Genomic DNA, 72089 nt, shown 5'->3' with positions numbered 1-72089 from the left:
ATGTCCACCATGTCCATAAAATAGGGATTTTATAAAATTGCCGGTAAGATATCTTGATAGGGTGACATCACATGAACACAAATTTAACCTTTCACGCTCATTTTTTTGAATGCTCATATTTCACACTTAGAAATCTATTACACAATAGTATGCGGTAGCTACCTGTTAGGAATGGTTTTAAATATATATTTTTCATTCCTATGATAGGATTCCCTAGAGTCATAGGAGCAATAGACTGCACACATGTTAATAAAAGCATTGGTCATGTGGAGGAAGAAAGAGCAAGAGAAAATTACATTAAAAAACAAACAAAGTGTTCATACTAAAGGGTTACTTGGTTAAAAAAAAGTTCACATACTGGGATCAGTTTTTTCCAGCTGTTTGATCTCCAATTTAATTTGTTTATTTGAAGCCTCCTCAGCTCATAGTCCAGCTCCTACAGTGAACAGTCTAGTTCTACACTCCTTTTGTAAAGGGCCCTGACAGAGTCCGTTTCCACCCGAAACAATTCCACCACAAACAATCGTTACACGTTTTCTGGAGCTTGATCAAATCACAAAAGTGGCATGACTTTCTACAAACATAGGACTGACTGTAATTTATATCAAAGGTTTAAAGCATTACCTTGTTCACATTCCTTCTGTAAACCATTGAGGTAGAGGCTTCAGTTTCTGGGGCAGGTTGTGAAAAATCCTACAGTAAAAGAGGTGTGTAAGGGCCAGTCACTAAATTATGACATTCAAATGTGTGCCATTATAAAAACCCCAGTGCATTCACCTCAGCAACTGTCTCAGAACACACAGACAGAGTGTCTTCATCATTTGGCTCACCCAAATAAATTAAAGGCCAATGTACAGCATAACTGTTATAAAGCAGGTTATGTTCATTGTGTTCTGTCTTCTGCATACTGACCTCTGTGCAGGAGACTGTGTGCATGTGTGCTGGCTTCAACAGAGACACTGTATTTCCCTCTACTGCAGAACAGAGTCAGCCATATTTAACTCTTTTTAAAACATTAGTCATGCATTGCACACACATACCCAGTGTCACTTGCTTAGAGGAGCCAGCACCAGGGTCAGACTGTGCAGCACTTGCAATCCCATCCATAATCGGCTGCCCCTTATTGTTACTCAGCGCCAACTCCTCCGCCACAGTGTAATCTTGAGGAGGTGGCCATCCCCCAGTTTTCCTCATTTCACACTTTTTTCCTGCAAACAAGCGTTTGTGACTAAATGTTCACAAAAATAATTAAAGGTTGTGGTAAAAACTCAGCACTTTGAATTATATTCTTATACTTTGTCTTGATCTGCTGGCAGGAACGTTTGGAGTTGGGGTTGCATCTAAAAATCAACGAATATCAATCTTTCTTAGGATGTAATAGCTTAGCCTATACATTCACATTTTATATACATACGTATGTATGTATGTAGACTATGCATGTATGTATGCATGTATAGAAACGAATACACATTTTCATTTCAGCATTTACTATATTTTGTATATAGCCTAATTCATTTTACATTAATTGTTTGACTAACGCATTAACGCAATCTTCCTTCAAGATTGTTCTCTTGCTTTGGCAGCAGATACAGTGTTACTGCGTGCTTGAAACACACTTCTATATTCTTCATATTTCTGAAGAATAATCTCTTGCTCCTGCGCGGAAAAATATATCGCTCTCGCTCTATCCGTATTAAACGCAATTGGTTGTTCAGTGCCGACGTCACTCTTTTATGTGCACGCGCGCGTGGAGTAATCATAGCTTAAGGATCAAAGCTTGAGTTGAGAGAGAAAGTTCATGAGCTGCGTCATGGTACAAATAAAGCCTGATTGCATCCATTTGGTTTTGTCGACTCAAAACCAATCCTGTAACCCAGAGTTTGTTCAACTACCATCATGGTACAGGCCGTGGTGTCCGTTTCTGCCCCGCCCTCGTGTTTTGCACATAGTCTCTGCGCACCAGACGCTCCTTCTCTCTAATCACGCGCACCTGCTTTCACTTTTTCGGTTATTTCCTTCACTACTTATTCCTCACCAATTTTCCCACCAGTTGTCAGATCGTTTGCTTTATTAGCGTGTTGACTATTAGACTACAGGCTTCCCCGCCTCAGTTTAGGTTTTCTCTAGCCATGTTCTTTTTTTTCTCTAGCCATGTTCTTTTTTTTCTCTAGCCATGTTCTTTTTTTTCTCTAGCCATGTTCTTTTTTTTCTCTAGCCATGTTCTTTTTTTTCTCTAGCCATGTTCTTTTTTTTCTCTAGCCATGTTCTTTTTTTTCTCTAGCCATGTTCTTTTTTTTCTCTAGCCATGTTCTTTTTTTTCTCTAGCCATGTTCTTTTTTTTTCTCTAGCCATGTTCTTTTTTTTCTCTAGCCATGTTCTTTTTTTTCTCTAGCCATGTTCTTTTTTTTCTCTAGCCATGTTCTATTTTTTCTCTAGCCATGTTCTTTTTTTTTCTCTAGCCATGTTCTTTTTTTTCTCTAGCCATGTTCTTTTTTTTCTCTAGCCATGTTCTTTTTTTTCTCTAGCCATGTTCTTTTTTTTCTCTAGCCATGTTCTTTTTTTTCTCTAGCCATGTTCTTTTTTTTCTCTAGCCATGTTCTTTTTTTTCTCTAGCCATGTTCTTTTTTTTCTCTAGCCATGTTCTTTTTTTTCTCTAGCCATGTTCTTTTTTTTCTCTAGCCATGTTCTATTTTTTTCTCTAGCCATGTTCTTTTTTTTCTCTAGCCATGTTCTTTTTTTTCTCTAGCCATGTTCTTTTTTTTCTCTAGCCATGTTCTTTTTTTTCTCTAGCCATGTTCTTTTTTTTCTCTAGCCATGTTCTTTTTTTTCTCTAGCCATGTTCTTTTTTTTCTCTAGCCATGTTCTTTTTTTTCTCTAGCCATGTTCTTTTTTTTCTCTAGCCATGTTCTTTTTTTTCTCTAGCCATGTTCTTTTTTTTTCTCTAGCCATGTTCTTTTTTTTCTCTAGCCATGTTCTTTTTTTTCTCTAGCCATGTTCTTTTTTTTCTCTAGCCATGTTCTTTTTTTTTCTCTAGCCATGTTCTTTTTTTCTCTAGCCATGTTCTTTTTTTTCTCTAGCCATGTTCTTTTTTTTTCTCTAGCCATGTTCTTTTTTTTCTCTAGCCATGTTCTTTTTTTTCTCTAGCCATGTTCTTTTTTTTTCTCTAGCCATGTTCTTTTTTTTCTCTAGCCATGTTCTTTTTTTTCTCTAGCCATGTTCTTTTTTTTCTCTAGCCATGTTCTTTTTTTTTCTCTAGCCATGTTCTTTTTTTTCTCTAGCCATGTTCTTTTTTTTCTCTAGCCATGTTCTTTTTTTTTTCTCTAGCCATGTTATTGAACTCCAGTTTTGTTATTTTCCTCTAGTCTAGTTAATTTTCTCTAGCTTTGTTATTTCGATTTAATCTATAGATTCTCTCGTCACGGACGTAATTCTAGCTGTGGACTCTACCCTTTCAGACGTCTAGTCTCTGCGCGTGGATGACGGCGCACCTAGTGTGTGTGGTGGGACTCGGTGTACACCATTCTTCTCTCGACTCCAGGTCTGTAGACCCCCCGCACGTTGTTTCCCGCATTATTGACCATCGCTTGGAGACCTTCACCTCATCTAACGGTGATCTTCTAGAGGCGTGACTTTTGCCCCACCCCCTGGACATCAGGGACGCTCCCCTCTTTCTTCGACTCCCCACGGGTGTGACGGACGGTGGTACGACTCGAACCCTTCACTAAAGGATTTCCTCTTGTATATGGATGTAGCAAAGTTCGTTAGATGGGAAGGAAGGAGGCGGGAACCAGCGAACATTCAAATAAAACTTTAATTAAACATAAACAAACAATAAACACGGAAGTAACTGACCGACAGCCACCTCACGGTCGACTGCCGGCCATAAAACATACACAAACTAAACACAGTTTCGGGCCCGGTCCTCTCTCGTCAACAGTCCTGCCGAACATCCTTTTAAGATCCCAATCTCCTCCGTGATAAGATGCGGGACCAGTGCGCGCACAGCTTGCACTTAGCACTCACGCCACCGGCCCCGCGTCACGGCTCTCGTCCCGCCTTCCTCACCACAATGGATTATCCCTCTCACGCACATTCGAGAGGCTAGGGACCCTGCGGATCAGTGCATCACTGGACCTTGACCTCGTTTGGGTTTGTGTAATTTACCTCAGCCATTGTCTACCTTCCAAACCTCTTCAGAAGGATTTCTCTCATTTGGATTATCCCTCTCACGCACATTCGAGAGGTTATGGATACCCTGATCTGGGAACAGTTGGATCTAAGACTTTACATGAACTTGTGTCATTCTATTCAGTCATGAGTTGATTTACTCAGATAATCGCTACTCTGAGTTTTCTGTTTCAGAACAGCTGGTTTCAATGAGTTCAATTCACTCTGAGTAAGTTTACTCTAGGTTACGCGTGTTCACCGCGGCTTTAAAAAGCCATCATCAATTGAGTGAAGATAACACGATTCACCATGGCAACGCCACGTGACAAAAAGCGTTCCGTTTATTTCTCGCCAGTCGAATTGGAGGCACAATATATATGTGTGTGTATATATACATTTACATGTAAGATATACACACACATATATATGTAGTGGAATAGAAATCTCCCTATAACTCCCCCTGGTGGAGAACTGGCAGTATCTGCCCAGTAAATTTAGTGGTGTCAGGTAACCGGCTGGTGACGAATTACCATGATTGCGCTCTAAATAAAAAGGCAGTATTCAAATGGCTGGGTGTGCGTTACTCTTTGCATCCTGGTCGCCTGTTCCTAGTGGAGTCGTGTGGTTCGGGGCATTTAGTCTGGGTATTGGTCAATCAGGTATGTGAGTGAGTGATATGTGGGTTGTTGTCATATATTAGTGTATAATTTAAAGTTTGTTTCAGGCAGTCATTACACAGTGCTAGTGCAGCTAGAACCTGTACAGATGTGTTAGACTGGTTGAGAACGCAGTCAGAGGGACATGCATAACAGGCTTGCGTCCAGCTGAGCCGTGTAAGCATATCTACCCATTCATTGTTTGATCAGGTACGTGAATCAGTGTGAATGTGATCTTACGAGTGATATGTAGAATGTGATTTTATAATATTAGTGTATAATGTAAGGTTTGTGTCCTGCAGTCATTAGACCTTTCAAGTGCAGCTAGACGGATCGTGAACGCAGTCGGAGGGAGGTGTATAACAGGCTTGCATCCAGTTCTGACTGTGCAAGCGTATCTTTAATGGCAAGACGCACTGCCCCGGATTACGCTGCTGTTTTGTTTTGTTTCTATTTTGCACGTTTTGTTTCAATTTTGAATGTTTTCTTTTCATTAGTGTTTTTGTTTTGTGACAATTTCTCTCAGTGATTGTTATAATTTGGGTGTTTCGGTTTTCTTCCTTTGCTTACCCCATCTGTGTTTGTAGACGAAGTGCTTCCCATTGAGGAAGTTCACTGAAGAACCAGTAACTATTGATTTATTTATTTTTGTTTGTGGTTAACTGTACTTATTGTAAGTGCTCGGGGCTCCTGTGGCCACTCGTAGAAAGGGTATTTTACCCACCTCTTGTTGGGGTGCAGTGTTTAACACGAGTGAGTTTCTCATGCCCTGTTGTTCAGGGGGCAACACCAGTGTGTGTGGTTGGTTGTAGTGAGTGATTACTGTTTTAGGTGGGGCAATATTATTTTTCCCTGTTTGTGCCTTTTTACGATCCAAGGCTGCCCGTAGTGTTTACATTGTTTGTTCTTTTACGTACCTTTTCTTGGCCCGTGTTGGTAACTGTATTGGAAGGTACCTTTTAGTGACTGTCATAGGAATTGTATTTTAATAAAATAAACATTTGTTTTAATTGGCAGAACTGTCTCAGTCCTCTCTGGAAAGAACGAACCTGGGGTTTAGATTTCCTCTGAACACTAGTATATCCTGGGGTGAAAGTCCTTAGGTGGCGTAGTTGGCTACAGTGAGTTTATTTTAGTTATCTTGCTCTCCGCCTTACCATCCCGCCACAATCTGGCGTAGTCGGCAGGGTCCTTTCCCAGTTGAGGCTGAGACGTTCTGCCTAAGGTAATTTTTCTTTTTTTTTGGGGAGAAACAAAACAGCAGTAGGCTCCATTAGGTTAAGCAGGTGTTTGTTTGTTATACCTATATATATTTTTTTGGCCACCGTCATGGCAGAGGACTTGCAACGTTTGCAGGAGTTGGTAGCCCAGTTGGAAGTAGATAATGCACGTCTGCGTCAAGCAGTACCGGTAGGCCCTACGAGTAGTAATGCTCCGGCTCTCGGTGTTCACTCTTCTGCCTTCCCGACCACTGAGAGAGTGGTATATGTCCCTAGGGAAAGGCGTTGTTCAATGTTTAGAGGCAGGAGTGGGTTAAGCCTACCAGAGTGGGTGGAAGAAGTAGAGTCTAGTGTGCGTGCCCGTCACCTATCGTCCGTTGATCGAGCATTCTTTATGTATGATCATTTAGAGGGGGAAGCCAGGGAGGAGATTAAATATCGATCCCGGGAGGAGAGGGAGGATCCAGTAAAAATTCTGGCTATTTTACGGGAACTTTATGGGTGTTCGCAATCCTATGTAGCTCTACAAGAAGCATTCTTCTCCCGCAGACAACAGGACGGTGAGTCATTGCAGGAGTTTTCACATGCCTTATTGTGTTTAATGGAGAAGGTTAAAAAGAATGCCCCCCATGTTATGCCTAATGCAGACACTTTATTGCGTGATCAATTTGTGGAATACGTCTATGACTGTGCTCTTCGTAGGGAGTTGAAGCGCTTTGTACGTGATAAACCTGACTCTAGTTTGTTGGATGTTCGCAGGGAGGCAATTAGATGGGAACGTGAGGGCACATCGGTAGGCATTCGGGGTCGTAGCCAGTCGGTCTCCTTAGCATATGGGTTCCAGTGTGGGGTTCAGGGGAATGTACCTACCCCTGATGTTACCTCTAGTTTAGAACTCACAGAAATAAAGGAAATGTTGAAACGACAACAAAGTCAACTTGACCAGCTTACCCAAAATTTAAGGTTACTACAAAAACCCCGTAGCCAGGGCCCTTCACCGCGTGGGGTTTCGATTATTTGTAGACGATGTCAAAAATCGGGCCATTATGCCCGAGAGTGTGATGGGGAGAGGGTTTTGTCTCAGTCTTCCTTTGGTGCGCCTCCTCGTGGGGGTGCTTCTAGTAGTATGAGCCGGCCGTCGGAAAACTACTACCCACCGAGCTGTTGAGCCACTGTTCGGTGGGGGGGATGATGGGTTCGAAGGCTGCCTTAGAAGCAAAGTCTATTCCTCAATTGATGTCCTCTTGTCCTCATGTCGATGTAGTCATGGGGGGTGTTGTAGTGTCATGTTTGGTGGACACTGAGTCGATGGTGTCTACCATCACAGAGAGTTTTTTCTCGGAGCAGTTTATGGCTTTGGGGCCTGCTCGGCTTCAGTCTTGTCATTGGCTACAGCTTCAGGCTGCCAATGGTCTAGCCATACCATATGTAGGGTATATCGAGGTGGACGTGGAGCTTTGTGGGAAGGTAATGCCTAGACGTGGGGTGTTAGTAGTTAAAAACCCTCCAGGAAGTAGTTCCAGAGTTCCGGGGGTGATCGGAATGAATGTCCTTAAAGAATGTTATGCTGAGCTCTTTGGAGAGTATGGTTCTGCATTGTTGGAGGTACCTTCGGTTATACAGGCCCCAAGTTCAGTCCGCCAGGCTTTACAGCAGTGCCATCATGCTAAGGCAGAGCCCTCCCTGGACACTTTAGGTCAGGTAAGAGTGCGGGGGAGAAGGGTTTGTCGTGTCCCGGGCGGTACTATTAAACTTGTGCCTGTTACGTGTTCTGCCCAGTACGCTGGGCTTTCTGTTTTGTTTGAGCCTCCGGATACTGGACTACCAGCTGGACTGTTGGCCTCTCCATCACTGGTTGGGGTAACTGGTAGTACAGTATACATCCCAGTTGTCAATGTGGGGACTACAGACATTGTATTATATCCTCGCACTGTAATTGGTACTCTTACTATGAGCAGTGTTGTTAGTCTACCAGCTGAGGTCAAAGAGGTTCGGACTGCTACTGCCACTGCGTCTTCCATGGAAGTTTGTTCTATTCATGATAAGATAAATGCTTTAGATCTGTCTCCCCTCCCCGAACAAGATCAGTACAATGTACGGTTGCTGCTCAACAAATATAGTTCCGTTTTTTCCTCTCATGACACAGATTTAGGTTGTACCACATTAATTTCTCATGACATCCCCCTAATCGATGAGACCCCCGTTAGGCAGAGGTACCGACGCATTCCCCCCTCAGATTATGAAACTGTGAAGGCCCATATTAATCAGTTGCTAGAGGCACAAATCATCCGGGAGAGTAGTAGCCCCTATGCCTCACCCATTGTTTTAGTCAAGAAAAAGGATGGTAGCCTCAGAATGTGTGTGGATTATCGACAACTGAATGGGAAGACACGGAAGGATGCATTCCCCCTTCCAAGAATCGAAGAGTCTCTTGATGCCCTCTCTGGTGCTCAATGGTTTACAACGATGGACTTGGCAAGTGGTTATAATCAAGTTCCAGTGACTGAAGCTGATAAGCCTAAAACTGCCTTTTGTACCCCCTTTGGTCTCTTCGAGTGGAATCGGATGGCCTTCGGCCTGTGCAATGCCCCAAGTACCTTTCAGAGGCTGATGGAGAGGATGTTCGGGGCCCAGCATTGCCAGTCGTTGTTGTTGTACTTAGATGATGTCATTGTGTTCTCCCCCTCTGTTGCAGAACATCTAGTGCGGCTGGAAAGTGTGTTGGAGCGGCTAAAACAACAAGGCCTGAAAGCCAAGCTGAATAAGTGTTCATTCCTCAAACAAAAGGTGGGTTACTTGGGGCATGTAATATCTCCGGATGGAGTCTCCACAGATCCTGAGAAAATTACAGCTGTGGCTGAGTGGAGAAGACCCACACACGTCTCAGAGTTAAGGTCCTTTCTTGGATTTGCGAGCTATTATAGACGGTTTGTGGAGGGGTTTGCAGCACTGGCTGCCCCACTACATCGGTTGGTAGCTGAATTGGTGGGCTCTAAGAAGAGGAAGGGTTCTGGAAAGAGCCTCCCCACCGTATGGACTGAGGAGATTGAGAACAGCTTTGAGAGCCTTAAAAGGAAACTCATTACAGCACCAGTCTTGGCCTATGCTAATTTTTCTCTACCCTTCATTCTAGAGGTTGATGCTAGTCATCGTGGCCTGGGCGCTGTTCTTTCCCAGGAGCAGGGGGGTAAAATTAGACCCATTGCCTATGCCAGCCGAAGTTTGAGACCTGCCGAACGTAATATGACAAATTATAGCTCCATGAAGCTGGAATTTCTGGCCCTAAAATGGGCCATGACTGAAAAGTTTCGAGAATATTTATTGGGCCAGAAGTGTTCTGTCTATACTGACAATAATCCTCTAAGTCATCTTGCCACTGCTAAACTCGGTGCTACGGAGCAGCGTTGGGTAGCTCAATTAGCGGTGTTTGATTATGTCATCAAGTACAGGTCTGGCAAAGTGAATCAAAATGCAGATGCCCTCTCACGACAATATGTGGAGCCTACTGAAGGGGGAACTTTGGAGAGCTGCCCAGACCTGGGGCCTTTTCATGAAGTCTCAGTGGAGCCTGCTCCCTGGGTAGTGCAAGCAGCCATTTCCGTTTTGCCCTGTTACGCCCCTGCCAGTTTGTGTGCTTTGCAGAATGAGGACCCGGTCATCAAGGAGTTGTTATACTTTTGGTGGAGAAAACACCAGCCGACATCTGAGGAGCGGCAGAAGCTGACAAAGCCTGTGTTATCACTACTGAGACAGTGGGATCGTCTTGTTGAGCAGGAGGGAGTCCTATACCGTCGCATACTACGTCCTGATGGGGGTGAGGAAATTCTGCAGTTGGTCCTCCCTATGTCATTGAAGGCGGAAGTACTCACGCAACTTCACCAGGGGCATGGACATCAGGGGGTGCAACGGACCCTGGAGCTGGTTCGCCGGCGGTGTTACTGGCCTGGAATGTCTTTGGAGGTGAAACAATGGTGCCAGTAGTGTGACCGATGCCAGCATTCTAAGGACTCTCAGCCAGGGGTACGTACCTTTATGAACCACCTCCTTGCATCATGTCCAAATGAAACGCTCGCTATTGATTTTACCCTCCTTGAACCAGCCCAAAATGGGATGGAAAATGTACTCATCATGACGGACATCTTCTCAAAATTCACTCAAGCTGTTCCCACTCGTGACCAACGTGCTTCTACAGTGGCTCATGTTTTGGTTACGGAATGGTTCTATAAATTTGGGGTACCAAGCCGACTGCACTCCGATCAGGGACGGAGTTTTGAGAGCTCCTTGATCAAGCAATTATGTGGCCTTTATGGTGTTTCCAAGTCTCGAACTACCCCGTATCACCCTGCAGGCAATGGTCAGTGTGAACGATTTAACCGCACGCTTCATAATCTTCTACGCACCCTGCCTACAACAAGGAAAAGGGATTGGACTGCTTGTCTTCCCCAGCTTCTGTTTTGTTATAACACTACCCCCCACCAGTCCACGGGTGAGTCTCCTTATTATTTGATGTTTGGCCAAGATCCCAAGCTGCCGGTGGATTTCTTACTAGGTAGGATTGAGGACCCTGTGGCAGGCCACATACATGACTGGGTCGTGGAGCATCAAGTCCGACTTCAGATGGCATTTGAAGGAGCTAAAGACCGAACGAGAATGGCGGCTGATTATCGGAGGAGAAACCATGACTTGAAGGTTCGAGAGGTTCCCCTGAAGGAGGGCCAACTGGTATTACTGCGTGACCACTCCAGGAGAGGCCGTAATAAGATCCAAGACTGCTGGAGTACGGTACGTTACCAGGTGCTAAAAGCCCCAACTGAAAGGGGAGCAGTGTATACAATTGCACCAGCCCATGACCTGAGTAGGATAAAGCATGTACATCGCACGCTGTTGAAGCCGTATATTCCCACTCGAAGCCTAGAGAGTGGTCAGGCGGAGGCGGTGTTGCCCTTGGAGGGTGAAGAGGAAGAGTTTGAAGATGGCTGGGCCCTTGTGTCCGGGCCTTTTGTCGCTCAAGCTGGACTGGCACCTCAAGCTGGACTGGCACCTCAAGCTGGACTGGGACCTCAAGCTGGACTGGCACCTCAAGCTGGACTGGGACCTCAAACGCCGGCTCCTGTGACATGTAACATCCCGTTAATCCCACCCTCTAGCCAAATTAATGATAATGACGGCCGCACCAACAGGCTGGAGCAACCAGTGGCCTCAGTACCTCGCTCTAACTCCGAAGTAGAAGAGCATGTGAGGGATGATGGATTGAGGAGGACAACCCGTGTCACTGCTGGACGACATTCCAACCTGCACCGGTTGCCTGCGGCTGGGTGGGGTAGGGAGAGAGGGGCTATGAATTCCCAGATGATTGTGCCTAATGCCACTTTATTTAGACCCTGGAGTTAAGATTTAAGAGGGTAAGGGTTCATCGTCGGGACGACGATGCAAGTGGATGGGGTGGATTGTAGTGGAATAGAAATCTCCCTATAACTCCCCCTGGTGGAGAACTGGCAGTATCTGCCCAGTAAATTTAGTGGTGTCAGGTAACCGGCTGGTGACGAATTACCATGATTGCGCTCTAAATAAAAAGGCAGTATTCAAATGGCTGGGTGTGCGTTACTCTTTGCATCCTGGTCGCCTGTTCCTAGTGGAGTCGTGTGGTTCGGGGCATTTAGTCTGGGTATTGGTCAATCAGGTATGTGAGTGAGTGATATGTGGGTTGTTGTCATATATTAGTGTATAATTTAAAGTTTGTTTCAGGCAGTCATTACACAGTGCTAGTGCAGCTAGAACCTGTACAGATGTGTTAGACTGGTTGAGAACGCAGTCAGAGTGACATGCATAACAGGCTTGCGTCCAGCTGAGCCGTGTAAGCATATCTACCCATTCATTGTTTGATCAGGTACGTGAATCAGTGTGAATGTGATCTTACGAGTGATATGTAGAATGTGATTTTATAATATTAGTGTATAATGTAAGGTTTGTGTCCTGCAGTCATTACACCTTTCAAGTGCAGCTAGACGGATCGTGAACGCAGTCGGAGGGAGGTGTATAACAGGCTTGCATCCAGTTCTGACTGTGCAAGCGTATCTTTAATGGCAAGACGCACTGCCCCGGATTACGCTGCTGTTTTGTTTTGTTTCTATTTTGCACGTTTTGTTTCAATTTTGAATGTTTTCTTTTCATTAGTGTTTTTGTTTTGTGACAATTTCTCTCAGTGATTGTTATAATTTGGGTGTTTCGGTTTTCGTCCTTGGCTTACCCCATCTGTGTTTGTAGACGAAGTGCTTCCCATTGAGGAAGTTCACTGAAGAACCAGTAACTATTGATTTATTTATTTTTGTTTGTGGTTAACTGTACTTATTGTAAGTGCTCGGGGCTCCTGTGGCCACTCGTAGAAAGGGTATTTTACCCACCTCTTGTTGGGGTGCAGTGTTTAACACGAGTGAGTTTCTCATGCCCTGTTGTTCAGGGGGCAACACCAGTGTGTGTGGTTGGTTGTAGTGAGTGATTACTGTTTTAGGTGGGGCAATATTATTTTTCCCTGTTTGTGCCTTTTTACGATCCAAGGCTGCCCGTAGTGTTTACATTGTTTGTTCTTTTACGTACCTTTTCTTGGCCCGTGTTGGTAACTGTATTGGAAGGTACCTTTTAGTGACTGTCATAGGAATTGTATTTTAATAAAATAAACATTTGTTTTAATTGGCAGAACTGTCTCAGTCCTCTCTGGAAAGAACGAACCTGGGGTTTAGATTTCCTCTGAACACTAGTATATCCTGGGGTGAAAGTCCTTAGGTGGCGTAGTTGGCTACAGTGAGTTTATTTTAGTTATCTTGCTCTCCGCCTTACCATCCCGCCACATATATATAGACCTAAGATTTTTGTCATGTAGGTGCAATCCTTCTGCAATAAAAAGAACATGGCAGCAGCTGAAAATGAAATATAAAAACATCATTCAGTCCGGTGAGTTTAAATGCTCTTGCTAGTAGGATGCCTGACTGGGAAATGTTTGATATATTTAATAAACTGTCCTTGAAAGTTATGAGGACATGAGAACCGAGCACTGTGGCTGTAGAAGACAAAAAACTGGCCATGCTTGCACCTGCTCCAGCTATGTGTAACGGAGGCCAGCTAGTGAAGAGCTGCAGTGTGTAAGCCTCACTCCCCGACCAACAGAGATGCTCTACTGACAGACACTATAGGGACTGCGGTCTTTAGGCTCGTCGTTAGATCGCCCGTCTCCCATTCTGACCGATGTCGGTTCGAAGACCACGCAGAGCGGGGCGAGTGAGACCCGTTACATGTGCACTCAATCACATTGGAAAATCCTAAAGGGTATTTAAATTATTAGTTTACTTCCAGAGGTGGCAGCAAGACCACATTTATTTTTGATCAGCTTATTCAGAAAGACGTTCACCATTCACCTGCAGTCCTATGAAATTCCTCTTTGATGGCTCTCAAAGGTAACTTAACACAAATGTATAAAAAGTGCTTGAGAGCGATGCACACTTATCTTACTGCTCTACATACAGTTGCCTTGCTAACGTGTTCTGCATCCCCGGTGTTATAAAGAAAGCTTCCATTAGCAAAGAAACATAAAGCCATACAGAGAATCTGCTCAGTGTGTCCCCGACGAGTGAGGTTTGTGATGTAAGGATGAAGCAGATTGTGAATATATTTAATGGACTGTAAAGAAAAACGGTATCGCTCAAATAAAGAATCCTCCGGATATGATAAAACATCCAAACGGGGCTTCACTATATTCTCTCCCGACGTAAATCTAACTCTCTCCGAATGAATGCAATTTCCTCATCTACGGGTTCCTGAATAAATGGACATGCCATTTTAATGTCTGTGTCACAAACTTGTGCGCGATTAAGGAAAACGATTGAAAAAACGAACGGCGAAGGCAATTTCAACACCGCTTGCGCTTCTAACAGGGGCGGAGATTGTAACAAACCTCGGGTTAGTGAAATAAAACCTGCTCCCGACCAGGTTAGGTTCACAGAGTAGGTTACTATGGTTACTCACTCTAAGTATAAGATACCTTGATTTCTGAAACGGGCTTGACTTACCCCGCGGTCACGGGTTTGATATACCTCGCGTTCTGAAACTGAAAACCCAGAGTATCCCGTTTTCTGGGGTTAATTTACACTGGGTTTGCACTTACCCTGCTTTCTGAAACGGGTCCCTGGTCCTCAAAGTTTAGTGTCACATACAGATGACAGAGAGATGGATCAGATCACACATGTATTTATTATCTTAAATGAATCAACAGAGATTATTCCTGAAGTGTCTGGATGATAAATGTGCATTTGGGTTTATGACACACAAGACGATGAGATGAGGGACGACTGGATGAGTAAGAGAGTCTGTATCAGTTAAAGTTAACTCCAGATAAAGACTGGAGGTGAATGTGTTCTTTTGTGTTGTGAATGTGACTCTGGATGCTGATTCAGCTCATTTTCGTCTCATTGTGTCTCATGATGGAAAACAAGTGAGATGTGAAGACAAACAACATGAGAGAGAGAAGAATGAAGACAGGACACAAGAACAAGTTTGACATAAAGCTCGGTGTTGAATAAAAGTAATAACACTTCATGTTGTATGACAAAAATCCAGTTTCAGTTTGATTCATTATTTTATAGCCGTTCATCTTACTGACCACTGAAACATTGAGTATCTGTATCTGTCTGGAGATGTCAGTCATAAGCCCTGCAGTTCTCTTCAGTTTCCTGTATATTACAGACAGTAGCTTTACAGTGAGGGAGGAGCCGTGAACACTTCAGGTGAGAAGAGAAAGTGAAACAAAGTGTTCCTGTTCAATCCACAACAAACTCTCATCGACAGATTTTATTCACACACTTCAGACGATCGTAAAAACACCAAATGTTGAGCTGAAGGTAAGAAACAGATTAAATGTAATTGACATTTATAAATATAAACAACACAGATCTGTGCGGTGTGGTTATGCAGAACTGTTCCCTTCAGAATCTTTTCTATCTGGAATATGGCGTCTTTATTCTGAGCTTGTGTTTCCTCATTGACATGATGCTGTTGATCATTCTCTCCTTAAAATATTCATATAAGTGCATCTCACTATCTGTGAATAAGTTCTTAATAAATTCAATTTGTATAAATGATGTTCGATGTTTGAATGACTGCACATGTTTTTCTGATCGTATGATCAGTGTTGAGAAATACAGGATAACATTACAGAAAGAAGTCACTGCTGGTGAATGTTACACTTGATGATGTTGAGAATCCAACTGTGTGTCAATAAATTAATAAACATAAATAACTTAGTTAGTGACTAAGTGTTAACTGACATTTTCATATTAGCCTTTTTTCTAGAAGTAACTTTTATCAGTTTTATTGTATGTGAATGTTATTGTATGTATATGAATAAGGTGAACTGTTGTATTTGTATAAACAGAATGTTTTTGTATATTTTTGAGCAGCTGCGTTTCGGAGTGATGAAGTTCATTTGTGTGATTCTGCTGTTTTTTGCTGGAATAACAGATTCAAGAGCAGGTAATAATACACACATTATAAAAACTGTTTTTAAACTTCGTATAACATCTAAAACGGGTCATATGGCACATGTCATTTTCTGACAAAAGTCCGAAAACAGAATACGTCAGAAATCAAAATAAGTCAGAAAACACACAACAAATCAGTCAAACAGGAAAAGGTTGGTATTTTGTTGGAATGGGACGGCTGCTGCTGATTGGATAAAACTCCTTTCAATCAAGATATCAAGACTTATGTTCATATTTATAAGTGAAAACAAATGATGGCGTCTGTCACTCTCATCACAAGCAACAGGGACACAGATTAAAGTAGGGGAGAGTGGGGTGATTTGTGCCAGGGGGAAGTAGTTCCACCCCTTGTTTTTGGAAAACCATAGAAGAAATTGGTCATGTGACCACATAATTTTGTAAAGCCATCCATTTTACTCATCCTCCAAAGAAGAGACACACGGCATGAGAAGCACATTTTAGCTCAAAAAAAAGTTTTTTGTCTTTCAAAGTAAACTTTTTATGATCAAGGTTTCTTGATTGTAGTGTCTGAACAATTATAGACAAGTTGGAAAAACATTACACACATTTTTTAGTGCTATAGCAGGTGTGGCAGGCATTAAATGAGACAGTCACAGTACTATACAATTTTAGCCCCGGAGGGTGATTTATTGGAGAGGTTTCGTGTAGTGACGACTTCTGGAGAGAAGGCCATGGGGAAGTCGGCGCGTCCTCAATCCTGTGAAATCCTGGGGTGCTCGTGCCTTTAAAAGGGAAGTAGGTGAGAGTCCCGTGGAAGAAAACCGTGCTGCTGCAGATCGTCACTCGCTGGTGTCTGTAAGGGGAAGAAAACCAGAGGTTAGTTACCCGTGTCCCTGCTGAGAACAAGCTCACCCTTTCGTCTTCTTCCTCTGCTTATAAAGGGTGAGCTTGATGGGGATCAGGTGGTGACGATCTGCAGGTGTGGCGGCTTGATTGCGCCGTTGCCTTGGCGACGCTGATTTGCCACTGGCCCTCTCGTCACACAGGCTACACAATGTGTATATACAGTGAGCATGATGTTAGCTTTTCACTGCTGGATCATGCTAGTTTTCAAACTTGTGGGTGTGGGGTGATTTCTGCCAAGAGCCTGGGTTAAGTTGTGTCAGTGGTATAACTCACCCCCACTTATGATTATTTTCAACATATTATTAATTTGTAACTGTACATTGTACTCTTACATTTTAGCACTTCAACTATTTGACATACACACACAACAGTGAAAATAATAGGGCTGAAAAACCGAAAATGAATGAAAATTAGAAGAGAGGGGCTCTGAAAGTGTCCAAACCAACCAAACCAACCAAACCCCCCCCAAAAAAGCGACTGTCTACAGTAGAGAGTGACATCTCCAGCTTTGCAGGTAAAACCAAATCCTATAATTACGTTGGATTGGTGGAGAAGAAAAAAAAGTTTCTAAGGCAAAGTTGTCAGAAGTCTGTGGATGGAAAGCCCATCTTTACATTTAAAAAGAATTATGAACGAGTCATCCCTAGAGATGATGTGCTCAAGGAACTACCCACACCCCATTAACAGGTACAGCCAGAAGGGAGCAGAAGTTTATATTCCCCTGCAGCATTGAGAAGTGGGATGTTAAGGAATAGACAAGATAGCTAGGCCTATTGTGTATTTAATTTTTTGTGTTTTCCCAAAAACTACAAAATATGACTTAATCCAACAGTTTAATAGGGTGACAATATCTAAATAAACCTTACATGATCAATTTTGCATTTCATTTGTCTTGCTTTCATATAGCACTACAGTTCACAACATTAGAATGTTCTGTTTTACTTCAGAAATCACTGGCACAATTTACCCCAGCGTACTCTCCCCAAAGGCACAACTCACCCCGTGTCAGGGTCAAGTTGTGCCACAAGACCACTTTTTTCCCAAAAGCTATATTTCTGAAACAATTGATTTCAGATCCAAAGTTATTGTTCCCAGGGATGCACCACATCCTGAAATATATGTACATTCTCAAGTTGAAGGCATTTCATTCATGGCTTTACTTTGAAGTCACTTTGAGTAAAAACTGGCACAACTCACCCCACTTTCCCCTACATATCATGTTATTTGCTTATATAGTCAGCGTTTGACTGGAGTTCTATTGCTATCTTTGTCTGTCCTTCATCATGGTTTTCACCTGTGCCTCATTTTCCCTGTGTGTATTTAAAGCCCTAGTTTTCTTTAGTTCTTTGATCTGTGTTTGAAGATTAGTTCCCTATCTTGGATTTCTTGGGATTATTTTGTCAATGTGAATAATATTCTTTATATAAAAGTTACTCTCCGGTGTCACGCCGTCTCCATCATCTTCTGGGTTCTAAGGACCTCTTGTGGCTTATTCAGTTAAGTAACGTTTTACCACACTGGCGACCTGAGTTCATGACCGGGTCCTGATATATATTGTTTGTATCTTCTGAGGGTGAAGACGATCATGGATGGTACACAGGTCTTCTTTCAGATGCACTATGTGTGCTGCTCAGGGCTCACGCCGCGCATGCATGCAGAGTGAAACAGAGACGCATCTACTCCTAATGCAAGAAGAGCCTGTTTCAACTTTATTAACAATATTTGGCATTTAAACCTTAATCAATGAATATGCGCTGTATCACATATGCATTTCCTTTCTCGTAACATTAAGCGTCCTGGATATCTTGATTGACAGGAGTTTCGTTTAATCAGCAGTAGCTATCCCATTCCAACAAAATACATACCATTTCCGGTGTGACTGACTTGTTTTGTTTTCAGACTTGTCGATGTGGATTCTGACTTGACTTTGGGTATTTTATTTTGCATTTAGATTTGTTTTTAGTTTTCAGATTTGTTGTTTAGCACTTTCTGGCCACCGTATGAAACACCTTGTGTAACCACACCCCAGCGAATGTACGTCACTTCGTGGTATGACTTGACTAAGACCGCCCAAATGTAAACGCAAGTAAGGTGTGCATCTCATTGGGTCGCCGCAGTCATGTCGTGGAGACGCTGTGTTTCATTGCGAAAAGAAAGCCTCTTTGTTTGCCCTTCCAGAAGATGAGAAAACTAAAAACTAATGGGTACATTTTATCTACAACACTGTTTCAGAACAATCTGAATATTCAAGTGTGTGCAGCGCATTTCACAGATGATTGCTTCACAAACCTTGGAGAGATCAAGACCGGCTGTGCATGAACACTTTTGTTAAAAACCATTACAACGCAAGGACGTGGCAAGCCGAATTAGCTTAAATTGTCCCCAGCGTAACTCGTCGTAATTGCATTTTTACTATTTAAATTAGAGAGCACTATATTTCAATTCTTACTAGTAACAACAATGATTAGAGTTGTTTCCATGTCTTGTTGTTTCCATGTCTCATTGTTTCCATGTCTCGTTGTTTTCGTGTTTCCATGTCTCGTTGTTTCCATGTTTCCATGTCTCGTTGTTTCCATGTCTCGTTGTTTCCATGTTTCCATTTCTCGATGTTTCCATGTCTCGTTGTTTCCATGTCTCGATGTTTCCATGTCTCGTTGTTTCCATGTCTCGTTGTTTCCATGTCTCATTGTCTCCATGTCTAGTTGCCTCCATGTCTCGTTGTTTCCATGTTTCATTGTCTCCATGCCTCGTTGTTTCCATGTCTCGTTGTTTCCATGTCTCGTTGTCTCCATGCCTCGTTGTCTCCATGTCTCGTTGTTTCCATGTCTCTTTGCCTCCGTGTCTCGTTGTTTCTATGTCTCCGTGTCTCGTTGTTTCCATGTCTCTTTGCCTCAATGTCTTGTTGTTTCTATGTCTCCATGTCTCGTTGTCTCCATGTCTCATGATTCCATGTCTCGTTGTTTCCATGTCTAGTTGCCTCCATGTCTCGTTGTTTCCATGTCTCGTTGTTTCCATGTCTCGTTGTTTCCATGTCTCGTTGTTTCCATGTCTCCTTGTTTCCATGTCTCCTTGTTTCCATGTCTCCTTGTTTCGTTGTTTCCATGTCTCGTTGTATCCATGCCTCGTTGGAGACATGTCTCGTTGGAGACATGTCTAGTTGCCTCCATGTCTCGCTGCCTCCATGTCTCGCTGCCTCCATGTCTCGCTGGCTCCATGTCTCGCTGCCTCCATGTCAAGTTGCCTCCATGTCTCGTTGCCTCCATGTCTAGTTGGCTCCATGTCTCACTTCCTCCATGTCTCGCTGCCTCCATATCTCGTTGCCTCCATGTCCCGTTGCCAAGTCCGTCTTGATTGTGTGACGTTGTATCGTGTCTGTAGTTTATTTTTGCCCCCCTTGTGGGAAGTGTTTGTTTTCAGTTTGGGATTTTAATTTTGTTAGTGTTTTCCCCCATCGTGGGTGTTTGTTTTGTGTTCGTATATTAAAGATATGTTAACCCAGTCAGCCGGCCTGCACTTGGGTTCTTCCTCTCGTGATCACGATATTGCTATTGCGGAGCTCTCCAATTCAGTTATTGTCAGATTGCAAAGACAGAGCTCTCTAATCGTAAATATTACTAGTAACAACTGAATAAGATTTCCAATTTAGTGTTTCTTACTGGTAAAATCTGAATTCTGACTAGTTTTAAATTGAATTTGAGGGCTCTCTAATTATTATGCTTACCAGTCAAAATTGAGTATTAGAGCTCTGTAATTTAATTATTTCTAGTAAAAATGCAATTATGACGAGTAAAGCTGGGGACAATTTAAGTTAATTCAGCTTCCCATACATATCCTTAATGGGTTTTTACTAGTAAAAACTAAATTAAAGAGCTCACTAATTTAATTCTTACTAGTAACAATTCGAATAGAGCTTTATGATTGACCAATCATAGCACACCTCGCTTTTCAGTGCGGTAAGCTTTGTAAAAATACACTCTTTTGAACCTGAAATCGTGTATACACATTACATTACATCTATAACAAACAATAATTTTAGTTTTTGCTGTCTTATATGACTCCTTTAGGTCATTGCAACGTGTTAAAACTGACATTTGACATACAATGAAAACAAACTGTAATGATAATGTTTTACATGGACTGTTTCTTATCAACATGCTAAAGCTACACAAACCCAATGACATACTATAAGAGTTCAGACATGTTTTCTGTCTCTTCTATCAGATGGGTTTGATGTAGTTGGACCTTCAGCTCCTGTGATGACTGTATCTGGTGAAGATGTGATTCTGCCGTGTTCTATCAAACCCAACATCAATGCTGTGAAGATGAGAGTCCAGTGGACCAGACTTGATCTCAAAGACTCAATAGTTCATCTGTATAAAGATCATGAAGACATAAACACAGATCAGCTTCAGCCGTACAGAGGAAGAACTCAAGTGTTTAAAGAAGAACTAGAGAAAGGAAACACATCACTCAAACTCTCAAGAGTCCAAATCTCTGATGAAGGACTTTACAATTGTTTCATTCAGTCTGAATCCTGGTATGATGACGTCACTGTTGATCTGAGAGTTGAAGGTAAATAAAACCACTGAACCACTTTTTTTCTTACCTTAATGTGATGCACTGTACCTTTTACAAAAAATGTTTTTCAATCTACAGTTTTTTTAACAAAACTTCTGCAATAAATCCCTGTTACTGTACTTTCACTCTTGTGTTTTGTTTGGTTGAGATGTGTTCCAAAATCTCTTCAAAACCATAAATATTATTTCTTATAATATGTTTGATTCTGATTGGCTAAGCATGATTCTAAGCCCTTATAAAATACCCTAATTTATAACGGCTGACTGCATTACAATAGCCTAAATATTTATTTACTTTATGAAACTTTGCTACTCATATGGAATAACCGTTTTATAAAAGTAGCTTTAATAAAGGTAATGATTAAAAGCTTTTGCTGCTGAAGGAGCTCATCCAATATGGAACTGTTGGACATAATACGATGTTTGTACAAATGACCTATAGGTAAAATTCTTTGGAGGACAGTCTCTGTTTTTCTGTTGTTAGAAGAACAAAAATCAGAAACGTTTGTTTGCAGAAAATGTAATAAACAACTGTTTTTCTTCATTGTCTTGTGTAGCTGTAGGTCGTCTTCCAGTGATCACTGTAGATGGGTTTGATGCTTCTGGTGGTCTTCATCTACAGTGTGAATCTAAAGGCTGGTATCCTGAACCTGATCTTGTGTGGCTCAACAGTGAAGGAGTCACTTTAACATCTGAATCTACAGACACACACAGAGATGACACAGATGGATTCAGTGTGAAACACATGATCACTGTATATAACACTGACACTAAATATCACTGCAGAGTCAGAATGAATCATCACATGATGGAGGCTGAGATCATCACATCCAGTGAGTACAGATTTATGTTCTGTATTTCCTCTGATCTCATGATCATTTCAAGCAGTAGAAAACATGAACATATTCATAACTGAACTCAATATAAATCACTGACATCAGTTAAAGAGGTTTCAGGAGTCTCACGTGATGTTATTTTCATCATTTACTTTAACAGTTTAAAAGCAGATTATTTGATTCAGGAGACATTGTTTTGTTTTCTTCCCCACACAGAAATGAGTCCTTATATATAAACATGATCAGCTGTCTTTAGGGGTCAAATGATGATGATGATGATGATGATTCTTGACATTAAGAAAGTTTGACAGCATCAGATCTTTTGTACATGTCTGATGTTGTTTAACATAGTTCCCTTTCTGTTGGTCTCCCGATGTTGTTTCGAGCCGACAGAGGGGGTTTGACTTGAGAACCAATCGTCTTCTGACTTTAAAAAAAAAAATTGCATGCCGGACTCCGCCCCCGGATATCCGGGTATAAAACGGAGACGGCGTGCTGCATTCATTCACCTTTTGTTCGCATCTGATGACAACTATCAATTGCTGACGGCGTGGTGCAGCGGAGTGCTGGGCGTCTCAGCAGTTCCAGAGGTGTTTTTCTAAAAGAGCAAATTTCTCCGTGGGTGCATACCGTGGGCGGCCACCTGGGGAGGTCGACCAAGTCTTCAGTCCAAAGCTTGTAGGTGTTCGGCATCTCTGATGTCGAAGGCTCACAACACCGAGGGCAAAGTTGCCAGGCATGGCGTTGGAAGAATCATGCAGGACCTTGTCCCTTGAGTGACCGAGGTGACAGCGCGGACCCTGGGCCAGACGATGTCCACACTGGTGGCCCCGGAGACGCAGCAGGCATATCATAATTACGCCTCCCTGCCGTCCCAGACCTAGAGTTGGGCAGCTGTTCTACTTGCATTGAGCGGGCTACGGCCTCTCGTGCAGGGCCAGCAAGCTGGTCCGGCAGACAGTACAACTGCCGTAACGTATATCACCGTCAGGGCGGTCCTCGCTCACGGCAGTTAACGCAACTCGCCCGACTCCTCCTCCTGTAGAGTCCACAACGACAACTCCCCCCTGGGCGATTCCCCTGTCGAAGGACTGTGGAGTCAGCAGGTGACGAAGTCTCTGTTAACCCCACTCATCCCAGGCGACCTGAACCATAGAGCCGACGTGCTCTATCATCAGTCGACGCCTCGCGGAGAGTGGCGGCTCCAGCCCTGCGTAGTTCAGCTCAGTTGGCACCCTCCCTGGACGCCACCCATTGCCCGCTTTGGTACTCCCTGACCGAGGTCCCTCGGGACGGATATCTTGGCGCACAGCTGGCCGCGGGACAAGCGGAAGTACGCTTCCCCCCAGTGCCTTCTTTTGCAGGGGAAGGGAACGTTATGGAATCCGAGACTAGACCTCTTCTCGTCCTGGTGTTCTTCTCGGCGAGAAGACCCGCGGAAATGCTCGATCAGGTACGTGCTGTCCTTCCTGCATAGAGACTGGAGAGTAATCTCTCCCCATCCACGCTGAAGTGTATGTAGTCGCAATAGCTGCTTATCACAAACCAGTTGCTGGTAAGGCTCTAGGGCAGCATGATCTGGTCATTATGTTCCTGAGGGGCGTGAGACCTCCAGAGGCCCCCCCTACGAGCTCTTCCTCATCTTGTGATGAAGATGGCTCTACTACGAGCGCTCGCACCCATCAAGAGGGTAGAGGACCTGAAAGCACTTCCGTATCCGCGGATCCCCTAAAATTCGGGGCGGTGACTCTCACGTGATCCTGAGACCCCGCCCTGGCTACGTGCCCAAGGTTCCCACCACTCTCCTTCGGGACTAGGTGGTGAACTTGCAGGTGCTACCCACTGGGGAGGAAGACCCTATCCCTCCGTGTTGTGTCCGGTACGCGCGCCGCGCCTCTGCCTGGACCGCACGCAGAGCAGGAGCTCTGAACAGCTCTTTGTCGCACCAGTGAGGGCACACTCCACTCGGGGTGTGGCCTCCTTGTGGGCGCCTCTCTGGCAGACATCTGTAGAGCTGCGGGTTGGGCTACGCCCGACACCTTCGCAGGGGTTTACAACCCCCACATGGAACCGGTGTAAGCCTGAGTCTTGTAACATGTGAGACCGGCGGCCGGTAGGGCGTAAGCCTGCGAAAGCGCCTTCCCCCTCCTAGGCAGGTCAGTGCGCTATTTTGCCTCACTTCTTTCCCCTCTGAAGAATAATAGGCATTCCATTCATCACTAAGCCCGCCATGGCGGCAGGCTGGGCGGAGCAGCCCCTCAGCTGAATTGTCACGCATAGCAGCTCTAACTGGACCTAGTGCCCCACACGTAGTAATCCCCCAACAGGGCTGTTCTGTCTGATGTATCCTCATGAGATGTTTCCCCACGTGGTGACCCATGACCTTCTCCAGGTGGACATCCACCTAGCGGTACTTCAGTCCGCGCATTCCTCCCATGAGTTCTCCCCTACTGGCGAGACCATGTTGGTGTCTCCACTATTCTCCTCCCTACGGCGGGAATTGGGCTCCGTAGCACATATCCCCCCGAGGGAACAGCGCTTCCCCGGTGGCCCTACGGAGGCTTCTCGCAGTTAGAGAAACAAGGCCTCCGTCTGTGGTCGACGGCAGGGGCCTCTCATCTTTGCCAAAGCTCTAGGAACCCCTGTCCACCCACTGGATGGTTACAATTTTGCGCTAGTGCTCACGTCTGACACACCCAGGCCAGTCAGCGTCGCTGCGCTAGAGATTGTGACGCGGCACAGAGCTGTGGCGTTTTCCATAGGAACCCCATCTGTCGGCTCGACACAACGTCGAGAGACCGACAGAAAGGGAACGTCTCGATTACGTATGTAACCTCCGTTCACTGATGGAGGGAACGAGACGTTGTGTCCTTTCTTGCCGCAATACTTGCCGTCCGCTGCAGCAATCAAGAGTCAGCACAAAAGATGAATGAATGCTGCACGCCATCTCCTTTTTATACCCGGATATCCGGGGCGGAGTCCGGCATGCAAATTTCATTCGCCAATTTTCATTGGCCTTTTCAAAATAGTCAGAAGACGATTGGTTCTCAAGTCAAACCCCATCTGTCGGCTCGACACAACGTCTCGTTCCCTCCATCAGGGAACAGAGGTTACATACGTAACTCAGACGTTTGCACTGCACTTGAGTTTACATGTAAAATATTGCAGTAAAAACATTGTGTAATTGTTTATATTTAGAATGAAACTGAGTTATTTTAGACTGTAAACATTGAGTCTCAGTTTTGTTTTACAGGTAAATTGTTTCACTCTTGGAGATCTTCAGTGATTCTGATATCAGCTGCTGTTGTTCTCAGTGTGATCGGTGTGATACTGATCACTGTGTTTGTCTGTAAAAAGAGAGGTAACATTCATGTGTTTTATCATATTTAATATGTACAAATACTGTATAGTGTGTAGATAGTCAGAAACGTTGTTTATGTCGGCATTGAGCATCTCATGGAGTGTGTGTGAATGATGTTTGTCACAGTTTTAAAAGCAACTTTATATAGGTTTAGATTCATCTTATCTTCAGCTAAACACACATTTGAGATGTTTAACTTCTCAAGTTTTATGATCTGTGCTGGAAACTAAACTAAACACACAATATACAGGGTCAATACAGGAAAATATACAAACACCATCATCACATGAGAGCAAATCTTTGAATAATAATATAGTGTGTTTGTTATTCCTGTTGTGAAGTCGTAATATCATTTCAATGCTGTTTTCTCTTTAGAACTACAGAGAGAGAAACAGAGAATACTGAATGGTAATTTTATCTCTTGGCTTTTTAAGTGATTGACAATTTGTTGTTTGGTCAACTGAGTTTTTAATGATTCAAATATGAAATATGATATCTTATTTAAATGTTTATGTTTGTTCAAGTTTCTTTTGTATTTTCTGTTTTCTAGATTTTAATTCAGTTTATTCTTTACATTAAATTTTCCACAGAGCGTGAGACTTACACTCTTACACAGAGAGAGAAGAGGACTGTAGAAAGCGGTAAATTGATTTTAATGTCTTTATTAATTTAATTTATACATTATTAAACATCTTATATATCTGTGTTATCGATCATAAGTATAATTCTGTTGTGGACTCTGTATAACTCAATACTGTCTGTGTGTTTTAGTGACTTCACTGTTAAGAAAACATGCAGGTAAGTGAAAGTTTGATCACATGACTCAAGTGTTTTAGATCTACAGCTGTTACAGGTGATTGTTTGTGTCTCAATGTGAAGTGAGCTATAGGATCTTTATCAGCGTCTGAACATGTGAACATGATTTACTGATTCAGCTCCTGATAGAGACACAGAGATACTTTATTAACTGACCATCAAACCTCATAAATCTGATGTGAACTGACGTGAGATAAGAATCATAAAGCCCAGAACTCAGATTTATCCTAGAAATGTTTCACAATAATTCATTCACAAACAGTGAAATAAATGCATGTGCTCAATGCATAAATACAGATATGTGTAATGTAGTTTTATGTGTAATGTAAGAAGTTCTTTTTGAAACCATTTATTTTAAAGCTTATTTTAATGCAGTTTAAAATGCTTTGAGGTTCTGAGTTTGGAGATGAAGGTTCTTGAGAAACCAGCATGATCTCATGGGATTTATATGTATTTTATGAGGTGTTTTATTCTAATGAATTCATGGGATGTGAATTGTACAAAAGCATCAAATCATTAGATAAAAGCAAAGCTAAATTCTCACCCCTGACACCAGCGTCAATGAGCCGAAGCTTTTGTGAGATTATGAGAAGAAAAGAAAACATCAGTTAAATTCACATTTATTTCTAAAGCACTTTTTACAGTATTCCATTGATACACAACAGCTGTACAGACAATACATTTGATAAAGACATAAGAAAATAAAACTTTTGACTACGCAAAATAAAGGAAAATGATAATAAATCACATATTATTTCATAACTTCCAGAGGACATACATGAGCACTACTAACTAACTAATGTTATCTGAATATTCTATTATAAAAATGTCATACAAAACTAAATCTAAGGACTAAATGCTGACTTCTGAATGTCAAGATGACTGAATTAATGACAACTGCATCAATTTAAACCATTGAAAATAAATCAGTTATTTAAGCTCATGTTAACTTGAGTCAGTTGTTCAGAAAGGTACTTTAGATCCGTCCATTACAAACCTGATTTTTCTTTTATGTTCGTCTTTTTCACACCCAGACAAATAACTGGGGAGAGACGTAAGAGAACGCTTGTCATCATTTCATCTGAAGGATTGAACACTAACACTTTATTACTCTATGACAGAACTATTAAGACTAAGAAAGTATTTACTTGTTTCATGAGATTATTACTCATTTGGCCGCACAGATAGCAGACATGCTGTTCCAGATCACATGGAAATGAGCCAAAAAAGATTATTGAAGAATGAGACAATTATAAACTAATCCATAAACTGTCCATTATCATCATTACACTGATAAATGAAGCCTATTGGACAGTTTTATTCAAAGTGATATTAGTAAAGTTTGTGTGTGTTAATACATGTTAGCAGTCTCACAGTAAACAAACCAAAGACAACAGTGACAAGAAACCAAAAGAGACAAATCTTGTGAGTAATAGACCCCACTACAACTACAAATATTAGATTCTACAGATCCAAGATTAGAGTTCAGTTCTTTAGTGCTCGCTTTCACAGACAAGACTTAAACCGATAGAGTCTTAACTTCAAATATCTTTCAATGACGTCTTAAAATATGTCAGTGCTGTTGTTTTGTCTTAAGATGCACAGCAGTAATGTTTTTAATAAGCATTTTTATAAAAGCTCATTCTAGTTTAATGCCTAGTCCTGATTTAAGACAAACCCTGTCTGTTAAACCGGACTGAGAGGTCTCGCTAGACCGCTGGAGACCACTACAGACCCCTGCAGACCACTGCAGACCACTGCAGACAACTGCAGACCACTGCAGACAACTGCAGACCACTGTAGACCACTGCATACCACTGTAGACCACTGTAGACCACTGCAGACCACTGCAGACCACTGCAGACAACTGCAGACACTGTAGACCACTGCAGACCACTGCAGACACTGTAGACCACTGTAGACCAATGCAGACCACTGTAGACAACTGCAGACCACTGGAGACCACTGCAGACCTATATCATACTCCATTCAACATCAAAGCCCCATTATGATCTTATCCTGACACCAGACTCCTTCTGATCTACTGGAAATAAATATTTCTGAAGAATTTATTAAGAAATCAGTTTATTTTACCAGGCAGAATCAAACACAGAATATAATTCAGTTTCAGTTCATATTAATAATCATCAATATATAAAAACAGATCAAATTCACTCATATCTGGCAATAGATATACACACAAACAATAGTGTGTGAAGTTCTGGTTTCAGAATGCTTCTTGAGTCTTTTGTAAAGTCACATTCACACATGAGACAAAGAGTCACAAAAGACTCAAAGACTGAAACTGTGATGTTGACGCTCTATAAAAACACACCAGAACAACACTGTAGATTTACTCTTAAAGTCTTAAAGGAATATTTCACCCAGAAATGAAATGAAACTCATCATTTACTCATCCTGATGTCATCTTAGATGTACACGTCTTCTTCTTTTCTTCATCTGAACACAACTGGACTCATAATAATCTCAATCTGTGACTCTTTCTAGAGTTGTATTGACACTGAATAGTGTCTCATATCTGTCAGGATTGTGTGTTTGTTGTTTTATGATCCACAATCACACTCAGTATTGATCATCTGTCTCACATGACTGATACTGTATGATGAGAACACAACCAATCATTCACAATCTGAGAACTTTATGATGAAATACACTTTATATGAGACAGAAATATAACATGAACATGTCGACTTAAATGTGTTTCTCTTGTTGTTCTTGTCATGATGAGTTTGTTTATCATCTCTGTTAGTTTGATCTTTTATTATATATCAGTTCATGTACTGTGATTATGTTTTGTTTCTAGAAAAGCACAAACTAATATTCTTATTCTCATCATTATGACATCATTCATGTGTTAAACAGACTAATATTCTCATCATTATGACATCATTCATGTGTTAAACAGACTAATATTCTCATCATTATGACATCATTCATGTGTTAAACAGAATTCTTCATATTTTAACAGTGAATGTGATTCTGGATGCTGATTCAGCTCATCCTCGGCTCATTGTGTCTCCTGATGGGAAACAAGTGAGATATGAAACAGAGAAGAATGAAGATACAGGACAAAACAAGTTTGATAAACGTCTCTGTGCTGTTGGAAATGAAGGATTCTCTTCAGGGTGTTTTTATTATGAGGTGCAGGTGAAGGGGTCAAATTGGTGGCGTGTGGGTGTGGCCAAAGAATCTGTGAAGAGGACAGGTTGGATCAGACTGTATCCTCAGTATGGATACTGGACTGTGGTTTTGTATAATAACAGTTATTATGCTGATGAGAATCTTATTGATCTTCCTCTGAGTGTGAAGCCTGAGAGGATCGGTGTGTTTGTGGATTATGAGAAGGGTCGAGTCTCATTTAATGATGTGAAGTCCATGTGTCATATTCACTCTTTTACTGATCAATCTTTCACTGAGAAACTATATCCTGTTTTCTCTTTGGGTTATGAATCATATAACAGCTCTGGTTCACTCATCATCTGCAGTGATCTCTCATGAGATCTGATAAATATCTGATCTGAATATAAAGGGAAGAGAGAATAACAGACAGAGAACAGAATAAACATGTTCATGAACAACAGGATCTTTGTTGTAAATTCTGGTTCAGGATTATTGAAGAGGAATAACCTCTTGAGATGAACCATCTCATTTACATTACATCAGCAATCATGTTATCAGTAGGACAATACATCAAGGTCATTCTTCCATCGTTCACAATAGACCTGATAAAGTGATACTTTATGTCTATGTGTTTGTATCTCCGTCTGTTTATAGGGTTTTTGGCAAGAGCAATTGTTCCCTAATATTCCTCACTACAGTTTGATTTGACTTTTATTTCATTCAATTTATTGTCATTACCCACATACAAGTACAGTGCAACGACATGTATTTTTAGAAGAAGATAAAGCATAACATGGGGAAGGTGAGGAGAAAAACATGTACACAATACACCATAGACAAGACTTGCAACAGGGATAAGTAATCCAGTTCCAACAAGCAGCCATCTGATTCTGCTGCCATGGTGGCGCCGTATACAGACCCACTTGTCAGGCTGGCGGGTCAAAGTGACCGCCCTCGAGTGCTGCATATGTTTGTGTGTGTGATAGTCTGTGTGATAGTCTGTGCAGGTGTTTCAGTAGAATGGGGGAGGGACACAAGAGCGTCTCTCCGTACTGCTCCACTCAGGGTTGAATTCCAGCAGCAGCCTTGGCCAAGGCTGATACGGGGGAGTCGAAAAAGATAAGATTGATTGTTTTGTCTTGGGGCGAGCAACCGCATTCCATTTCCACGGCTACTCTCTTTGTCCATTTTGGTCTCCAACAATATCAATTTTCCTTTGCAAAGTCGTGAGCTTCTCCGTGATAGAATCCATATTGCGGTTACTGGTCTCATTTCCAGAGCCGACCGCTCTTCCCACGACTTCCATCATAACGGGCAGCCTTGAGACTTTTGAGAGCTGTTACCGTTTTCTTAATTTCTCGATAACAAACGGCACAGCCTAATCCAATCAGCATAATACCTGTTATCATGGTTCCGAATAGGTAGATATCTTCAATGTCCTCCACGGAAAGAGGAGCCAGACACACGATCCGCCATCTCTCCCAGGCGTCCATCGTGGACGCCTGGGAGACGTTCTGCGAACATTCCGTCAGGGCAGACAGGTTCCCCCGAACCCAAACTTCTCGTCGAGAAGATGGTGTCAATAGCGTTGAGAGACCAGCTGATCAGATCCATAATTTCACTTGTAGAGCAGTGCAGAGAGAATCTCTCAATAGATGATACGAGACGAGACACAAGATCAGCAGGAAAAAAAGGGGAGGACGGGAGCAAGGAAAATGCGACGGCCTCCGTTGAGAGAGTGAAGAGAAAAGTTTGCGTGTATTTGTAGTTATCTATACCTCCCAGTATCTGTTCTAGGTATAAACACTCTGGTATGGTTGAAGCGAGTGCCATATATTCCGCTTCGCAGGTGGATAGCGCCACAGTTGGCTGCTTTCTAGTCTTCCACGAGACTAGAGAGCTGTTTTGGCTTAGATTCACACAGTACCCCGTAGTACTGCGTCCGTCACTGGTATCAGCTGCCCAGTCAGCATCACTGTAGGCTTGTATACCTAGTTTCTCACGGTCGTTTCTCCTAAAACTTAACCCTTTCCCTGCTGTACCTTTCAGATACCTAAGCACGTGCTTCACAGTGACCCACTGTTCTTCTGTATGTTCAGCAAAATGCTATGATAACCTGCTCACTACGAAACTCAAATCGGGTCTGGTGCAAGTAGTCAGGTATATAAGACTTCCCACAGCTTCTCTGTACATTCGGACATCTTTCATCTTTACTGCATCGTCAGTATACACTAACTTTTGCTCGCATGGTGTTTTTCTAGTCCTACAGTCTTGCATATCAAAACGCTGTGGTATCTTGTTAGTATACTTTTCTTGTGTCATATGGAAATATACGAACACTGTGCTCGAGTTATCGTCAGTGAATGATTGCACATATTTGTAAACGTCTATCGACTCTGTTGCTACTGGACCTGCAAGGTCTGTGTGTACCATCTGTAAAGGAGCATTGGCTCTGGTATCAGGGTCCCTATTTCTGGTTTGGGCAAACTTTCCCTGAATACACACCTCACACTCTTGTTCGGGTTTGCCTGTTTTACCCTTGATCTGCACAGTGCTGTGATGGCAGTCTCGCTCGGATGATATAGTCCATTACACTTTCATCATTTGACTTTTGAAGCGATGTCAACATGGTGTATAAGCTGATTATCCGGGGCTTTCCCCTCCGTGCATAATATTCTCTCAATATTTCCAGAGCTTTTCTTCCGTTATTGGGCGCATCCCTCATAATTAACGAGAGGCTTTTATCATCTAACAGTAAAATCAATTCGGCATATGTGTCAGCATTTTTCTTTGCATCCGCTGCTATCTCAGCTTCCGACTGCGGTGCTTTTAGCACCGTGTCCTTTAACCCTGATAAATGTCCCAACATTTTGGTCTCCCAAATCTCATACTTCGTCGTATCTCCGTTGAATGTCAGTCGAGGCAAACTGTACGCCCTCCGTTGTTCCGCCATGTTAGCACACAATTCGTCGCAACTTTCTAAACGGTGGAAAACAACAAACTTGTCCTCCGAACAACTCCTGGACCCATAACCTGTTGAGTTTTGTTAAACTTTTGATGCAGTTAGCGTTGGGTTCGGGAAAAAAATAACCGAGAGATGGATCATCTTTAGCCGCTCTTGGCATATTTATTTTTCTTTAGTTGCTGACACATCAGTCTCACGGTCAGACAGCCATCAGTAAGAGAACCGTAAAACAACTGGGACAAACATAACTCAAACGCGTCTTCTGTGGCTGACACTTTAGTGCCCCCTTGTGGCACACACATATACAAAAATACAGACGAGTACAGCATTACATAAATATACAGCTGAGGACATGAACATATTTTAACACAAACATTCACTTCTGTTCAAAAGTCTAGAGTCGCTCATTCTTTACATGTTAGGATAAAAGTGAACTTTCTAAACTAGATCAACACAAATATAACTCTGGGGATTGAGGTTTTTACCACAGACAATGAAAACAAACTGACCAAAATGAAATGAATGTTGTATCTGCTGAAATATGTTTTTGTCATTTTATCAAGTGGTTTCTTAAGGACTTGCCCTGAGATGAGAGGGACACTTCACACAGAAGTTTCATTTTTGGTGGTAATTTTCCTGTGAGGCAAACTCCTCAAGATTTAAAAATTTAAGGTTACGAGAATCATTTCAGTTAAGAGATCCTAAACTTCTGATCAGTGGTGTATATTGTCACTTTTGATTTGATCAAATTTAATTCTTTATTTAGGAGTTTAGAGTTTGGTTGTTTACCTTACTGTGGTATTTTGGAAAGATTTTTACAGTTTTAAATCACCTCTCTCACTATACAGATACAAAGACACGGAGAACGAAAAACAAGGGCATCAATAGCTCAAGAAAAGTCAGAGGATAATGAATTTTATAAGAGATTGTCAATATTTGTATGGCCCAGTACGTGAGATAGTGACAACACCGGACACAGAATGAAAAATATATAATGTGGGTATTTTATAACGTGGGTATTTTATTCCAGACTGCACTTGGAACGGCGCAGCGTTAATTAAGCAAAGTTTCAGGAACTTAAGAGTAGAAAGGTTTGTGTAAAGTGAGTGAAATCAATAAAGTTTGCTTCTCACATCAAAATGAGTCTCTCTATTTTTCTTGTTATCAGTTACAACATTAATTGACTCAATCACACAAACTAGGCTAGCTAACATAGACAACAGTAGCAGCCTCTCATTCTAGAAAACAAATGCACAAATAATTATAACATTTGTCAGCACAGAAGACCAGGAAAAGGCTATGCTACATGCAAAATTCCCGGCAATGAAATTAGAAATTACATTGAGTATTTGCAATACCTTTCAAAAATGATTAAACAATTTAACACCTAGTCTTACATCAGCAAATAAACACTTGTACAACTTCAAACATTAAATGAATGATATTCAAACTTACTTTTCATCACCACTCTATAACCTGTAAGCGCTTTCACATTGAATGACACACTCGATTTTCCCTCTGATGTTTCACACTCGCCCCAGACACACACTGAGGGCCTACACAGAAAACTCTTCTCCCCTCTTAATTAGGCAAAATAACCACAAATCAAAAACACTGGATTACATCAAATTATACACAAAATAATCTTAACGTTATCCTGGTATTGGTGATAGTTCATCACTTACGCTTCGATAAGAGTTGTGATTTCCCCACACAGAAATGACCATCAATCACCATTAATCAACACAATACACAGCCATCCGGCCAGCAAACACTGAGGAGGACTTCACAAACTACTAAAAGTGCATATTTCTCACTATTGTGGTTATATCATCGACTTTTGTGGCCTTGATTCGACAATGAGCATCATCCGAAACACGTTGGGAAATCGCGCTGCTCTCCTCAGATCACTCTCGCGACACTTCCATACAGTGGCGTTTCTTAAAGGGCCAGCGTAACATTCCATCCATGGATGAGAAAAGCACTAAAACATTTTATATGTGCAGTTCACTTCACCAAGGGCTTTCATAACCAGTCCAGTGATTGACTTTAGTAACTTTTGACCTGGTTACATTTGTATTAATGATTTTAATATCAGTCTTACATTGTTTGCTATTGAAGTATCTGATTGAAATGGTTATGGTTAAACAGCACAGAACAATCTTTCTTTAGCTTATTAAATGAATGATGTCACATGTTACATCTTGTGAAACATTTACAGTTTAAGAATGTAAAAGAACAGGTTTAGTTTCAACAACTGATCAAGTCGCAGATGCCGACAGTTCGAGATGGGAAAAAAACACCAGTTTGTTCAACTTAAATGGCATCACTCAAGTTAAAAACGAAATAAATAAGTACTGTACACACGCACGCACACACAGACACACACACAGACACACACACATACACAGGCACACACACAATCGCATGCACACACACACACACGCACACACTCACAGAATGGTTTTCTCACCCTGTTGATCTGCTAGAATAACCTGAAGGCTTTGACATTCATTCAGTTGAAAGTAAAACTAGTATAAACTACAAAATTAATGAAGTATAAATAGGCTACTAAGGTACAGAATAAATTATGTTTGTTTGTTAATAATCCATATGGTTGTTCAGCATTTCACATTCCCAGGTATTAACATGAGTGTGAGTATTTGTTGGAGGTACTGGAGGGTAAATAGTGTTTATAATAGAAAAAGGTTATTATATTTATTTATTTAGATTTGTTTTGCTCCACAAGTTCTGAAAGTACTTCCTTGTGACAGTATGATTTGTTAGTGTAAATACTAATGTACATAATAATTTATGTTAATAAAACGTTTGGTTGTTCAGCATCACACAGTCTCAGATTTTAATTTTTTGAGATTATACAGTTATACTAGCTCTTTAGGGACAGTATACAGGATGGTGTATCGGGGTCAGGATACAATATAATGAGATGAAGTAGATTCAATTCTGTATTGTGATATTTTGTATTGCCAACAGTCTGAAATAAAAAAGGAAATCGCCATTAAAGCGCTGGTATCTTACAACAAAACAATTCCAGGGGGGGGGGGATGTCCCCACCAAAGCTGAGACCAAACCTGTGACGTGAACGTGTGTGTGACACTGAATCTTGTGTGCGAGAGATTCTTCATTATAAATATAATACTTGAGGACTAAAACTGTGAATGTATGGAAGTATTGTATAAGTTAGTAAATATCGATGTAATGAAAATGATCAAATCTGAATGTTCGTTAATGCAACCGTGTTTTATTAAATCCATTTATTTTAGTTTAAAACAAATTGTTTCTATTAACTATATTCTTAATGATAAATAATTGTTTATTTAGATCTATATCTATTTTATTGGATAAAGCAATTTATTTATAATACATATTTCTTAAATGAGAAACAATTCTTTGATTAAATCTATAATCGGATTTGAGAAAACAAATTATTTAAATATTACTTCTAAAAAATAATTTTTGTTTCTATAAAATCTATATATTTTATATATATTTATGACATATCGCTTATTGTTCCCTGAACTCTTTGTAAGTCGCTTTGGATGAAAGTCTGCTAAATGACAATGTAAATGTAAATTTTTGTATGGAATTAAATGAGTTGACTGACTTCAACAAGAAATATAAAATTTGTGTTCAGTTTTATAAAATAGTTTTTATAGACATAGAACATTTTATTTAAGGCAAGTCATTTATTTTTATTGGATCAATTTATAAAATATAGATGTGAATCCTAAATTTTTGTTGTTGTTTTAATTATAACCTTTTTTCAGTGTGTCCATAATAGAGACAGATGTTGTGCCGAAATGAGTGACAACTGTCTGATCTTTCTGTTACACAGACATGAAGCCTGTACTGACGGTCATCACAGACAGTGGCGTTTGCCTCTAGTAGCGAAGCTAAAGGGGTGAAGGGGCGAAGCTAAAGATGCAACACTGGAGGACGCATGGCACAAAGTCAAAAGGCACAAAACAAAGGCCACGTGTCTCCACACAAAACATAACAGAACAAGGCATCATACTGTCACAACCCTGTCCACAGAGCTAGGAAACTACTGACCAGGACAGGATCATGACAAGCAGTAAGTCTCAATATGACCAGATTTTTACAATTATTTTTCAAATGTATTCTTCTGATTTCTTTTTACTTTTCCATGTTGTGGGCAGATACTGGTCAAAAATCTATATGTTTTTTGCCATTATTTTAGCAGAAGTGGGGTCAGGAAATGACACTGGAACATAACCACGGCAACAACTGTGCCACATGTTGGAGCACTAACCACAAGTCCATCGGCTCAGATACGGGTAAAAAATATTAAAATCATTTTGATCTGTCAGTCCGGCTGTTTGTACTGTATGATGTGTATTGATAGATCTTATGAGTGCTGTGTCGTCTCTGAGGATTATTTCAAATATCTTGTTTGCTTATTAATAAACTGAATCAAATACATTTTATAAGAATCATTCTGTGGTGGTTCTCATAACATTTCAAATCACATTTAGCTTCAGTTTAAGGAATGTCAAACAACAGGTTTTGTATAAACTGCTCTTTAAGTTACAGATGCCGTCAAGCTCTGAAGAAACACTTTTGTCTTGACATGTTTTCAGGACACATGTCCTAACAGAGATCTTTAGTGTTCACAGACTCCAGACAGGACGTCTTTATTCATTGACATCTGATGTGATGTGACTCAGCTTACGTGAGTATAAACGATAAATGTCTGATTGTCTCATATAGATTCAGTTATTTAATGATGTATTTCTCATTTCTGTTTGAAGCATTGATTTTGTGTAGATGTGATATAGTGCATGTTAACAGGATGACCCGAGCAATGGGTATGGACAGTGACAAAAAACTTGTGAGGTGGAAAGAGATTTATTGTTTTCTCTTCCCCAAGGTGCAAAGAAAAATAATCCAGCAAAACAGTGTGATAAAAGGACACAATAACAAAAGAAAAAGAAACTGTACAATATCTACAGGCTTGTTCAGCTAAATCCTATGGACCTGATAAGCTTCTGTAATTTCCAGTTCAAAACTATCTTAACAAACACACCACCAACCTACTTTCACATCCCATTTTATATTCCAGGCCCCGCCCTTGGATCATACCATCTTGGAGCAAATGGAGGTATTTTTAATAACATTCAAACATTCTAAGTTATTAAACCAAATACAAGCTAATAAAATAAACACACACTTTAACATACAACTAACCATACAACACATATGCATATAAACAACTAACAAATCACTTTAGCAGGTATGGATGTCATGACCTTGATGATGTCACACCTAAAATGGCTGCTAGTGTTGTATAAAACCCCCAGAAATTATATCAAACAGTTTGGTTCTGCAAAATAGAAATTGGTGAATGAATGTAATTTTCTTGTATGTCAGATAGAAGAATGAAACATGTGTGTGTGGTTATTTCAATGTGCTATCCGTAAGTATGCAATGTAGTTTGAACTGACATGGTAGATAAATACAGCAAACACATCACATGGGCACAAAGCAACATAAAGTAAAGCAATTAACAGACATTAAACATATATTCATTACACTAACACAACACAAGTCCGTATGTGTATAAGGGGAAATGTGTCTGTGTGTGTGCCTGTGTGTGTGTGTTACACTTTGCAGAATTTAGTGAGGGAAGAATAATTGCATCTGGTGTACTCGCAAATGCAATACAATTTTGTCTATCATATCTATGGTATCATGATACAGTGATTCTGAAATAGCCTACTCTATTCATTGCCAGAGAATTTGATCAACAACATGTCTTGATCTAGACCTGTGTAACAGAAGAGGCAAAAAAGTGTTTGTTCACAGTATTTGTATTTCTTCAAGACACTCCTGTATGACTGGTGATGCTTGACTGCGTGATAGACTTACAAAGCTCTGCAGCGGAGATTTTGTCATCCTGAGGTGATGTTGCCACTCGAAATTAAGACCTAAGGGAAGACGCACCAGCAGCTCGTCGGTTACCTTTATGTTTTTCAGTGCTGGCATGTCGGTCAATGGCGGCTTTCCCTTTACAACTAACGTCCACTACACAGCGACATTGTGTGCAAAATCCATGGAAAGCATCTCTACTGCTTTTTGATATGAATTCGTGGTATTTTGTCCTTTTCGGACTAAATGATGTCAGACGTTTCGGCATGTTAACGTTATGATGTGACGTAGCCAGTACGTGGACTCCACCTCAATTCGCAGAGGCTTGTTTACGTTTTTAACCAATTATATATCAGATATTTATTTGACACCTCTTTCAGCCAATCATATTTTTTGACCAGAGATCTTACGGCGTCAGACGCTGCTGCGTCCCAATAAAGGTTTTACAGCGCGTTTTTTAAGGCCGATTCAGCGCAACTCCAAAAAGGAGGACAAATGAGTGTCCGGCTTGAGGCTGCCACTGACCTTGTGGTCCGGGCGCCGAAGGCCACGGCACGTGCTTTGGGCAGTCGATGTCCACTATACACCTTCTGGATGCGCCCTTTTTGCAAGCTTGGCTGTTTGATGATACTGTGGAGAACGTGGCACCGCAGTTCTCTGCTTTCCAGAAGCAGACTGAGGCGATCAAGCAGATAGGTGGCGGCCACCTATAGGTCATCATGGTTTCTTGCGCAGTCTGCTTCCCAGCAGCCCCGCCACCCCGCGGTGCCTCCCAAAAGATGGCCCACCCAAGACGCAGACCCCCGCGGAGGAAGTCTGCTAAGAGGACCTCTGAACAGCCCTGACACAAAGAACCCGGGGAAGACAACATCGGACGCTGCCTGCTGCCTGTCCCACATTCTCACAAAGAAAGAGTCTTTCCCTGGGTTTTCCTCCTCAGCACTCTCGTCTCGACGGTGTCTGGGACGGACCGAGCTGCCGACCGCAACCTCCACTGTACGTTGTGTTGCTCAGCAAAAACAAGCAGGTAAGTCAACAGAGCCATCATCCAGTGTCCCCAGGCACGGTGTGAATACTCAACTATCTGGACAACTGTCTTATCTTGGCACACTCGCGAGATGTGTTGTGTATGCACAGGAACCTTGTGCTTCGGCACCTAGACCGTCTGGACCTTCAGGTCAACCAGGAAAAGAGCAAGCTCTCTCCCGTGCAGTTTGTTACATTAAAAAACGGACATCTATATAGGTTTAGATTCATCTTATCTTCAGTTAAACACACATTTGAGATATTTCACTTCTCAAGTTTATGATCTGTGCTGGAAACTAAACTAAACACAATATGTAGGATCAATAAAGGACAATATACAAACACCATCATCACATGGGAGCAAATCTTAAAAAAATTATATAGGGTGTTTGTTATTCCTGTTGTGAAGACGTAAATATATCATTTTAATGCTGTTTTCTCTTCAGAACTATAGAGAGAGAAACAGAGAATAAAGAATGAAGACCAGAGAATACAGAGAGAGGACCAAAGAATTCAGAGCGAGAAACAGAGAATACAGAAAGAAGACCAGAGAACACTGAATGGTAATTTTATCTCTTGGCCACAGGAGCATAAGTACAAACTTAACATATGTCCGAGCCCGGTCCTCTATCGTAAACAATCCTGCCGCTCATCCTCTTATGCTCCCGATCTTCTCCGTGAGATATGCGGGACCGGTTTGTGCACATGCAGCTGATTCCAACTTTCACTCACGCCATCGGCCCCGCCTCACAGCTCTCGTCCCGCCTTCCTCACCACAATCTCTATGACTGAACTATTAAGACTAAGAAAGTATATACTTGGCTGCACAAAAAGCAGACATGCTGTTCCAGATCACATGGAAATGAGCCAAAAAGATTATTGAAGAATCAGACAATTATAAACTAATATCAAAAATGTCCATTATCATAACGCTGATAAATTAAGCCAATTGGACTGTTTCATTTCAGAGTCGCTCATTCTTTACATTTTAGGATAATATTGTAAACTTTCTAAACTAGATTAACACAAATATTACCAAAATATAAATGAAACTTTATACTTAAAATGAAAAGTTATATTTGATCAACTTCAGACTTTGTGTAGAATGTGCAGAAAAAAATAACAATAGATCTTGTTTCATTATGTTAAACATATTTGTCATGTTATTACATAATTTTGTCACTTGTTTACTCCATTTTTGTTTGTTAGATATTTTTACTTGTTACTTATTTTTTCAGTTTATTGATATTAATTTGGTTTAGTCTGTTTAAATAGATGATTCACCACAGTTAGTAGAGGTTGTTTTTCGACTGAATGTTTTTTTTTCCTCCATGATAATGTGATGATGTGAAGTGAAAGTGACCTATTTGTCAGTTATGGAGAACCATACCTGAAATTTGCCCTCTGCATTTAACCCATCCAGAGAGTAGTGAACACACGCACAGCAAGTGGTGAACACACATACACCCGGAGCAGTGGGCAGCTATCACTACAGCGCCCGGGGAGCAAGTAGGGGTTAGGTGCCTTGCTCAAGGGCACCTCAGTCGTTACCTGCCGGCCCTGAGGATCGAACTGGCAACCTTCTGGTCACGAGTCCGACTCTCTAACCATTAGGCCACGACTGCCCTCGTCGACCATGTTTAGTGTCACATACAGATGACAGAGAGATGGATCAGATCACACATGTATTATTTATTCTTCTTATCTTAAATGAGTCAAGAGAGATTATTCTTGAAGTGTCTGGATGATAACGGTGCATTTGTGTTGAAGGGGTTTATGACACACAAGACGATGAGATGAGGGACGACTGGATGAGTCAGAGTGTCTGTATCAGTTAAAGTTAAGTCCACATAAATTCTGGAGGTGAATGTGTTCTTTTGTGTTGTGAATGTGACTCTGGATGCTGATTCAGCTCATCCTCGTCTCATTGTGTCTCATGATGGAAAACAAGTGAGATGTGAAGACAAACAACATGAAAGAGAGAAGAATGAAGACACAGGACACAAGAACAAGTTTGACGTAAAGCTCGGTGTTGAATAAAACTAATAACACAGAAATGTCACTTCATGGTGTATGACAAAAATCCAGTTTCTGTTTGATTCATTATTTTATAGCCGTTCATCTTACTGACCACTGAAACATTCTGGTATCTGTATCTGTCTGGAGATGTCAGTCATAAGCCCTGCAGTTCTCTTCAGTTTCCTGTATATTACAGACAGTAGCTTTACAGTGAGGGAGGAGCCGTGAACACTTCAGGTGAGAAGAGAAAGTGAAACAAAGTGTTCCTGTTCAATCCACAACAAACTCTCATCCACAGATTTTATTCACACACTTCAGACGATCGTAAAAACACCAAATGTTGAGCTGAAGGTAAGAAACAGATTAAATGTAATTGACATTTATAAATATAAACAGATCTGTGCAGTGTGGTTATGCAGAACTGTTCCCTTCACAATCTTTTCTATCTGGAATATGGCGTCTTTTTTCTGAGCTTGTGTTTCCTCATTGACATGATGCTGTTGATCATTCTCTCCTTAAAATATTCATAGAAGGGCATCTCGCTATCTTTGAATAAGTTCTCAATAAGTTCAATTTGTATAAATGATGTTCGATGTTTGAATGACTGAACATGTTTTTGTGATCGTGTTGAGAAATACAGGACAGCATTACAGAAAGAAGTCACTGCTGGTGAATGTTACACTTGATGATGTTGAGAATCTAACTGTGTGTCAATAAATTAATAAACATAAATAAATTAGTTAGTGATTAAGTGTTAACTGACACCATTTTTATAACAGTACGTCTGAGAAGTATTGATACCACACAGAGAGTTGAAGTAAACAGGGTGCGTTTGAATTTGTCCAAGCAAATCAGTAAACATCCACGGGAACAAAGTAAAGTTTATATGTATAGAGTCCTTGGGACGGGATTCTGGTGGAGTGTATCGGGAGTCTGATGCGGGTGATCAATGATGTCAGATGGCTACAGTGCAGGATGGGAAGTGTAGTCCTGGGGTATCGGGTAGATGGCTCTGGTGCGGGGGACGTGGTCAATGAAGACCGAGCAGATGTGTCATGATTCCGCTATCATGTCATGTTTATTCTTGGTCTTGCAGCGGAGTCATGGCATAGCCTTAGGTTTTGTGTGAGAAAGACATGGCTTTGTTTTGATTCTGACTTGCCATGTGCTTTCTCGTGTCTCGTCAGTGTTTCCCGCCATCTCGTTTCCTCGTTAACCTTCCCTGAGTGTTTCAGTACCCGCACCTGACCCTTGTCAATTATCCTGTGTTTGTTTCCCTTTAAAGCCTCCTCGTGTCTATAGTCCTGTGCTCGTTCGTTGTACTTGTTCCCGGCACTGTATGTAGAGTTCTTTGGTCATGTCATGTTCTGGGGCCTGTACCATGAAGCTGGTTTAGGTGGCTAGCCAGCTATGTTTCAGTTTAGTTTGTGCCAACCCTGGGTTTTAGGTACCATGAGAGTAGCTCGGCTTTATTCGGTGTTCGTCGCCATGGTGTCTTACGCTGCACGGCTAACCTGCTCCGGGGCAGATTATGTTCTGGATTCGAGATCTCAGACTGAAGTTTGACCAATCAGCTGTGAGCAAAGAAACATATAGGTGACGTAACTGACTCACAGTGCGTGTTAGAATGGCTAGTTATTTTTTATACGGTTTAATCAAATAAAAATACTAATATAAAAATATATATTGCAAATATAAAATCAAATATTGTTTACTATATAGGTAAAATCTGATTTTACAGATTTGCTGGCTTTCCCTTACACTCACATAAAATTCAATTTACTTACTTATATTCCACTTTTATTGTATCACGTGTATTTGCTTTGCATTTTTTACATTCTTGTCTGTGGTGCAGAACATCTAGGAACACGTTCAGTTTCACTGTATTAGGACATTTTTCTTTGTCCTGAACCGTAGTTTTTATTAAGGCTTCAATGAAATGACTGACCCTGGTTAATGGCGCAAAGACTAGTCTATTAAAGGTAGAGGCTCATGCATTCTGTAGTAAAAGCAGCCCGTTTTATTAAGTGTAATTCTTATATTTTCTTCCACTTCTCTGTGTTGCAGAACACACCGCTATTTTATAATTCTGAGCTCTGTTGTCTTTCTGCAAAAAAATTAAATAGTTTTTTTTCTGCAGAGCATCATATCAGACTAAAAGGAGACCAACATGCAACCACTCCGCGTTATTTTTGGGGCAACTTGTTTGACATTCCCATCAGTACACGGTGCATGTTTCATTGATTTTAAACACGTAAGATGTCAGAGTTTACAATGCAGAAGCTGTGTGGTGTCATTTGCCTGTCAAATTAGCCGTTTACAGCTTTAACAAATTTGTACAGAAGTTCAGAAATATATGAGAATTAACTTTAGCTGCACGCAACTCCTCTCATGTGTACTCGGAAGGGAAATGATGAAGCAGATGTAAGGTTAACTTTCTTGCTTCTGCTGCCTGAATGGATGTTTTTTGTCCGCACGAGGGTTCAAATTGCAATATGCGGGAGCTTCAATGAACATTGTTGTAATATTTCTGTACCCATGCCTTACATAACAAAAAGTTGCCCGCAAGGACACGGACCCCTTGTAGTTCCACCGAGGACCCCGCGGATCCTGTTTGCCCTACAGCACTACAGTGAATGTGTGTACTATATAGTCGTTTAACTTGCACATTTACGCAATCAGCAGTGTTTCCGAAACACTTATCTCTTGCGTAGACAGCAGAAACATATCACTCCATGGCTGAAATTCATTTTTGTGTTCATATTGTGGAAATCGCTTTATCCATTTATAATGCGATTGGTTCAGCCATGCTGACGTCACTCGTTCATGTGCACGCGCGCGCAAACTAATCTCAGCTTCAGGATCAAAGCTTGAGTTGACAAAGAAACTCCACGAGCTGCTTCATGGTACCAACAAAGCTTGATCACGTTGGTTTGGTTTTGTCAACCCAAAACTAATCCAACTACCCTGAGTTTGTTCAGCTACATTCATGGTACAGGCCCCTGGTCTGCTTAATGTTAAGTTATCTAGTGAGTCTTGTGTTTGGTTATGTTTGCCCCCCATTTGGGAAGTCTTTGTTTTCAGTTTTGGATTTTAGTTTGTCAGTGTTTTCCCCCATCGCGGGTGTTTGCTTTGTGTTTATTATTTATTAAAACCTGTTAACCCCTTCATCCCCGTGTCTGCCTGCACTTGGGTTCTCCTTCCACTGTGAATCACGACAAGATGTTACAATTTGATTTAAGCCTCCATCTCAGTGATCCACGTTTTCCTGAAAGGAACATTTTCATATTAGCCTTTATTTCTAGAAGTACATTTTTATCAGTTTTATTGTATGTGAATGTTATTGTATGTATTTGAATAAGGTGAATTGTTGTATTTGTATAAACAGAATGTTTTTGTATATTTTTGAGCAGCTGCGTTTTGGAGTGATGAAGTTCATTTGTGTGATTCTGCTGTTTTTTGCTGGAATAACAGATTCAAGAGCAGGTAATAATACACACATTATAAAAACTGTTTTTAAACTTTGTTTGACCTTTAAAAGAGGTCATATGGCACGAATACTTGTTTTTCTGTGTCTTTCGTGTGTTATAAGTTGCCCATGCATGTAGTAGACACGTAAAATTGAAAAAATCCAAAAACAGAATTGCAAATCTTAAAGCACAACCACAACTCGGAAATCAAAATAAGTCAGAAAACACACAACAAATCAGTCAAACAGGAAAAGGTATTTTGTTGGAATGGGATGGCTGCTGCTGATTGGATAAAACTCCTGTCAATCAAGATATCCAGACTTATGTTCATTTTTATAAGCGAAAACAATCGATGACGTCTGTCACTCTCATCACAAGCAACAGGGACACAGATTAAAGTACCTGTCATGTTATATGCTTGTATAGTCAGCGTTTGACTGGAGTTCTACTGCTATCTTTGTCTGTCCTTCATCATGGTTTTCATCTGTGCCTCATTTTCCCTGTGTGTATTTAAACCCCTAGTTTTCTTTAGTTCTTTGATCTGTGTTTGAAGATTAGTTCCCTATCTTGGATAGTTGTTATACTTTTGTGGTTACGTTGAGATTTATCTATTGATGCTTTTTTGTTTACCCATTTAAATCTTTTGGGATTACCATTTGTTTGCATCCAGTTTTTTTGGATAAAAGCGTCTGCCAAATGAATAAATGTAAATGTAAATGTAAATTAGAGGGGACCTCTTGTGGGTTACTCAGTTAAGTAACGGTTTACCACACCGGAGACCCGAGTTCATGACCAGGTCCTGATATATATTGTATTTATCTTCTGAGAGGAAGACGATCATGGATGGTACACAGGTCTCCTTTCAGATGCATTATACGTGCTGCTCAGAGCTCACACATGCTCATGAATGCAATGTGAAATAGACACGGATCTAATGCTAATGCAAGAAGAGCCTGTTTCAACTTTATTAACAATATTTGAGTTTTAAACCTTAATGAATGAATATGCGCTGTATCACACATGGATTTCCTTTTCTCATAGTAACAATGAGCGTCCTGGATATCTTGATTGACAGGAGTTTCGTCCAATCAGCAGTAGCTATTACAACAAAATACATAGCTTTTCGTTGTGACTGACTTGTCGTTTTGTTTTCAGACTCTTTGATGTGGTTTCTGACTTGTTATTTTGTTTCTCGAATTGTTGTTGTTTTATGATTTGTTATTTTGTTTGTAGATTTGATATTGTGTTTTCAGATTTGTCATTATTTTGCATTTAGATTTGCTTTTGCATGCTAGATTTGTTTTTAGTTTTCAGATTTGTTGTTTTGCACTTTCTGGCCACAGTATGAAACGCCTCATGACGTGGCATGACTTGACTAAGACCGCCCATATGTAAACGCAAGTAAGGTGTGCATCTCATTGTGTCGTCGCTGCCGCAGCCATGTCGTGAAGACGCTGTGTTTCATTGCGAAAAAATGCCTCTTTGTTTGCCCTTCAAGAAGATGAGAAAACTAAAAACGAATGGGTACATTTTATTTACAACACTGATCCAGAACAGAACAATCTGAATATTCAAGTGTGTGCAGAGCATTCCACAGATGATTGCTTCACAAAACCTCGGAGAGATCAAGACCGGCTGTGCATGAACGCAAGGACGTGGCAAGCCGAATTAGCTTAAATGGTCCCCAGCGTTACTCGTCGTAATTGCATTTTTACTATTTAAATCAGAGAGGTCAATAAGTCAATTCTTACTAGTAACAATTGGAATAGAGAGCTTTATAACTGACCAAACATAACAAAACTCGCTTTTCAGTGCGATAAGATTTGTAAAAATTCTGCGTTTTTCAGAGAGGCGGGTAAAGAGATACAAACATACATAGTATGTGGAAAATACAGCGTTTTTGAACCTTTAATCGTGTATTCACATTACATTACATCTATAACAAACAATAATATTCGTTTTAGCCGTGTCATATGACTCCTTTAAGTCATTGCAACGTGTTAAAACTGATATTTCACATACACTGAAAACAAACAGTAATGATAATGTTTTACATGGACTGTTGTTTATCAACAAGCTACACAAACCCAATGACATACTGTAAGAGTTCAGACATGTTTTCTGTCTCTTCTATCAGATGAGTACAAGGTGATCGGTCCTTCAGCTCCTGTGATGATTGTATCTGGTGAAGATGTGATTCTGCCGTGTTCTATCAAACCCAACATCAGTGCTGTGAACATGAGAGTCCAGTGGATCAGACTTGATCTCAAAGACTCAATAGTTCATCGGTATGAAGATCATAAAGACATAAACACAGATCAGCTTCAGTCGTACAGAGGAAGAACTCAAGTGTTTAAAGAAGAACTAGAGAAAGGAAACACATCACTCAAACTCTCAAGAGTCCAAATCTCTGATGAAGGACTTTACAAGTGTTTCATTCAGTCTGAATCCTGGAGTGATGACGTCACTGTTAATGTCACTGTTGAAGGTGAATAAAACCACTGAAACACTTTTTTTTCTTACCTTAATGTGATGCACTGGAAGTTGTTTTGTAATCTAATGTTTTCTGATCAACTTCAGGAATAAATCCCTGTGACTGTACTTTCACTCTTGTGTTTTGTTTGGTTGAGAAATGTTCCAAACCATAAATATTATTATAAAACGGTTAGTTCTGGTCTTTGATTCTGATTGGCTAAGCTTGATTCTAAGCCGTTATAAAATACCCTTATTTATGACGGGTGACTGCATTACATTTACTGCCTAAATATTAATTTATTTTATGAAACTTTGCTACGCATATGGAATAACCGTTTTATAAAAGCAATAAGCCCTGCGAGGTTACAGTGCATTTTATTATAGCTAAGGTGGGATTTGCAAGGCTCTTAGCTGTTAAATGCTCTGTGACCCACTGCTTCTTGGGGCTTGTTGCTTTAATAAAGTTAATGATAAAAAGCTTTTGCTGCTGAAGAAGCTCATCCTTAAGATGGAACTGTTGGACATAATATGATGTTTGTACAAACGACATATAGGTTAATTTATAGGAGGACAGTCTCTGTTTTTCTGTTGTTAGAAGAACAAAAGATTTTTAACAAACTCAGAAATGTTTGTTCACAGAAAACGTAATAAATGTTTTTCTTCATTGTCTTGTGTAGCTGTAGGTCGTCTTCCAGTGATCACTGTAGATGGGTTTGATGCTTCTGGTGGTCTTCATCTACAGTGTGAATCTAAAGGCTGGTATCCTGAACCTGATCTTGTGTGGCTGAACAGTGAAGGAGTCACTTTAACATCTGAATCTACAGACACACACAGAGATGACACAGATGGATTCAGTGTGAAACACATGATCACTGTATATAACACTGACACTAAATATCACTGCAGAGTCAGAATGATTCATCACATGATGGAGGCTGAGATCATCACATCCAGTGAGTACAGATTTATGTTCTGTATTTCCTCTGATCTCATGATCATTTCAAGCAGTAGAAAACATGAACATATTCATAACTGAACTCAATATAATCACTGACATCAGTTAAAGAGGTTTCAGGAGTCTCACGTGATGTTATTTTCATCATTTACATTGACAGTTTAAAAGCAGATTATTTGATTCAGGAGACATTATTTAGCTTTCTTCCCTAAACAGAAATGAGTCCTTATATATAAACATGATCAGCTGTCTTTAGGTGTCAATCGATGATGATGATGATGATTCTTGACATTATGAAAGTTTGACAGCATCAGATATTTTCTACATGTCTGATGTTGTGAAACATACTCAACACAGCACTTGAGTTTACATGTAAAATATTGCAGTAAAAACATTGTGTAATTGTTTATATTTAGAATGAAACTGAGTTATTTTAGACTGTAAACATTGAGTCTCAGTTTTGTTTTACAGGTAAAATGTTTCACTCTTGGAGATCTTCAGTGATTCTGATATCAGTTGCTGTTGTTCTCAGTGTGATCGGTGTGATACTGATCACTGTTTTTGTCTGTAAAAAGAGAGGTAACAGTCATGTGTTTTATCATATTAAACATGTATTAATACTGTATATATAGTGTGTAACCTGTAGTTAGTTAGACATGTTGTTTATGTCTGCATTGAGCATCTCATGGTGTGTGTTTGTGAATGATGTTTGTTACAGTTTTAAAAAAGCAACTTTATACAGATTTAGATTCATCTCATCTTTAGTTAAGAATTTTATAGTTTTATTTAATTAACACTGCATATAGGAATTTATAGTCTGTCTGATATTTGACCTGTATTTTGACTTGCATAACCTTATATGTTTTGCTTATAGTCAATGTTTTCTTGTACAGCTGCTATAAGAAAGCGCTATATAAATAAAGCTGACATGACTTAAACACACATTTGAGATGTTTAACTTTTCAAGTTTTTATTTATCTTTGCTGGAAACTAAACTAAACACACGATATACAGGATCAATATACAAACACCATCATCACATGAGAGCAAATCTTTAAATTTTAATAATATAAGGTGTTTGTTATTCCTGTTGTTAAGTCGTAATTATAACATTTCAATGCTGTTTTCTCTTCAGAACTACAGAGAGAGAAAGAGAGAGAGGACCAGAGAATACTGAATGAAGACCAGAGAATACTGAATGAAGACCAGAGAATACTGAATGAAGACCAGAGAATACTGAATGAAGACCAGAGAATACTGAATGAAGACCAGAGAATACTGAATGAAGACCAGAGAATACAGAATGAAGACCAGAGAATACTGAATGAAGACCAGAGAATACTGAATGAAGACCAGAGAATACTGAATGAAGACCAGAGAATACAGAATGAAGACCAGAGAATACTGAATGAAGACCAGAGAATACTGAATGAAGACCAGAGAATACTGAATGAAGACCAGAGAATACAGAATGAAGACCAGAGAATACTGAATGAAGACCAGAGAATACTGAATGAAGACCAGAGAATACTGAATGAAGACCAGAGAATACTGAATGAAGACCAGAGAATACTGAATGAAGACCAGAGAATACTGAATGAAGACCAGAGAATACTGAATGAAGACCAGAGAATACAGAATGAAGACCAGAGAATACTGAATGAAGACCAGAGAATAGTGAATGAAGACCAGAGAATAGTGAATGAAGACCAGAGAATAGTGAATGAAGACCAGAGAATAGTGAATGAAGACCAGAGAATACTGAATGAAGACCAGAGAATAGTGAATGAAGACCAGAGAATACTGAATGAAGACCAGAGAATACTGAATGAAGACCAGAGAATACAGAATGAAGACCAGAGAATACTGAATGAAGACCAGAGAATACTGAATGAAGACCAGAGAATACTGAATGAAGACCAGAGAATACTGAATGAAGACCAGAGAATACTGAATGAAGACCAGAGAATACTGAATGAAGACCAGAGAATACTGAATGAAGACCAGAGAATACTGAATGAAGACCAGAGAATACTGAATGAAGACCAGAGAATACTGAATGAAGACCAGAGAATACAGAATGAAGACCAGAGAATACTGAATGAAGACCAGAGAATAGTGAATGAAGACCAGAGAATAGTGAATGAAGACCAGAGAATAGTGAATGAAGACCAGAGAATACTGAATGAAGACCAGAGAATAGTGAATGAAGACCAGAGAATAGTGAATGAAGACCAGAGAATAGTGAATGAAGACCAGAGAATAGTGAATGGTAATTTCATCTCTTGGCTTTTTAAGTGATTGATAACTTGTTGTTTGGTCAACTGAGTATTTTAGGACTCAAATATTAAATCTTATTTCAATGTTTATGTTTCTTTTGTATTTTCTGTTTTCTATATATTTATTCAGTTTTTCTTTACTTAAAATTTTCTTTAGAGCGTGAGACACTACGGAGAACTGTCGAAGATGGTGAATTGATTTTAATGTCTTTATTAATTTAATTTATACATTATTAAACGTCTTATATATCTGTGTTATCGATCATAAGTATAATTCTGTTATGGACTCTGTATGACTCAATACTGTCTGTGTTTTTAGTGACTTCACTGTTTAGAAAACATGCAGGTAAGTGAAAGTTTGATCACATGATTCAAGTGTTTTAGATCTACAGCTGTTACAGGTGATTGTTTGTGTCTCAATGTGAAGTGAGCTATAGGATCTTTATCAGCGTCTGAACATGTGAACATGATTTACTGATTCAGCTCCTGATAGAGACACAGAGATACTTTATGAACTGAACATCAAACCTTATAAATCTGATGTGAACTGACGTGAGATAAGAATCATAAAGCCCAGAACTCAGATTTATCCTAGAAATGTTTCACAATAATTCATTCACAAACAGTGAAATATGTTCAGGTGCTCAGTGCATAAATGCATCAATTCAGATATGAGTAATGTTTATTGTATCTTATTGTAATGCAGTTTAAAATGCTTTGTGTTGGTCTCATCAGCAACAACGATGAGACTGCATACAGGGAGGAGGTCCGGCACCTGGCCATATGGTGCTCAGACAACAACCTGCTCCTTAACACCTCCAAGACAAAGGAGATCATCGTGGACTTCAGGAAGGCGAAAGGAGACACACACGACCCCATCCACATTAATGGAATGGCTGTTGAACGTGTTTCCAGTTTTAAGTTCCTGGGGACTCACATTTCGGAGGACCTGTCCTGGACCACCAACACCTCATGCCTGGTCAAGAAGGCTCACCAGCGTCTCTTCTTTCTGAGGACACTGAAGAAGAACCAACTGTCTTCAACTATCCTGGTGAACTTCTATCGCTGCACGATAGAGAGCATCCTGACCAACTGTGTCACAGTCTGGTACGGGAACTGTTCTGTTGCTGAGCGCAAGGCACTGCAGCGGGTGGTGAAAACAGCCCAGCGCATCACAGGGACTACACTTTCTGCCATTGAGGACACGCAGAAGAAACGCTGTCTGCGTCGAGCTCGCAGCATTCTCAAGGACTCCTCTCACCCCGCTCATAGACTGTTTACTCTCCTGCCTTCCGGTAGGCACTTCCGGTGCCTCCGGACAAGAACCAGCAGACTAAGAAACAGCTTTTTTCCCAGAGCTGTTTCATTATTGAACTCTGCCCCCCACTGATTCCACTACCTCTCATACCCTTAACTCCAATGCTGCTACAACATTGTTTACATTGCACTACAGGGCTGCATGCATGACTGAACTGTACACACCAGTACTTCATGTTATCTGCTCTACCGGACTGTTTACACACACACAGCATCATTTGCACTCTATACTGCTCACTTGCACACCAGGAATATTTAACTGAATGCTCATTTGCACTAATGGACCACTTCCATAACTGCACTAACCTATATACTGCACTGTAATTCTATTAACTGCATCTACTCATCAATTGCACTATAACTTCAATAACTGCATTAACTAATCAACTGCACTGTAACCTTATTAACTGCATCTACTCATCAATTGCACTGTTACTTCAATAACTGCATTAACTAACCAACTGTACGGTAACTCTATTAACTGCATCTACCCACAATTGCACTATAACTTCAATAACTGCATTAACTAATCTACTGCTCTGTAACCTTATTAACTGCATTAACTCATATACTGCACCGTAACTTTAATAACTGCATTAACTTCAACTGCATTAACTCACCTATTGCACTGCAATAACTTTCATAACCAATGTCAATAATCTATGCATACCTAAGTCACTTGCACTATTTTAGTCTAAATTATTATCTGTTCATATCCACCTGTACATTAATGTTCATAGTACATAGTCATCTGTATATATTGTTCATAGTATATACCTTCTGTCATATTTTCATAGAACACACCTACTGCTAAATATTTTTATAATCCATGCTCACTGTATTATATTCTCTCATATTGTATTCTGTATTTATTCTAACTGTATATCCTGCACTTGCTAACTGCACTTCTGGTTAGACCTAAACTACATTTTGTTACACTGTACTTGTATATGTGTAATGACAATAAAGTTGAATCTAATCATCTAATCTAATAAAGACATAAGAAAACTATTGACTGAGGAAAATAAATGAAAAGGAAAATGATAATGATAATAAATCGCATATTATTTTATATCTTCCAGAGGACATACATGAGCACTACTAACTGTCTATAGGATTGTTATCTGAATATATAATTATAAAAAAGTCATACAAAACTAAATCTCAGGACTAAATGCTGACTTCTGAATGTCAAGATGACTGAATTAATAACAACTGCATCAATTTAAACCATTGAAAATATATCACAGTTATTTAAGCTCATGACCCGGTTAACTTGAGTCAGTTGTTCAGAAAGCTACTTTAGATCCGTCCATTACAAACCTGATCTCTGAAATAACTGGGGAGAGACGTAAGAGAACGCTTGTCATCATTTCATGTGAAGGATTGAACACTAACACTTTATTACTCAATGACAGAACTATTAAGACTAAGAAAGTATTTACTTGTTCCATGAGATTATTACTCATTTGACTGCACAGAAAGCAGACATGCTGTTCCAGATCACATGGAAATGAGCTAAAAACATTATTAAAGAATAAGACAATTATAAACTAATGTCAACACTGTCAATTATCATCATTACACTGATAAATGAAGCCTATTGGACAGTTTTATTCAAAGTGATATTAGTAAAGTGTGTGTGTGTGTTAATACATGCTAGCAGTCTCACAGTAAACAAACCAAAGACAACAGTGACAAGAAACCAAAAGAGACACAAATCTTGTGAGTAATAGACACGACTACAACTACAAATATTAGATTCTACAGATCCAAGATTAGAGTTCAGTTCTCTAGTGCTCGCTTTCACAGACAAGACTTAAACCGATAGAGTCTTAACTTCAAATATATTTCAATGACGTCTTCAAATATGTCAGTGCTGTTGTTTTGTCTTAAGATGCACAGCAGTAATGTTTTACTAAGCAGTTTTATAAAAGCTCATTCTAGTTTAATGCCTAGTCCTGATTTAAGACAAACCCTGTCTGTGAAACCGGACTGAGAGGTCTCGCTAGACCACTGGAGACCGCCAGAGACCACTAGAGACCACTGCAGACCATTGCAGACCACTGTAGACCACTAGAGACCACTGTAGACCCCTGGAGACAACATCAAAGTCCCATTATGATCTTATCCTGACACCAAACTCCTTCTGATCTACTGGAAATAACTATTTCTGCAGAATTTATTAAGAAATCAGTTTATTTTTATCAGACAGATTCAAACATCATATAACAGAATATAATTCAGTTTCAATTCATATTAATAATCATCAAAATATAAAAACAGACCAAAGTCACTCATATCTGGCAATAGATATACACACAAACAATAGTGTGTGAAGTTCTGGTTTCAGAATGCTTCTTGAGTCTTTTGTAAAGTCACATTCACACATGAGACAAAGAGTCACAAAAGACTCAAAGACTGAAACTGTGACTAGACGCTCTATAAAAACACACCAGAACAACACTGTAGATTTACTCTTAAAGTCTTAAAGGAATATTTCACCCAGAAATGAAATGAAACTCATCATTTACTCATCCTGATGTCATCTTAGATGTACACGTCTTCTTCTTTTCTTCATCTGAACACAACTGGACTCATAATAATCTCAATCTGTGACTCTTTCTAGAGTTGTATTGACACTGAATAGTGTCTCATATCTGTCAGGATTGTGTGTTTGTTGTTTTATGATCCACAATCACACTCAGTATTGATCATCTGTCTCACATGACTGATACTGTATGATGAGAACACAAACAATCATTCACAATCTGAGAACTTAATGATGAAATACACTTTATATGAGACAGAAATATAACATGAACATGTCGACTTAAATGTGTTTCTCTTGTTGTTCTTGTCATGTTGAGTTTGTTTATCATCTCTGTTAGTTTGATCTTTTATTATATATCAGTTAATTTACTGTGATTATGTTTAGTTTCTAGAAAAGCACAAACTAATATTCTTATTTTCATCATTATGACATCATTCATGTGTTAAACAGACTAATATTCTCATCATTATGACATCATTCATGTGTAAAACAGACTAATATTCTCATCATTATGACATTGTTGTGGAATTTTCTTATTCCTTAATCAAGGTGAGTCAATTTTGACAAACGCAATATACAGAGACATCAGGTACTTTGCAAAGTATTTTATTGTCGTTTAATCTGCATCATAAGCAATGAGCATGGTGCAGAGCAAAGGCACTCTTTCCTTCTGCACCCAGAGTTTATATATTAAAACGTGAAAACCCCCTCCCTTTGCCCCCTAGCCAGAATCCCGAGCTGGTTTCCGAGAAGTGATGCCCGTTATTCCAAACAGAACATCTTGGCCTCTGCTCGAGGGCAAAGGCAGAGTGGTATGACGCGTATAGAGAAAAACATGATAACATAGAGAAGAAAACATAGATAGAAACTTCATAAACATATAGATAGACACATCAAGAAGCTAGACTAGAAAATTTCCATTACATTCCCCCCTTTTATCATATATGATAACCAAAATCTTTATACTTTGACCATGTAAGATGAGCAACGCCCTTTCTCTTACAGGTTTCATTCTTCTATCTAAACAGTTCTTAAAATCCCACTAGAATTGGTAACACCACCTGCTTCAGCCTTCATCACTTTCCATATTTAGGCTGTTCAGTCATATCATCCAGCTTCCTGAATGTAGAAACAACAACTGACCCTGAGCTTTTTACACACACACTGCTTTTATCTGCGGTGAACACATCTAAAACTAACCTACCCTGCAATCCTAATCCCCTACTTCCAAACTGTTCAATTCTGTACTTTTCTTACCACCTGGTTCTCTGCACTCTGTCTTTTCTTCTGCCTTGTTGGTGCTGTTTGCAACTGTCAACCGGGTTGTGACTTTGCACGGTGACCCTTCAGCCTTTTCCGGTCCTCTAATCTCAGAGGACTGACTTTCCATGCCTGCTCGAGTCGCATACACCACCAACAACTGTCATTCACTCCAACCTCTTTCTTTTCTATCAGTGACAATGCACATGCCTTATTGCCTTTGCATTGGTATACTGCCATTCTCGTATCTACCTTCTAGCTCTGCTTCTCCTGCCTCCTTTTCTGCCTGCTCTGCGGCCTGAAAATTCCTTGGCTGAAATTATATCTGAAGCTTCTGACCTGTGTCTTTCCCCCTCGTCCACCACACCAATACTGACCTGCTTAAACCTTCATCACTTGCTTAAACCCTCATCACTTGCTTATTCCCACTCTTATTGGGAAGTTCCTCCCGTTACCTCATATTTAAAACACTTTCTTTTGCCTTTTTATTTGGCCGTCCCTGGGGGACATAATGGCCCACATTTTAAATTTTGTTTCCTTATCCACCACATCACCTGAGGTACACATACCTCTACACAAATACATATTTGTTCCCCAGTACCTATCAGAATTAGGGTAACACTGTCCCTCCCCATACCATTTTATTAAACTTGGAATATAGTGTTGCACAGAAACGAAATTCTATAATCTCTAATTTCTCGGGGTTCGATGCGTCCCCGACTCGAACAATTGATTCTCCTTTGCGAACCCCAGCAGTGTCGCTCCTCCTGTCGCTTCAGTCAGCACGACCATTGCGAAGAGCCATTTTGATGGCCTACGGTTGGGGTTGCCACTCCTTACACCTTTTTGCAGTGGGAGGCATGTCTTTCCTACGACTTCCTCCTGAAATCTTTGACTACTTCGAAGTCTCCTGGCTGGAAGCTGTGTAATGATTTGTCAGCTCCGTTTGCTACTGCTCTTTTGACCTGCACAAACATTTTGAGAGCAAAAACACAAAAACACATTGCCTTGTAACATCCCCCCTTTTGACGCGTGTTCTAGGCCATGCGTCAAAATCGCAAAAGCAGGGAAAAAATGTTTTGGCAAACAGGTGAAGCACATTGTCTGTGTATTTACATTCAGCTGGTTCCGCAAAATGTTTGCATCTCTGCAAGAGAAAAAATTTTGTTAGTGATTTCTGGAGACAATCTGTCTGTGGCTCCGATGTTGCTTGCTTTGCTGCAAGGTCAGCTCGTTGGCTTCCTGCAAAAATTGTTTCTGATAAAAAAGTGTGTGTGGCATAGTCACACACAACAATGGCTGATGGTAGAAGAATGGCAGATAGTATATCAGCAACCTGTGTGTGATTAAGAATGTTTTTACCATCAGCTTTTACAAAGTTTCTGTGTTTACACAGTGTGCCAAAATCATGAGTTACACCAAATGCATTTCTACTATCTGTTTGAATGTCTACATTTTTATTCTTTGATAATTTGCATGCGTGTGTGAGTGCAATGAGCTCTGCTGTCTGAGCAGAGAAATGGTCCCTAAAAATTATATCAATCGCTTCTTTGCTTTTGGACTTGCGATGTCTGTAATTGCAGACAAGCTTTGCGGACAGCTGTCTGCCGCGGTCAGTAATTTCGTGACCCAAAAACGAACAACTTCTTTTGCCAGCTGGACTTTGGAGACATTTACTTTGTGGTTTTTTTTTCTCTTATCTTTTAAACTGGAAACAAAAAAGGCCTGCGCACCGGTAAATTTGGGCATGGCACAACTATGCCTTTTATGTTTTAATCTTTTTAAACTCATTAAATATTGGCCTTATGCCATTGAGGGCTTCTGGTTTGAGGCTTCTGTTTTGAGGGGGTATTGCTGTTTGCGTGGACGAAAATTACCCTTGGGCGTTATCACAACAGGCTCACAGTTCCAAATCAACCCAACAAAATATTTTCCTGTTACCAACAGTTGAACGGGCACCTTCCCCAAAATTTCTTCATTAATCTTTTTGTGTGTGAAAACACTTCAAGTCCCCTTGTTGCTGACAGAGAGGCATGATTCTCACGATGGGCATGCAACAAATTTGAATATTGCACGTCGTCCCTTTTAACCCATTCTATGGCGTGCGCATATTTGTCAGCAAAACACCCACAGCTCCCCACACCATTGTAATCAACGTCATGAGGCTCTGTGAGGCAATACTTTCTACATCGTACTTACGTAATTCAATATTACATCGTACAGCTGTACGAGCGCTGCACTCGGGTCGTGTTGGTATCATGCTCAATCTGTCATCATACACATTATGACTCTGCCCAGCAAATGAATCGGGCAGCAGTCAGACATGAGAAACCTGTGTTGAAATTTGACACTCCCCAACTCACATTGCACCCTTTTGACATCAATTATTTTACATTAGAGCCACTAGCATTTAGGGAAAACACAGCTAGTTTAGACTCTGGCAAATTTAAACACTTCTTGTGAATCACAGTAGGCTATTTGTTGCCCACATTTTAAATTTTGTTTCCTTATCCACCACATCACCTGAGGTACACATACCTCTACACAAATACATATTTGTTCCCCAGTACCTATCAGAATTAGGGTAACACTGTCCCTCCCCATACCATTTTATTAAACTTGGAATATAGTGTTGCACAGAAACGAAATTCTATAATCTCTAATTTCTCGGGGTTCGATGCGTCCCCGACTCGAACAATTGATTCTCCTTTGCGAACCCCAGCAGTGTCGCTCCTCCTGTCGCTTCAGTCAGCACGACCATTGCGAAGAGCCATTTTGATGGCCTACGGTTGGGGTTGCCACTCCTTACACCTTTTTGCAGTGGGAGGCATGTCTTTCCTACGACTTCCTCCTGAAATCTTTGACTACTTCGAAGTCTCCTGGCTGGAAGCTGTGTAATGATTTGTCAGCTCCGTTTGCTACTGCTCTTTTGACCTGCACAAACATTTTGAGAGCAAAAACACAAAAACACATTGCCTTGTAACATCCCCCCTTTTGACGCGTGGTCTAGGCCATGCGTCAAAATCGCAAAAGCAGGGAAAAAATGTTTTGGCAAACAGGTGAAGCACATTGTCTGTGTATTTACATTCAGCTGGTTCCGCAAAATGTTTGCATCTCTGCAAGAGAAAAAATTTTGTTAGTGATTTCTGGAGACAATCTGTCTGTGGCTCCGATGTTGCTTGCTTTGCTGCAAGGTCAGCTCGTTGGCTTCCTGCAAAAATTGTTTCTGATAAAAAAGTGTGTGTGGCATAGTCACACACAACAATGGCTGATGGTAGAAGAATGGCAGATAGTATATCAGCAACCTGTGTGTGATTAAGAATGTTTTTACCATCAGCTTTTACAAAGTTTCTGTGTTTACACAGTGTGCCAAAATCATGAGTTACACCAAATGCATTTCTACTATCTGTTTGAATGTCTACATTTTTATTCTTTGATAATTTGCATGCGTGTGTGAGTGCAATGAGCTCTGCTGTCTGAGCAGAGAAATGGTCCCTAAAAATTATATCAATTGCTTCTTTGCTTTTGGACTTGCGATGTCTGTAATTGCAGACAAGCTTTGCGGACAGCTGTCTGCCGCGGTCAGTAATTTCGTGACCCAAAAACGAACAACTTCTTTTGCCAGCTGGACTTTGGAGACATTTACTTTGTGGTTTTTTTTTCTCTTATCTTTTAAACTGGAAACAAAAAAGGCCTGCGCACCGGTAAATTTGGGCATGGCACAACTATGCCTTTTATGTTTTAATCTTTTTAAACTCATTAAATATTGGCCTTATGCCATTGAGGGCTTCTGGTTTGAGGCTTCTGTTTTGAGGAGGTATTGCTGTTTGCGTGGACGAAAATTACCCTTGGGCGTTATCACAACAGGCTCACAGTTCCAAATCAACCCAACAAAATATTTTCCTGTTACCAACAGTTGAACGGGCACCTTCCCCAAAATTTCTTCATTAATCTTTTTGTGTGTGAAAACACTTCAAGTCCCCTTGTTGCTGACAGAGAGGCATGATTCTCACGATGGGCATGCAACAAATTTGAATATTGCACGTCGTCCCTTTTAACCCATTCTATGGCGTGCGCATATTTGTCAGCAAAACACCCACAGCTCCCCACACCATTGTAATCAACGTCATGAGGCTCTGTGAGGCAATACTTTCTACATCGTACTTACGTAATTCAATATTACATCGTACAGCTGTACGAGCGCTGCACTCGGGTCGTGTTGGTATCATGCTCAATCTGTCATCATACACATTATGACTCTGCCCAGCAAATGAATCGGGCAGCAGTCAGACATGAGAAACCTGTGTTGAAATTTGACACTCCCCAACTCACATTGCACCCTTTTGACATCAATTGTTTTACATTAGAGTCACTAGCATTTAGGGAAAACACAGCTAGTTTAGACTCTGGCAACTTTAAACACTTCTTGTGAATCACAGTAGGCTATTTGTTGCCCCTGAATCTATCAAAAATTCAAGCGGTTTGTTGCACACAAGCATTGTGCATTTTAGCAAAGTTCAGAAAGCGGTTTCATTCATCATGGAATGTGAGCTAAGCAGATCTTCATTGCATACAGTAGGAAAAAGCATTTCTTCATTGCATATTCTAAGGGAAATCATACTCACCACCCTCGGAATGATGCCTCACCTCCTCACTTCCATCTACCTTTTCTCTTGACCTCCGCGATCTCCGAGGCTCAGGACAATCATTTCGCCAGTGCCCCGTTCTTCCACAATTGAAACACTTCTCTCCATACATGCCAGAGGGTTTAAACCCTCCTCTTCCATGTCCACGCCACTGACCTCCTCTCCTCCCGTTTCCTCTTCCTCCATGCTCTACTCCGATATTCATTAGAGCCATGTGGAGTTCTTTATCTTGGGTGTTTTTCTTCTGAAACTGTTTCTTGTCTGTTTGTTTTTCGGCGTGCACAGCGTGACGGACGATCTCACTCATTCTCGCGCGATCTGGCTCGATGCACGATTTTTCCACTTCTCGTCTCTGCTCTCCCCTTAGGTTTCGCAGAAAAGCGGATCTGAAATGTCCTTCGAACGGACCAATGTCTGGTCCCTCTGCATCAGGTTGAAGTTCAGAATGTTCTTTAAATACTTCCTCCACAGGCCATTTACACTGTAGCTTTCTTAGGTCAGATGGTTTCAGTTTGACTTTCAACAGTCTCTCTAATTCTTTCATTGAGGGTGAGAATTCTTTGCAAAATGTCAAAAGTTCTTTATACGTCGGTGCTGGTTGCGCTCTTTCTTGCTTTTGACGCACCACGGGCTGCGGTGGAGACGGCACTGGTGCTGGTGGAGATACTGGTGGGGGCACTGGAGCTGCCTCGATCGGGTTCAGATGTCGGTGAGGAGGGACACAATCATCCTCCGGTTGGTGTTTAAGTCATAGATGGGGGTAAAGAAGACAGAGGGGTTAAATCATTATATTCAAGCAAAACAGGGTAGGCCTACAATGGAGTTTTCGGTGGTGGCAGTTCTTCCAATGCCATTTCTTTAAAAACATAGTCACGTCTATTTGCTTCCTTTTCCCATAATTCTAAACATTTACACGCTTCGTCATATTTTTCCCTTTCTTTTGTAGACATTTTAAATATGTCTTTTTTCCCCATGTGTTCTCTTATTTTCCCTAATTTTGTGGCACTAAATGTACCGTTTTCAGGAAAGTTAGCTTTTTCAATTAAATAGGGTACACCTTGTAAACTTCCCGTTCCCCACCTTTTCCTCATTTCTCTGTATGTTGGTTTATCCATAATTCTGAATAGTCTCCCAGACTGTTTAGAATCTGTCTCGATTCTGAGTAGTCTCCCCTCTTTAACTGTCTTAAGCAGTCCTCCAGACTGTTTAGAATCTATCTTGATTCTGAGTAGTCTCCCCTCTTTAACCAGACTGTTTAGAATCTATCTTGATTCCTCGTCGCCAAATTGTTGTGGAATTTTCTTATTCCTTAATCAAGGTGAGTCAATTTTGACAAACGCAATATACAGAGACATCAGGTACTTTGCAAAGTATTTTATTGTCGTTTAATCTGCATCATAAGCAATGAGCATGGTGCAGAGCAAAGGCACTCTTTCCTTCTGCACCCAGAGTTTATATATTAAAACGTGAAAACCCCCTCCCTTTGCCCCCTAGCCAGAATCCCGAGCTGGTTTCCGAGAAGTGATGCCCGTTATTCCAAACAGAACATCTTGGCCTCTGCTCGAGGGCAAAGGCAGAGTGGTATGACGCGTATAGAGAAAAACATGATAACATAGAGAAGAAAACATAGATAGAAACTTCATAAACATATAGATAGACACATCAAGAAGCTAGACTAGAAAATTTCCATTACATTATCATTCATGTGTTAAACAGACTAATATTCTCATCATTATGACATCATTCATGTGTTAAACAGACTAATATTCTCATCATTATGACACCATTCATGTGTTAGACAGACTAATATTCTCTCATCATTATGACATCATTCATGTGTTAAACAGACTAATATTCTCATCATTATGGCATCATTCATGTGTTAAACAGACTAATATTCTCATCATTATGACATCATTCATGTGTTAAACAGACTAATATTCTCATCATTATGACATCATTCATGTGTTAAACAGACTAATATTCTCATCATTATGACATCATTCACGTGTTAAACAGACTAATATTCTCATCATTATGACATCATTCACGTGTTAAACAGACTAATATTCTCATCATTATGACATCATTCACGTGTTAAACAGACTAATATTCTCATCATTATGACATCATTCATGTGTTAAACAGACTAATATTCTCATCATTATGACATCATTCATGTGTTAAACAGACTAATATTCTCATCATTATGACATCATTCATGTGTTAAACAGACTAATATTCTCATCATTATGACATCATTCACGTGTTAAACAGACTAATATTCTCATCATTATGACATCATTCACGTGTTAAACAGACTAATATTCTCATCATTATGACATCATTCATGTGTTAAACAGACTAATATTCTCATCATCATGACGTCATTCATGTGTAAAACAGACTAATATTTTCATCATCATGACATCATTCATGTGTTAAACAGACTAATATTCTCATCATTATGACATCATTCACGTGTTAAACAGACTAATATTCTCATCATTATGACATCATTCACGTGTTAAACAGACTAATATTCTCATCATTATGACATCATTCATGTGTTAAACAGACTAATATTCTCATCATTATGACATCATTCATGTGTAACAGACTAATATTCTCATCATTATGACATCATTCATGTGTTAAACAGACTAATATTCTCATCATTATGACATCATTCATGTGTTAAACAGACTAATATTCTCATCATTATGACATCATTCACGTGTTAAACAGACTAATATTCTCATCATTATGACATCATTCACGTGTTAAACAGACTAATATTCTCATCATTATGACATCATTCATGTGTTAAACAGACTAATATTCTCATCATTATGACATCATTCACGTGTTAAACAGACTAATATTCTCATCATTATGACATCATTCACGTGTTAAACAGACTAATATTCTCATCATTATGACATCATTCACGTGTTAAACAGACTAATATTCTCATCATTATGACATCATTCATGTGTTAAACAGACTAATATTCTCATCATTATGACATCATTCACGTGTTAAACAGACTAATATTCTCATCATTATGACATCATTCATGTGTAACAGACTAATATTCTCATCATTATGACATCATTCATGTGTTAAACAGACTAATATTCTCATCATTATGACATCATTCACGTGTTAAACAGACTAATATTCTCATCATTATGACATCATTCGTGTGTTAAACAGACTAATATTCTCATCATTATGACATCATTCGTGTGTTAAACAGACTAATATTCTCATCATGATGACATCATCTAATATTCTCATCATTATGACATCATTCATGTGTTAAACAGACTAATATTCTCATCATTATGACATCATTCATGTGTAAAACAGACTAATATTTTCATCATCATGACATCATTCATGTGTTAAACAGACTAATATTCTCATCATTATGACATCATTCATGTGTTAAACTGACTAATATTCTCATCATTATGACATCATTCATGTGTTAAACAGACTAATATTCTCATCATTATGACATCATTCATGTGTTAAACAGACTAATATTCTCATCATTATGACATCATTCATGTGTAAAACAGACTAATATTTTCATCATCATGACATCATTCATGTGTTAAACAGACTAATATTCTCATCATTACGACATCATTCATGTGTTAAACAGAATTCTTCATATTTTAACAGTGAATGTGACTCTGGATGCTGATTCAGCTCATCCTCGTCTCATTGTGTCTCATGAGGGGAAACAAGTGAGATATGAAAACAAACAACATGAAACAGAGAAGAATGAAGATACAGGACAAAACAAGTTTGATGAACGTCATTGTGTTGTTGGAAATGAAGGATTCTCTTCAGGGTGTTTTTATTATGAGGTGCAGGTGAAGGGGCATAGATGGCGTGTGGGTGTGGCCAGTGAATCTGCTCAGAGGAAGGGATTGTTCTATCTGAATCCTCAGAATGGATACTGGACTGTGGGTTTGAGATACGGGCATTATTGGGCTGGTGAGAATCTTTCTCGTCTTTCTCTGAGTGTGAAGCCTGAGAGGATCGGTGTGTTTGTGGATTATGAGAAGAGTCGAGTCTCATTTTATGATGTGGAGTCCATGAGTCATATTTACTCTTTTACTGATCAATCTTTCACTGAGAAACTATATCCAGTTTTCTCTTTGTGTTCCTCTGGTTCACTCATCATCTGTGATCTCTCATGAGATCTGATAAATATCTGATCTGAATATAAAGGGAGGAGAGAATAACAGACAGAGAACAGAATAAACATGTTCATGAACAACAGGATGTTGAGATTGTAAATTCTGGTTCAGGATTAAAGACGAGGAATATAAACTCATGACTTCAGTTTGTCTTTATTGATGTTAAATGGAGACAATAGATGAATGTGTGTGTGAGACTCAACATTATATCAGTATATGAGCACAGTTAAGAACACACTGTGAGAAACATCTGTGTCAATCTTTCAGTTTTACTGTTACTTCATAAATCATCTCTTCAATGTGTTTATTCTTCATTACTCTTTTGTCTCTTTCTTAATTCTTCATTAAATCTACAGCATGTTTTCTCCCAAACATTCACTTCTGTTCAAAAGTTCAGAGTCGCTCATTCTTTACATTTGAGGATAAAAGTAAACTTTATAAACTAGATTAACACAAATATTACAAAAATATAAATGAAAAGTTATATTTTATCGTCTTCAGACTTTATGTAGAATGTGCAGAAAAGTTTCTAGCACTTTCTTAAAGGGATAGTTCACCCAAACATATATTTCTCTGTGTTCATCACAACAAAGACATTTAAACAGAAACTCAAAGTTGAGTAAACGATGACAGAATGTTTATTTTTGGGTGAACTGTCCCTTTAAGGATTCACACTGACATGCTTTTAGAAACATTAAAACTCTTCAGGATTAAAAGACTTTTATGGTTACAGGATTAATCTCAGTATAGTGATCAGATGTGTATGTATTGTCACTTTGTGAAGTCCTCTGAAGTCCTGATGAAAACATTATTGTGTTGAATCATTCTTCACTTTAATAAAATTGTTTTAGTTCGTGTGATGAGTTTTGCTTTTCTTCAGTTAAGTTTCTTCTGTCTGATCATCACCTGCTCAGTGTTTCTGAATCTGTTCATATTGTTTTGAGTTTATTTTGTGAAGTTCTGTGACGGATCTCACTGCAGGTTATTTGCTTTTATTGTTCCAGATTCACTTCATAGGACTTTGTGTTATAATCTCAATATTTCAGCACAGTTGAGTTTCCCAATAGGACATTTGACAAATCTGATCAATCTGATTAAAACCAGCGACTGGAGAGACGGCTGACAGGAGGGAATCGACCGAAAACAGATTAGATTTATTGTTCCAGATTATATTTGTCACAGTTTAAAGTTTTTATTGTAATTGTATTGTGATGCTGATTCTGAACACAAATAACAATAGATCTTGATTCATTATGTTAAACATATTTGTCATGTTTTTACATCATTTTTTTTACTTGTTTTTTACATCTCACTTCATGTTGTGTATCTGAGCCTGTCGTTTATTTATCTTTTGTGATATTATGTTTTTAACTGTTGTGTTTTATGTTCCTAATGGTGTTGTGTTATTTGAAACATTTAGATTTTCACATATTTTATTCATTAATAGCCTCCAGATGCCTGTGAGTTATTAAACAACTGTATCTGTCTGAAGTGACGTCTGGTTCAGAATAATGGCAGATTATTTTAATGAATTCATACTTGAAGTGTAGCTCAGATCATTGAGAAAAATATCCGTACCTGCAGAAGAAATGGATTTAATTCTTTATCTTCATTTCATCTATTGTCTAGATAGAAAAGGAAATTTATAGAAGAAGCTGAAAATATAACAGTCGAGCTACAGCATCTTTCTGATCTAATGGGATCTAAACTAACTCTGTGCTCGTCCCCGGATACAAAAACTGTGTCATGATCTATAATGTCAAATGCAGCTTTGATCCATGTTAGACATCATTTATAACTTTAACAAGCACGTGTTCTGTGTTATAATAGAGACTAAATCCTGACACATTTTTCTGTTGACAAAATTGAGTGAACACAACTACTAAATTCTTCCAGATTTGAGATGGATCTATAGTTTGATAAATCACTAGTTGTGTTTTCTTCATTAAAGGTTCATAAAGACCAGTTTGAGATGTTTTGGCACATGATTCAGAGATAGAGAGACGAGTTCATAATATTGAGGAGATGTTCTCATGCTTTCCCATCACTACTGAAGTGTATATTTATACATTATTAGCTTTCCTGTATCTCAGTGGTAAGAGTGTTAACAAGGCAAGGTTGTGTGTTAGATCTCAGGGGATTGCAGATTTAACATGTATAGGATAATGCAATGTAATGCAATGTAAGTCACTTTGGATAAAAGCGTCCGCCAAATGCATAACTGTAAATGTAAACAGTTTCAGGTGATGTCTGCTAAATTGTTAATCTCGCTGCTGAACTAAATAACATTGGATTGATTTGGATATTGTGTTTATATTTATAATATGCTTTTCTTAATAAAATTAACTTTTTTTATTTTGATGACAATAAATACATTTTCTTCATTTAAATAAATCAGTTTTAATGAGACACTTCTGCCGCCTGCTGGACAAACATGACATTAACTTTATTTATTGCTCGAGATAAAAGTCCCTTAAATCTGTTCTGTGTTTATTTATATGAAGCAGTTAGTAATCTGAATTTACTGAGACATGGTGACCGGTTGCTCAGATCTGTTTTACATTAATGAATCATCTCGAGTCTCCTTTAAAAACTGATCTGAACTATTTGATAAGATTGTTTTATTTAAGATCTTAAAACTGGCATTGCAAAAACAATGTTCATGCGTTGAATGAATTTATGGACAAAGTGTTTTTTGGCCCAATCTGTATTTAAAATAGACAGAAATATAACATGTATAAAAGAAAAGTTTGCACAAGTTTCTCACATAATTTACTATTTCAATAAATAATAGTTTTCTATGTTTCTCTATGAATCTTTCCTCTCAAGTCATTGTTTAATGTAATTCAAAGTTATTGAAGGCAAACAAAGTCCATAAAACATTGTTTTCTTGTTAAGCTTGACAGATATAATCTTATGTAACTTGTTTTACTGTAACAATATTCATTAAATATATGATTTGAATGCATTACTACTTATACTTATATGAAGCTTAACTTCTGCACTGGAAGTGAAGATTAGAGACACAACATGTTCACAATAAGATTCTGTCTTATGGGTCGGTAGATTTGTATCTTTTACAACTAAACATGAGCTCATATACTGATTTACTGGTCTGCAACATTTTCTTCTTAACCCGATATATTCATTCAGTGAAGCATAAACTTATTTCTTTAAACTTGTTTAAGTCTAAAATGAATGAAATAAATCATTATTGAGAGCGTCATGTTTATAAACTCATGTGCCACAAAATCATGGATGTCACAGCAGACTTTCAGTGTAAAATCATTTGGTAGTGAATTTAAATTTTCGACCATTTTATTGGTGTAGACGAGAGAATTCAGTCAAATGTTTGCTGCTGGGATTTTTCCACATAAAACACATCACAATGACGAAATAGTGCTAATGCTTGTTTGTTTAAAATATATATTATGTAATAATATGATAATGTCACGCAAAACGTTATTTGAATAGTAAATTGATTTTAGTTTTGTTTAAAAGCAGAGAGTTAGTTTATGACCTATACTGCACGCAGCCACCAGGAGGCGATCAAGACGCTTCACTTCACAGGACTTTCGCTAAAAGAAGCTAAACTGTGTAAATATATATATAACCTTAACAGGTCAACACTTTCTCCTGATGCACTGAAACAAATACTTCATCCAATTAATAATCGGTCTCTTAGTTCATCTTTAAAACTAAATATAATTTTTTTAAGTAATATTTTTTTAGTTTTAAACATGGTTAAATATAAATATTTTCTAAGAACAGTTCAACTGAGACATTTTAGTTTTGACGAATGTACAATTTGTATGTTAGACACACAAGCCAGCGCATGCGCATTAAACACAAACCTCGTCCAGTCACCACCAGGCGGCGCTCTTCAAGTTAACTGTCCGTGTATAGACGCAGCGAGTCACTCGTGAAAACTATTTTATTGGTAAATAAACTGTAACGGGACTGTAAGTCTCGCCTCCTAGAGGGAAATTAAAACAAGACCCTGGAAGACTTAAGAGCGGAGGAATCTTATTCCCGCTCCGGTGCTTTGAGCCTCAGTATGCACGTTATGTGTATATGTTTTACCTTACACTATTCTCTTATATACTACAGGAGTAGGCAGTGTAAGCTTCAGGTGAGAATGTCAACACGGTGGCTTCCTGAAGTGCATGTGGTGAAGAATACAATTAAATTCACATCCCCACCCACCTAATCCTAACAGTGTAACACGCCTCACCCCAAGGTAAATTCAATAATAACGGTCCAATGTCTAAATTTTAACAATTAGTAATTTATTTTCTTTCTTTTAGCAAATTTTGTTTCTGCTGGAAGGGTCTGTTTCAATAACAAAATAACAAAAGATAACAAAAAAAGTCAAATTAAAATAAACAGTTCAAGATTTCTTCTTGTTAGCTTCAAATGATAAAAAATTTCACAGCAAACCTCTTTTAACACCTCAAATAAATGTAAGTACAAGACCACAAACTCATTTACATACAACGGATGTTGATGACTCTTATAGTCAAACACAGATGATTCACTTCAAATAACTTCTTTCAATTGAGTAAGTAACATTGACTTCACTTAAATGATTCTAATGAATCGATTTTACGATTCAGTTTCCAGTCGACTCAGTTTTCACAAACACAGTTCAAATTATTGAAAGTTGAAACACTCAATTCGCTCAACTCAGTTCGTTATCAGTGAATGTGTGTGTGCGCGTACCGAACCGTTGTACCGGTCTGTGATAAGGACAACTTTTAATGTGAAGACTTGAACCACAGCTGTAATGATTAGTGAACAGCGGAGACAGGACAGTGAGATGTCGTAAGGATGGCAGGGCAAATAAAAAGGAAAACACAAGAAAGTTTCCACGTGACCCGGGAAAACTCAGGAAATTTCCGGAGCAAAATGGCGCAGTTCAGCTCGCACGCGGCGCGCATAACTAAATTATTTGGATCACAAAAAAACGAATCACTCCCAAAAATCAAACGATCAGCTCACATACGCATTCATACGTGTTCTGAAGGAAACTCACAGCCCTAGCAACTCTCTCTAGTGCTCTCAACCGGTCTCCAACACCGTTCTCTGTCCGATGACCCGATCGACCAAAGCCTCTGTTTCAGCTGCGTCTACAGTTTCACATCACAATGTTGATGTAAACTAAACTCACAAAACTTAATCCGAATGTGCACCACTGTCTTACTCTACAGCTGTAACGGGAAAAATGTCGATCTCTCGTACAACAATCATGGCGCGTCTGCCTCGTGAAGAAACTGAAAATACCTCCTTTACAAAACTACTTACGGAATCAGTTGATAATGAATATAAACTCGTTTTAACTTAGTCTAATGTTACTGACACTTAAGTACAAAACCTCTACAATAACAGACAGAGATCTCACGGGTCTCCCATGTAGCAGGCAGGAGCATTACCTCGGTGCCACAAGGTGGTGTGTTTAGAGCCAAAATGCAGAGACAGACACAATAGTTCAGTTCAAGGGTTTTACTTGACAGGCAGGTCAAAAATATCCAGTAAGGAACAGACAAAAACAAAAGTAACCAGCATCAAACACAGGGCAAAATACTCTGACACTAACTCACAAACCGGTTTAGTCAACATGACTTCACCAGTGTCAACTCAAGACTGAGCAAGGAACTCAAAATTACAGGGGTATTAAATAGGCAGCTAAACAAGGTTCAGGTGAAACCAACAAATCAATAATGAGAACATGTGACCAAGGAAACTATGAGGACCTCACATGGCCAAAAAAGGAACAGTCACATAATTCATGACATCTACATTCTGTCTATGTATTTGTGAGTATAGCCTACCCTACGTGCAGAGAAATAAAAGGGAAACCACCAACAGTTGGTCATTGCATTAACCAAGGACTGTCATTGCATTGCTAGACACATGTGCTGGAAAAACGTGTTGGCAAAAGTTAACACTGTTGGTTATTAAAATATAATGAATCATTATTTGATTGATAATATCCAATATCTGGTAGGCGGGTTAAACTTGCTAGCCATAGTATAAACAGGCTACTAACGTACATAGTCAATTATATTTGTTTGTTAATAATCCGTATGGTTGTTCAGCAATTCACCTTCCCAGGTATTAACATGAGTGTGAGTATTTGTTCAAGGTACTGGAGGGTAAAAAGTGTTTATAATAGAAGAAGGTTATTATATTTATTTATTTAGATTTGTTTTTGTCCACAAGTTCTGAAAGTCCTTCCTTGTGACAGTATGATTTGTTAGTGTAAATACTAATGTACATAATAATTTATGTTAATAAACGTTTGGTTGTTCAGCATCACACAGTCTCAGATTTTAATTTTTTGAGATTATACAGTTATACTAGCTCTTTAGGGACAGTATACAGGATGGTGTATCAGGGTCAAGATACAATATAATGAGATGAAGTAGATTCAATTCTGTATTGTGATATTCTGTATTGCCAACAGTCTGAAATAAAGAAGGAAATCGCCATTAAAGCGCTGGTATCTTACAACAAAACAATTCCAGGGGGAGGGGGGATGTCCCCACCAAAGCTGAGACCAAACCTGTGACGTGAACGTGTGTGTGACACTGAATCTTGTGTGCGAGAGATTCTTCATTATAAATATAATACTTGAGGACTAAAACTGTCAATGTATGGAAGTATTGTATAAATTAGTAAATATCGATGTAATGAAAATGATCAAATCTAAATGTTCCTTAATGCAACCGTGTTTTATTAAATCCATTTATTTTTGTTTAAAACAAATTGTTTCTATTAACTATATTTTTAATGATAAATAATTGTTTATTTAGATGTATATCTTGTTTTATTGGATAAAGCAAATTATTTATAATACATATTTCTTAGATGAGAAACTATTCTTTGATTAAATTTATGTCTATTGGATTTGAAAAAACAAATTATTTTAAATATTACTTCTAAAAAAATATTTTTGTTTTTATAAAATCAATATATTTTATATAGATTTATGACATATCGCTTATTGTTCCCTGAACTTTTTGTACATCGTTTTGGATGAAAGCGTCTGCTAAATGACAATGTAAATTTAAATGAATTGTCTGACTTCAACATTGACTGGGGTTTGATCTTGGGAACCTGTCATCTCCGAGAGGAATTTTAAAACGGCAATGGGCTTGGCGAAAGGCCCACGCACGCCAGTCTCCGCCCCTTACATACGGTATAAAAGGAAGACGGCGGCGGTCATTCATTCACCCTTCTGTTGAGAGACAGACTGAGGACCTGTCTTTACACGCCATCACGCTGAGCCGTATCACGACCTTAAGCGGAGCGACACTGACTAGACTAGCGAGTCACAAGTGAGGACTACTGCGAGGTGTAATCTTCCAGTAACATAGTAGTGGTCATCCTGAGAAGCCTTTACTGATGGTCATCACAAACAGTGGCGTTCACCTCTAGTAGCTAGGCGCTGTGTAGAGCCGTAATACTGGGGAAACACTGCTCTCCTCGTTGAAGAGTGTGTTACGGAGGCCACATCCTACCACAAGGAGAGGTTACATGTGGAGACACTAACATGGTCTCACCAGTGGGGAGAACAACATGTGAGAAAAATGTGCCAGCCCGAGTAGGGGGGACAGAATCCAGGCGACCGCAACACCTAGATCATCATGTTCTCAGAACATGCAGGATCAACGAAGCCCTCCTCAGCATGCTTACCAAGCAAGTGATGGCGGTATCATGACCGTCTGACTCAGGGATGAGCCTATCACAACCAACGATACAGCTGTGAGAAACTTTGTATTTTAGGTCTGTAGCTCGCATCCGAAACACCCAGGTTAAGTCC

The 72089-nt window shown here is 39.7% G+C and overlaps 2 protein-coding genes across 2 annotated transcripts; both read left to right on the top strand.

Annotated features, from left to right (window-relative positions):
• Positions 1-14813: 14813 nt before the first annotated feature.
• On the top strand, positions 14814-33269 carry LOC306893690 (butyrophilin subfamily 1 member A1-like). Its single transcript, XM_079455641.1, has 9 exons — positions 14814-14931; positions 15490-15562; positions 20659-21009; positions 21572-21847; positions 25104-25211; positions 25587-25619; positions 25802-25852; positions 25983-26009; positions 29017-33269. The coding sequence occupies exons 2-9, from the start codon at positions 15505-15507 to the stop codon at positions 29544-29546; spliced, it is 1434 nt and encodes a 477-aa protein (XP_079311767.1). The 5' UTR covers positions 14814-14931; positions 15490-15504; the 3' UTR covers positions 29547-33269.
• Positions 33270-41295: 8026 nt separating this feature from the next.
• LOC306893681 (uncharacterized protein) lies at positions 41296-52585 on the top strand. Its single transcript, XM_079455630.1, has 9 exons — positions 41296-41439; positions 44502-44574; positions 46696-47046; positions 47711-47986; positions 48460-48567; positions 49124-50260; positions 50425-50457; positions 50587-50613; positions 51003-52585. Exons 2-9 carry the CDS (start codon positions 44517-44519, stop codon positions 51278-51280), a joined length of 2268 nt encoding a protein of 755 aa, XP_079311756.1. The 5' UTR covers positions 41296-41439; positions 44502-44516; the 3' UTR covers positions 51281-52585.
• The last annotated feature ends 19504 nt before the right edge of the window (positions 52586-72089 follow it).

Source organism: Barbatula barbatula, assembly GCF_947034865.1.
Source record: "Barbatula barbatula genome assembly, chromosome: 5".
Taxonomy (NCBI): domain Eukaryota; kingdom Metazoa; phylum Chordata; class Actinopteri; order Cypriniformes; family Nemacheilidae; genus Barbatula; species Barbatula barbatula.
This window is presented reverse-complemented; position numbering and strand designations above follow the sequence as displayed.

Bases quoted from the DNA above. Each gene is read 5' to 3' on its own strand.
- LOC306893690 (XM_079455641.1), top strand. From the start codon at position 15,505: ATGAAGTTCATTTGTGTGATTCTGCTGTTTTTTGCTGGAATAACAGAT. The intron at 15,563-20,658 runs GTAATAATACAC...CTCTTCTATCAG, and splicing joins AATAACAGATTCAAGAGCAG to ATGGGTTTGATGTAGTTGGA. The intron at 26,010-29,016 runs GTAAGTGAAAGT...ATATTTTAACAG, and splicing joins ACTGTTAAGAAAACATGCAG to TGAATGTGATTCTGGATGCT.
- LOC306893681 (XM_079455630.1), top strand. From the start codon at position 44,517: ATGAAGTTCATTTGTGTGATTCTGCTGTTTTTTGCTGGAATAACAGAT. The intron at 50,261-50,424 runs GTAATTTCATCT...AATTTTCTTTAG, and splicing joins AGACCAGAGAATAGTGAATG to AGCGTGAGACACTACGGAGA. The intron at 50,614-51,002 runs GTAAGTGAAAGT...TGGTCTCATCAG, and splicing joins ACTGTTTAGAAAACATGCAG to CAACAACGATGAGACTGCAT.